Consider the following 72,089-nt stretch of genomic DNA (forward strand, 5'->3'; position numbering starts at 1 on the left):
GTCACTAACCTGTGGAGAGGCAGAAGCCTCATAATGAATGGTACTAAGCTGTACTTGTACCATTCATTATGCTAAAATTAATGCATAAGTTAAAATATGCTAATGTTAGCCTAAATGCTGGCAGTAGCATTTGAAATCAACAGGACCATGTTGTTTTTATTGTACATGCTCCAGTCAGTATACTAAACATGTCTAATTAATGAGATAATTAGCTATTAGCTAACTAGGTAAAAGTGCTAGTGCAATAGTCAAAAACTGAAATGCTAATATTAATGAACTGTTCACTATGCTGAGAATAAATAACATAAAAAGTGTAATATTATTATTAACCTGAGGGGAATATGCACTTTTATTTTGAAACTTTCAGTTAGCTTCTTTTTAACTACCACACCAATTCAATGTGTAACAGTAGTTTGTTTAAACCAGTCACATAAAGCACAAAAGAGGAAATACCTGATGTGAAAAATGTCAAGGCTTTTATTTTGATATTTTCAGTAAGCTTCATTATTGTTACACATTGGATTAATGGCCACATTAATCCAGCGTGTAACAGTCCAGCTATATAAAGCTGATGGTGTGGTGATGCAGAGGTTAGGATCTCAGCAAGCAGCAGTGGAAACCTTCCAAATCTCATCTCGCACAAGTGAAAAGCTGTAATGAGAAGCAAAATAAATGGCCATTAAAAAAGAGGTGTAAAAATACATTTTTTAAATAATTAAAAAAAACTTTTTAGAAGTTCTAAGGCTTGTAAGCAGGAATTACGCCAATTTGATATTAAAAAAACGGCCAATTTGCTAGTTGCTTGAGCAAAGTTTTTGCAGAGTAAAACGGAAATGTGTCATTATTTCAAAGTTCATCCAAGTAATGTACTTAATATTTAGTAAATATATTTTAAATGCAACGACTTTCATTTCATCCAATTTCTTACATTAAATGTGTATGGGCTTCAAGGATTTTGAAAAGCTCCACATGTTTTGCGAACTTTGACATAGTTCTCACACAACTGGGATTGGCTCCACCCACACTGTAGTGAGCCCCCCACAACCCCCGATCTTGTTTTGGCGGCGGAGCAAGTGTAATTTCAACCTCTCGTTAATATTCTAGCGGTCTCAAATCGTTTTGAATAAGTCATTTTTGTAATTTTTTCAACCCCGATTTTGATTTTTGAACAAGGTAAAATCAAATTAATGCTCAACTAGCAAATTGGCCGTTATAGGCTCATGTAATTTTTCTACACGTTTGCTGCATAATCAGCAGACAGTACATCAACAATGTGAATATAATTCTTCAGACCACCTCCGAAATCAAAGCACAGTTGAACAGGTTATACAGATTACGTTAGGGTCAGGCTGCATGTCCTTTATTAGGATTCAATTATTGTGGAGAGAACGCTACATTCGTGAAAAACATTGCTATCTTAAAACATTTCTTGAAATGAGACACATTTTTTCTTGTTCTAAGACTTTATTGAAGTTCAAAACAAATGTACACATTGTACAACAGCTGAAAATCTGAAGAATTAAAAGAAGTAGCCCACACTTAGGTTTGATTTGGAACATGATAGGGTGACGTCATCGGCCAAAATTATAACTTTTAATATCTCAGAAACCAAAACTGCACAAACGAAAATTTTAAGGCACAAACAGAGCACTAACGAATTAGCCCACTTTGGTTTGTTTTGGAGCGATATGGGGGGATGGTGAACTCTAGATGACCTAAAAAATAATGTTTAATATGGGGTGTCAGCTTCACACAGCTAAGCTTCCCGCGTGAAAATATGTTCCACCTGTGTCGGGAGCGCGCATTGCAGCCAGAGAGGCAGATCGTTAATTTTCACGGTGCTGATTGATTTTTCTGTAAAACAGCTCATATAACCATGTCAAAGTTGTAACATTCAGTTTAATCGGCAGCTGCTATTTTAAAAAAGCAATAGCAGATTTGTAAAATAAATAAATAAACAAGGTCTTGTGTGGAGGTCTTCTAAAGTCGTTTTCGCACTGCAAAGTAGGACCGACCGTAATTGCATTAGAATTTCCGACCCGGTTCCACCCGACTCCTTGGAACCACAAGAGCTGTGGTTCTAATCGGACCAACCAAGCGGTGCTGCTTAGACTCAGCAGCAAATTGGTTTACAGACAGCCGTAGATTGTTTTGCAGTCAGCCGTTGATCGGTTCTAGCTGGCTCTCACTAAACTGTTCTTACTGTATTTTGTAAAGAGTGCTCTTTTTAATTAATATTTTTATTATTTTTAATTTGCATGAATTCCTCTCAATATTCTGCTGTTACCTGGTCCTATGATGAGGTAATTTATTTCCTCCGCTCGATTACTCCCTCATGAACATGTACAGAAGCTAGATTGGTCAACAAGCAAAGAGTTTTCCGCCGCATTTTTTTCCAGAGTTATTAGGGGAAACCATATATTTTAGCTGACTGAAATAATCTGTTACCCCTCTATTTCATAGGGACAAATTAATTTCACAGCAAGTCTTTAACTTTGTTTATTCCTCTCATCAATAAGTCCAGACAATTTAGTAACTTTTGCTCTTTATTTACCAGTTATGAGGAGGGAACCATATATTTTAGTTGCCTGAAATATGTTCTACCTAAAAAAATTAGGCTATTTCAGGTGGCTAAAATACTTGGTTCATCCTCATAACTTTGTCAAATAAAGAGCAAATATTTTCAACCTTGCATGATTTGATGTTAATGAAGAAAGGAATAAACACAGTTATACACTTGCAATTAAAGATGTACTTTAATATCTGCAGAAATGTGAAGGGTGTACTCACTTTTATGATGCATTATAAAATTTATATTGCTATAATTATCAATAAATATGAATTCTTTCCACTGAATTCTTTCATGTTGAAATGTAGATGCCTCGAGGAAAGTCCCATCGCCGATCCGAAGCTGCAAGAAGAAGGGTAGAAGCAGTTCGAATTGGGCGTGTAGGGATACCCAATGCCTCTAGTGATTTTGTTTCACGTGAGTGTTTAATTATATTATTTTAAATTGAATGCCTTATTTGTATGTCACATGAAGTATCCAGAGTACATATTTTATATTAAGTTTTATATATTATTTCATTTCTGTTTTTAATAGGGCGTGGCACCGGCTGGCGCCATTCTGTGAATAAATGGCCAGCTAGTGAAGTGACCAACCACTGTCACAAGCTGGTCATTCCTGAGGGTTGCCCTGATAAGAAAGTAAGTACAATCTACAATGATTTCAAATAGAATATGTAGACATAGTTCCCATGTTGCTGTGTTTTGTACTATTTTAGTTTGTCCTTCTCATCGGAGCGTCCCATTTGCGGTCCTTTGTGGACGGCATTGTTGAGATGCCAAGTGGCTGCTAACAGTTTGGTTTCATGTCTACCCCTGGAGCCTGTGCAGCTGACTTGCGTCTTGAGGTAATGAAAGCCAATGACCTCGGGAGCCTGACACTGTCTGCATCATGGCTCCATCAAACAACCTTACGGCCAGTCACCATCCAGAAGAAGCCGGACAGGAATTTGAGTGGTACCTGTTGACAATCTGTAGTCGTTGGCCTAAGGTGGGCATTGTTGATTAAAAACCAGTGTTTCTCAATCCCACTTCACAGATACCACTGCTCTTCATGTTTTAGAAATTTACATTCTGCTACACATATAAAGCATGCAGAGCAATAGTCTTTGAAGACTGGAATCTAGAAACAGTGATATAAACATCAACTTTTTAATGGGTTATTATTTTCCTAGGTCTTTTGAATATAAATTTCTAAATTGATTATTTATTCTAGGTGTTTTGTACCGGCTTTGTCCCTCGTTTGACTGAGTCCAGAGAGAAGCAGAACTTGTTCCAGCAAGAATTCCACCGCAGGTCAGCAAAGCTAGGTAGGTATTAAAATATTTCTAATCATGTTTTTATCTGGTACATGTATTGCAGCTCTTTCATGTTATTGGTGTTTGCACAATTTAATTTTATTTGTCATTATCTTTTCAGGGATTCTCTATTTTTCCACCGCTGATCACTTTCCTCTGGACCGTCTCACTCTGTGGTGCCGTGATGGCGTAAGTACATTTTCATTTTAAACACAATAAGCAACAAATTTGCATTAATATGAAGTGTTAATTTTATCTCTGATTACTGTTTATATGTGCAGATCCACCTTAGCGATGACCACGGGATGCACATCCTCTGGAATCTGATTTGGAATGCTGGCTATCAGTTCCTGGAGTTGTCAGCACCAAAGCCACTGGTGCAGTCAGGCAACTCGTCCGTATAAACCGAGGTTTGTGCCCCGTGTGGTAGTGTAGGGAGTGGAGAGTCCTCGTCGTTGTCCTCCTTCTCCACACCCTTCTGAGTGGACACTCGTGAGATCTGGCAGGAAGGTATGGATCTTTTATTGGCTTGCAATGAAAGAAAGGTGTTCCTTTAACTATCGATAGTCATCCTAAAATCTTATATGTGCTCTACCTTTACAGAGGAATCACTCGGGGAATTGGACTCTTTCTCTGATTCACCCAAGAAAAGAGTGGTTTATTACCAAGTCTGTGAAGCTTGTAGCTATTCATGAAATTTAATTGTCAAAGTCACTGGCATCTTAATAATTCAAAATTTGCTTTTATAGAGCGATGGGACTCCTGTGGTTTTGAAGGAATGTTTCATCCCATTAAATCCTGTCCGTTTCTCACCTTGGTTGCCATGGAAACAGTCTCTCCATCGGCTCTTCCAGATGTTCACACAGGCACTGAGGTAATTTGCAGAATACTGCAACTACTAAGATTCTTAGTATTTTCTTTTATAAATAACACAAACCCTCAATGTTTTAAGTGGTGTTGCAGACAAAGCCTGTGGAACATAAAAAGAAACCAGCTCTCCCAAAGAGAAGCTGTGTGACACAGGAGGTTTGTACAAGCATAAGCTAATTTATCATTTCTAGTACAGATTATTTCATTTAACTGTTCTTTTTTAAATTTTTCCTTTAGGTTTCAGTTGCATCACATGTGACTCCTGTCAGAGGTGTTGAATGTGTGCCGCCTAAAAACACTGTTTCTCACATTAAGTTTAAATGTGTAATTTATAATGAATTACTAAATGTTTTATTGAAAACATTTGACATTGCATCTTTGTTGATTTTGTGCAAAATCAGCTTGATATGATTTTTGTGTCATTTATTTGTAGGTCAGGCTTACGCTGAAATCCGCTCGTCCTCATGAGGTGTCTGACCGTCCTGGTGTGGGGTGCGTCTGTCTTGGAGGTTCCTGCTGGCCACGGGGTTTGTATAATGTGCTCTGCAGTGTGTATTAATAAATAAAAAATTTGTCTGAGTGGTGTTCATTTCAGTCTACAATTTTCATAACATAATTACAATTCTCTAATTTTTGACATTTCAAATGTTGGAAGTTTATTTTATTCTTTTGCAGTAACAATTTGGTATCTTTCCTGTTGTAAATACTGAGTTAATGGATCAGAGGAGGTGGTATTTTACTGTAAATGAGTGGTTCAGAGCACAAACAATGTTGTTAGCTCCTCTGCTAGCATGGATATCGCATCAAAGAGCTACATTAACTGTGTACAATTTCCAAATCTTTCTTAGAAGGTTTTTTTGACAATACTCTTAGTAACATCATTGTAGTTTTAACATTAATACTTTAAAAGGAATTTAAATAGAATCTACTTAAATTTTTTTGTTTTCTAGGTTTTATAAAAAGAATAATAAAAGTATCAAAAAAATAAATGCAGACAGCAGTAAAAATAATAAAATTTCTCTACAGCACCCTCTGATGGTTCACAGAAAATATAGCAGGTTATGTAATTTCATGGCAATCCATAATTGTGCAAAAGAACTAGTTTAAAATGTATTTACTTAATTCTTAACATTTTAGTGTAATACAATTCAGAGCAAAAATAATGCGGTTACCTTTTCTGCTAGCATGAATATCTAGAGGAAAAGTATTTTTGACTTTAGCATCTTGCAAGTCGCATAACAAATGAAATCTGGTGGGGTAGCATGCTAAATGAGTTTCAGTATTGTAAAAAGAAATCTCTTCATATATTTGTAATATACATTATATTTGGCAGAGAAGCAGACTGCATGAATTACCTTTATCAAATGAGGATGTAGAGATGTCATGTTTTTCACATTTTCACTCTAGATGCCTGAGATGGGTGATTTCAAGTGCACACAGACATCACCCAAAGGTCAGGCTGCTAACCCCGTTGTTTGCAGGTGTTCAGAGGGGTTTCCACCGTCTCTTGTTCCAGGGACATATCTTGGTACTAATCAGACTAGTCCTGATACCTTGATGTCATGTAGTGTTACAGCTGCCATAAAACACCACATTTCTCCCATTTGTACCTGGAAGACTGCGAATGTAGATGAAGTCCGAGTAGAGGGTCAGAAGTTGGCAGGATATATTGCGCGAGAAAGACCAAGCACAGGTTCAAAACCAGAGTTGTGCAAGCTGGTTCAAAATCAGGCTATTTTTGGTCGACATTGGAAAGTAGGTCTTGGTGATATGGTAAACGGGATATTTGATCTCAACCAGGAGGGGGAACTGTATGAGCTATTGCAAATGTATTTAATGAGAAACGGAATGTGTATCTTTGGTCTTCCTGATGCCACCACCTTGGTCATCCAGCATGGAGAGTACTTCGCTGTTGTGGATTTTGGAACACGGAATTCAGAGGGTTTAGCATCAGAATCTGGCACGCCTGTTGTCGTATTTAACACGTGTTTAAATGATTTAATGGTTCACTTGAACAAATTTAGGGAATCATTACATGCAACTGAGTTTTCACTCTGCGGTATTTCTATCAGAGATGTCCAGTAATATAGACACATCTGGAGCACTGACTGAGGACATGCACTCAACAGATGCGTGCCATGCTTCCAGTAGCCATTTTGCTTCAGTCAGTGGGTCATTTCATCAAGGCGATGCTCGTTTTACATATGGCGGACTTCAGTGTGCAGCCATTAGTCTTGTTGCTTTAACAAAGCACACACTGAAAAGCGTTTGTTCATGGAATGCTGACATGCTGGACGATGTACTGACTGTAGGTGATAAACTATACACATCTTTGCATGACGGCAATTTCATCAGTACTGGACATGAGCTTCTTTGTATTCCAGACTTGCCTAAAAATATTTGTGTTGATGGACAGCATTTTCAATGTTTTTATGGAAATTATGCTTCTGGAGATGTTGATATAGTAGAAGGAGAGTTAATTGAGAATGGTGTGGGATGGATTGAGTATGATCTGTGGAAGGTATGAAACATGCTTTGTGACATTATGTGGGAGTACTTGTGCCCTTATCGGTCATAATGGACGTTATGCTCTTGTAGACTCCCATGCAAGAAACCACGAGGGGACGATAGATGCACATGGGAAGAGCATTGTTCTCCACTTTAATTCTCTTGATGTTTTTGCTCTTCTTTCAAGCTTTTCTGGTGAACTGAATGTCCACCCCAGGCTATTTGAGAGCACTGGAGTTGAAATTGTTCAGACTAACTCAAGTAGCAGCACAAGTACACATGTCGCTGCTGCGCCAAGTAGCAGTGCTCTATCTGAACAAAGCCATGTGGATATGCAGGATTCTTATGTAGAGCATCCATTTGTTCTTCAAACATCAAACAGGGATGATGGTGATGACGATGTGGTTGTTACTCATGTCCAAAATAAGAAATTGTATTTTAACCCAATCTATGTAGAGATTGCACGGTCACTTTGTGGAAAGTTGAATGTTGAGTTTGAACGGGCAAATTATGTATCTTATGTAGTTGGTGAACTTGGTCTGCCATGTATGACAGAAAAAATAGTTGGTGATGGAAACTGCTTTTTTAGAGCACTTAGTCAGGCCATCAGTGGCACTCAAAAATCTCATCGTAAAATTCGGCTTGCTGTTGTAAACCAGTTACAAAGAAATTCTGACGCGTATGAAAGTATTTTAAGAAGTGAGTATTCTTCCATGTCACAATACATTGCCATTTCAAGGATGCAGTATGTTGGCAGCTGGGCAACTGAAGTAGAGATTCAAGCTGCAGCTGATTATTTTGGTGTTAATATTTTCACATTTTGCAATGATAAATGGCTTGAATACAGTTATTTGTCAAACTGAGTAGTTTGACAAATAACGGTATCTATCTGCAAAATATTAGTGGAAATCATTATGAGACGGTTGTTTGTGTGAAGCAGCCTAACTCACAAACATGTTATGGTTATTGCATGAAAAGTGATCTTTCTGGGGGACATAAAACTCGGCAAGCTAAAACAGAACCAAAAACTGCACATAAAATGAAAACTGAGACTTCCATTGAAGATGAGTGTGTGGGTATTTTACAAGATAACCAAAAACTTTACTATTTACTCCTCTTTCTGAAGGTAATGCTAGAACTTTGTGTAAGAACTTTAAAATAGACTTTGAAGAACATCATTTCCAAAAAGTAATATTGCGTGGGCCTTTGGGAAATGTGTGTAAGACTAAAAATATTGTAAATGATGGTAACAGTTTTTTCAGAGCTGTAGCTTATACACTTAGTGGTTCTGAGAAAAATCACCGTAAAATTAGACTTGCTGTTATTTCACAGATGACCAATAATAGAGAGGAATGCAAAAAAATGTTGACTAAAGAGTTTGCTTCTGTGACAGAATATGTTAACCAGTCACAGATGAAGTACGTGGGTCACTGTGCTATGGAAATTGAGTTTAAATCTGCCGCCAATATGTTAGGATTGGATATATGTGTATTTAATGGCACACAGTGGACCAAATATAGTTAAGAGTAGACATTTGACCAATGAAGCTATATATTTGCAGAACTGTAATAAGCATTTTGATGCTGTAATTTGTGCAAAGCAGGGTGATAAAGACTCTTGCTTTGAACTTTGTGAAGAAAATGTTTTGTTAAAAACCCAACATATGGATACAAGATCTTCACAAGGTCAGAAAAATGCAAAGAAACTTGTTTTAAGCGGTAAAGCAAATTACAGTTTTTCAATGTACTTAAGACATAACAAGAATGGGAGACAAGCCATTAAATATAGAAGTCAAATGATACATAGGCAAAAATTAAAATCTAATCAAAGAAATTTGTATAAGACAAATTTGCTATACAAGGAACAAAAAAAAAATTGGACGAGAAATAAATATCGTGAAGATGAGATTTACAAAGTAAAGATTAAGCAATTAAGCATTACAAAATATAATGAAGACGAATCTCACAGAGAAAAAGTTAAGCAATTGAGCATAACAAAATATAATGAAGACGAATCTCACAGAGAAAAAGTGAAACAGTTAAGTAGAAAACAATATCTTAATCCACAGCATAAGAATCACATAATATCACAAGTAGAGCTAAAAAGACAAGAAATTAAAATCAAGTCAAATGAGTTTGATTTTGTTGTTGAGCGATTTTTGGACAAAGTAAAAGAGGGGCCCAATTTTGTGTGTTGCGTATGCTTTCGGTTGTTATTCAAACATCAGGTGTTAAATTGTTGTAAAGATTCTTACAGGAAAACTAAAGAAATGTTTTTAATTGCAGATAAATGTATACATGATGATTATCTGCATAGATGTAACAGTGCGTGCATATCACAATGCAATCTTAAAACCTGTCGAAAAAAATTGTATATATGTTATTCTTGCCATTATAAAATCAGCAGAGGTCAAATGCCACCAGAAAGTTCATGCAATAATTTGACAGTTGATCCCATCCCACATGAGTTGGCATGCTTGAATACTCTGGAGCAACATTTAATAGCTTTACATACACCGTTTATGAAAATGTTGGCGTTGCCGAAAGGTGGGCAAAATGGAGTGCACGGTCCAGTTACATGTGTCCCTGCAAATATTGTTGAAACATGCAGTTTGCTACCTCGTAGTAATATGGAGGGGTCTTTGTTACCTGTTAAGTTAAAGCATAAATTGACGTATAAAGGTCACTATGATTATCAGTATGTTGACACATTACATGTCCAGGAAGCTCTTTGGTACTTGAAACATTGCAACTTTCATTATGAAGATGGAGAGTTCAATGAATCTTGGATCAATGAGTTTTCTCCAGAAGAAAATAGTTCTGTTTTAAAGAATGAAAGTGTTAAAGAAGATGAGGACATGTCCATAGATGAAAATGATGATGACCTTTTACATGACAGACAGCAACACTGCATGTTTCAGGACACTTGTCTTATGCCGGTAGATATAGGCCAAGAAGCTTTGGATGTGTATGTTGATAATGTGTTAAATGTAGCGCCAGGTGAAAATAATAACCCTATAAAACTGCTTTCTGATTGTACTAATGAAGCAAAATGTTTCCCTGTATTGTTTCCATCTGGTTTTAACACATACCATGAAAAGCGGCAATATTGTTTGACTTTGAGTCGTTATTTTAATAACCGACTTCTTCATGCCGATGGTAGATTTGCGCGTAATGTAGAATACATCTTCTTTGCTCAATATATGTCAGAACTTGAACAGGTTGTGTCTAAAGTGTCGATAGCTTTACATAAAGGCACAAGTTGTACATCTCAAAATATGATTGAGGATGAAAATTCATTAAATAAGTTGTTGGAATTTGATGAGGGATATCGCTTCTTGAAACCCATTCGAGGCACACCTGCTTTCTGGCAGTCGGCTCAACGCGACTTGCTAGCAGGTGTTAGAATGTTGGGAAAACCCACATGGTTTGCCTCATTTTTGTCTGCTGATATGAGATGAACAAATACTTTATAGCATTTTAAAGCAGGAAGGATGAACACAGACTTTGGAACAGTTGCAGTGAGCAGATAAGTGTGAATTGCTGTGTCGAAACCCTGTTACTGCAGCAAGAATGTTTGATTTTAGATGGCATGTTTTTATAAAAGAAATTTTAATGTCTCCTGCAAATCTGATTGGAAAAATTGAAGACTACTATTATCGTGTAGAATTGCAGCAGTGTGGTTCTCCCCATTGTCATTGTCTTTTTTGGATTTCTGGTGCTACAATTTTGGAAAAGAACACAGATGAAGAGGTTATTGCATTTATTGATAAGCATGTGACATGTGAAATTCCAACTGAAGAAGATCCGTTGTTTTAAGTTGTAACATCTGTACAGCAGCAGTCAAAACGACATTCAAAAACTTGTGAAAAGAAAAAAACTGTCTATCATTTCAATTTCCCATGGCCTGAATCTTGCCGAACTTTAATTTGTTGCGGTGAAAAATATCATGATCCGGTTAAGACTTGTAAGTGCAATTTGGATAAAAGTGACGATAAAGCACATTGCGAATGTAAGGATAAGACAACTCGGGAACAAATGCACAGAGATGTAGCAAGTGAAATTTTAACAAATGTCAAGAAAGCCATCTCTGATGAGAACTGTCCATATAGTACAGTGGAAGAAATGTTTCAAGCTTTGGGGATAAGTCAAGGTTTATTTGAAACGGCATATAAGCGATCCAGTAGGAATACTCATGTTGTGTTGAAAAGACAAATTAACAAAATTTGTATTAATCAACATAGCAGGCCGCTGTTAAAAGCTTGGAATGCAAATATTGATATTCAGTGTTGTGTTGATGCGTATGCTTGTTGTGTTTATATAGTATCGTACATGTCCAAAAGTGAGCGTGAAATTGGCCTTCTGTTGGGAAATGCACAAAGAGAAGCAGCCAAAGATGGAAATGTTAGTGCTAAAGAGACTTTAAAGAAACTTGGTAGTGTCTATTTACATAACCGGGATGTTTCTGCTCAAGAAGCAGTGTACCGACTCACCAACATGCATTTAAAGGAGTGTTCTCGTAAAGTTGTTTTTGTTGCTACAGGTGATAATGTCACAAAAAATGAGTTTACCAATATCTATTTTGAGACAAAAAGCTGCAACCCAAGATCTCACTCCAGAAGACATGTGGATGACTGGTATAGTTGACCGCTATAAGAATAGGCCGAATGACGATGTGTTTTCTGATATGTGCCTGGCTACGTTTGCTTCAGAGTATCGTGTTTTGTCAAAAAATGAGAAATTTAGAAATTCAGTAAAGTTGAACAATGGCTTTGGGATTGTTGTAAAAAGAACTCGGACAAAACCAGCAGTTGTTCGAAATGCACGTTTCTCTGAAACGAAACAACCAGAAAAGTTTTATCAAAGTATAATGCAGTTATTTCTGCCTTATCGCTTTGATAGTGAACTTAAACCTGCACATTGTAAAACCTATGGTGACTTTTACAGGACTGGTGTTATTGGACTTTTTGATGGAACTAAACATTCTGTAAGGTCTGTTGTAGATTTAAATAGGAGTGAATTTGAGTTGGAATCTGATCATTTTGAGGCTGTTGACAATGTTACTGGTGATGTAATGCTGGAGGATACATGGGCTGAGTTATGTCCGGAGGTTGAATTGGAACGCTTGGAGTGTGTGGAATTACTAAAAGAAAGACCAATAGATAATGATGGTCAGGAACATATTCCTGATTTAAGTTCTAACCGTAAAGAAATGCCAGTATTTGAGAAAAAACAAATGAGTAGATCTGAAGGCCTTGCATTGATTAGATCTTTGAATGAAAAACAGTTTTCTGTTTTTATCAAATCCGGCAGTAGTGTTTAGATAGGGTTAATGGAAAAAATCCAGAACCACTGCACATATTTATTACAGGGGGTGGCGGTACAGGCAAAAGTCATTTAATTAAGGCAATTGAATATGAATCAAAATGGTTATTGTCCACTGTGTGTAGGTTTCCTGATAATACATGCGTATTACTCACAGCTCCCACTGGCATTGCTGCGTATAATTTAGAAGCGACAACAATCCACACCACTTTTTCTATTGGAAAGGATGTACGCCTACCATATACTCCTCTGGGCGAAGATAAAATAAATTCCTTGCGTGTAAAATACTGTGATCTGCATCTTCTTATTATAGATGAAATATCAATGGTTGATCACAATCTCTTATCATGTTAACGGCCGATTGCGTCAGATTAAACAAACCACGAACGTATATGGGGTATCAGTGTCATAACAACAGGGGATCTGTTCCAACTCCTGCCCGTTAGAGGGAAGCCGATATACACGGAGGGTGTTGCCACAAATATATGGTCAGAATTATTTAAAATTGTAGAATTAACTGAAATTGTGAGGCAAAAAATTGCTGTATTTTCTGAACTGCTTAACAGGATGAGAACTCGCTCCAAAGGTAAACCAATTCTGGCTGATGATTTAAAGACTTTAAACGTTGTGAAACAGGTGAGGTTAGCTCAGCCTTGCACATATTTGCAACTAATAACCAAGTAAATGAGCACAATATTAATCGTTTATATGAGACTTGTCCTGAATTTTTAAGGATTGGGGCACAGGATTATGTAAATGACAAAAAAACAGGAAAACTTAGGTTGTTAGACGGGAGTCATGCAAAAGCTTCAAATACTTCTTTATCGGAAGTGCTGTTGTTGGGTAAAGGCGCACGTGTTATGCTTTGTAAAAACGTGGACATTAGCGATGGTCTGGTTAATGGTGTCAGCGGTACTGTTACAGAAATATTAATACCAGAAAAGAAAAAGTTTCCCAAAGTTGTCTATGTTAAATTTGATGATGATCGAGTAGGCATGAAGAAGAGGAACAGCTGTTTCAACACATCATCAGATTTGGCTGGATCCACACCTATTGAACCTGAGGAGGACAGAGCCACTGTTAAAGGTGGCTTGCGGCGTCAATTTCCTCTCAAGTTAGCATGGGCATGTACTGTACACAAAGTTCAAGGAATAACTGTTGATGACGCTGTTGTTTCTTTTAGTAAAATATTTTCACCAAGACAAGCTTATGTCGCTGTCAGTCGTGTTAGAAGTCTTTTAGGTTTGACGATACAAGATTTTGATGAAAAAAGGATATATTGTAAAGATTTTGAAATTTTACAACATCCAGAGCTCAATTTGGAATGTTTAGTGTATCGGTTTTGTAGTTTTAACATGGTCCTTGGGGTGATTTACCGTCCACCATTATATCCCTTGTCACTATTTAAGAAAAATTTAGCAAAGTTACTTGATTGGCTTGAGAAACAAAACCACACAATAGCAGCGATTGGAGATTTTAATGATGATATTTTGAAGTCATCAAGTATATTAAAATTAGTTTCTGATAAAGGATACCTACAAATGGTTGGAGAAGCAACCACTGAAAAAGGTACGTTGATAGATTATGTTTACATTAAATCTCAGATATATAAAGTTGAGGCAGTAGTTGTGCCAACATATTTCAGTGATCATGAGGGGTAATGTGTGGTTTTACATGGTCATCATTTTAGTAATCTGAGGGTGTAATGTGTGGTTTTAAGCTGTTATAATCATGTGACATTATGAACATTAAAAAAGGTTTTGTTTTCTTGATTAGAATGAATGAAAACTATTTTATCAGACATTGAAAATTTAAATATATATTATCAGATTTTATTACAATACCTTAGTGAGAAATTTCTATTCCAATTTATTTAAAATTATGTTAGTAGTTGTTAATGAAGCTTTATGTGAAACGTTAACAAAACCTTTTTATTTAGAATTAACTTTAAGGGTTTCGTTTGTTGCATTAAGACAGCATTTTTGAAAGTTAGGCAGTTAGTGTTGGATACATACCCAAAGTAATGATGCATTAAAATTGTTTTCAATGGGTATATTCTAATTTATATTGATAGCTCATATCCCTATGGGATCAATAAAATATCTAAATTCAATAGTTAATATTAATTATGTTGATTATCTTTGAAGCTGTTCTTAATGCAGGGTTTGCTTTACCTTGTCACATAGCACATAAAAAGCAAAGGCAGTTGTAATGGTACTTCCACTTGGAACAAGGTTCAATTCCTTGAGCTGCCCTACTTGTTGTGCTGACAATCGAAGGAACACGTTTAAAAGTATTAAACCTGTCATGCGTGAATAATTTTTTGTGAGTTTTTACTGTTGAGGAATATAATTATGTTAATAGTTAAAAGTTATGTTAATTCACATTAAGATATGTTTTACTGGAAAGGAATGTATTATGTTCAATGTGCTGGTTCAACACCAAATAAGGTGTTGTACGAGAAATTCCTGGCAGGCAAGGGACTCGGCCAGAGTCTCTGTTTGGACAGATAAGAACTAACAATCTGACTAATGGTCCTCTGAAGGAGCAGATTTAACTTCCACGAGGTCGGCCCAGAATTCTCGGAACTTCCAACACACACTCAATGTAAAACAGAGCCAGAAGCAAGATTCAGAACGCCATTGGTCAGACGGTTTCCAATACACAATAGCAGACTGAAAATGGTATAAATGCTCGAAGCCAGAAGCAAAAGACAAGACATTTTGGATTCTGAGACGATGAAAATGAGATGATGAAATGTAATATGTGATTCCGCAGATGTGCATTAAATGTCTTCCTGGTTGTCGGTGAGCCGGAGAGAATGGAGTTTTGTGTATCGTCTCTTAATTCATGAGTTTAGCACCTTTGAATTCCTCCATATTACAAATGTATAGTGTTTTATTTTTCTTCCATTTAAATGTAAAAATGTCAGATTGTTGCTTTATGCAAATTGTTGAAGTTATTAGAAAAACTGACAGAGATTTATAGCTCCTCATATTTTAATATTAAAAAAGAAATGTGCTGGTAAGTTGGATTTTGGGGATTGTTCTCTGCTGCTTTCTTTAGTTTTCCACAAGATGGAGCCAGGCGACCACAATTACCTTGAAGATGGGCCTTACTCCTGTACCTTTATACAGCTGTAACGTCTTTATTCCCATCAGTGTTCAGTATAAGTGGAGCAGTCTGCCAGTACTTCAGCTCCTCAGTGTTAACCTATGTCGGCACCTTTAGTCACTCTGAGCTTGTCTGTGAGATAACGTAGCAAATCTGGAAATTTTGCAGGTTATCTTGTGAAATTCCCCTGTGGTGCCCTGGATCTTTCCCTTCGTATAGCCTGAGTATCTCAGCTTCCAATCCAGTAAGCTGCCCAGTGTTGTCATTAGATTCCCAGTACGGCGTATATATCTCACCTTTGCTTTCATCTCTTCTTAGTGTCCCGGCAAGCATGGTTTGCAGACCAGTATTCAAGAACCCCTCTTTCTGTCATTTGTTTACCCAATTTCTTAACTTGTACAATAATTCAACTTTTTCTGATTTCAAAGTTGCCCTGGTATGTTTCTGTATGTGAGTCAGACCTCAAGCCACCAACATTACAATATGTATAATAAAAATTTTGTGACATAACTGTAAATGTAAGAATCCTTATGAGTCAGTGTTGTAAAATTATCTTTTTATGATAGTTAATTTTCAAGCTGTGCAAAAAAATGTTTGCACAAAGAAACATTTCAGCAAGAATTTGCGGTAAAATCATAGAAAGGTAATGGTTGCAATGTAGCATTCCAAAATTGTTGATCCAATTAAACTTTTGTCCTGTAAATAATGAGTAAGACAATTATTTATATTATGTGGGATTCATGGTTGTAGTTCCCTGAAGCACACTGAAATCAAATAGTCGTGATTCAGAGCATAACATAGAAAAGACCACAGGATATGTCTGCATTTTTGTATGGCTTTAAATGTTTTAATATTCATGTTCAGAAGAAATTTACAAAAAACATGTAAGAAGTTGTGGATTCTATCACAGAAAACCTGCACACAGCGACCAATAAAATAACTAGCATTAAAACAACTCCATCTGCAATGCAGTAACAGAATGAATTTCAAAATTAAAGACAATCATGCAGAGGTGAAGGACTGTGATTTTTGCACGCCCCCATGGGGCAGCAAGCATTGACAAAGTAAATAAAGAAGTAATGTTGTTAGTTGGCACATGAAAAGTTCCACATGAATACTACAGTAAAAGTAAGAGATACAGTAGAAAAAACAGCTGAATTCCTGTCAAAAGTGGGCTGAGCTAAGGTTACGTCATCATCTGACCATGAGAATGTAATGAGGGTTGGTCAGTAGTGAGACATAGGAAGTCTGAAGCAGCTGTTACTTTTATGTGAAAGTTATGTCACTTTGATGTTTTATGGTGAATAGTCAAAGTTTGGCACTTAGCCACGCCCATATGCTTTCACATACAAAAATTCCTGTGATAACTTTAGACCTTTAATATCTCAACTCTCTGCTGACTGAGTTTGAAGTCTGTATCTCAAACGCTGTAGGAGGAGTTCGATCAAATATGATGTCTCTGAAAAACAAAAATCGCAGGTTTCGTCCAAAATTGCCGACTTCCTTTTGGGTTTGGACCATGGCTCCAAGAGACGTTTTTGTAGGTCTTGACAATATACACAAGTGTACCAAGTTTCATAATTCTAGGTGAAAGCATGGCTTGGGGCTGATCATTTAAAAAATTCTAGGGGGCGCCGTAGAGTGAGATCACAATTCAATCCTTTTGGGCTCTTTAGCATTGAGTACAGGTCAAACGTATCCAGTCTGGTGCCAATCGGAAGATGCGTGTGTGATTCAGAGACAATTGCATGAATATGGCGAAGGACAGACAGTTGGCCACGCCCCCATGAGTCAGAGTTCATCCTCACAGTTCATCATCAGCTCATATTATGTCAGGTGGTAGAAGATTAATTCCATATGTATTACTCAGTAAAAATAAGACATACAGTAGAAAAAACAGCTGAATTCCTGTTAAAAGTGGGCGGAGCTAAGGTTACGTCATCATCTGACCATGAGAATGTAATGAGGGTTGGTCAGTAGTGAGACATAGGAAGTCTGAAGCAGCTGTGACCTTGTATGTGGAAGTTATGTCACTTTGATGTTTTATGGCGAATAGTCAAAGTTTGGCACTTAGCCACGACCACATGCTTTGACATACAAAAATCTTGTGATAACTTTAGACCTTTGATTTCTGACTCTACTTACTGAGTTTGAAGTCTGTATGTCAAACGCTGTAGGAGTTCGATCAAATACGACGTCTGAAAAACAGCAAATGGCGAATTTGATCCAAAATGGCCGACTTTCTGTTGGGTTTGGAAAATGGCTCCAGGAGGCTTTTTGTAGGTCCTGACACGATACACAAGTGTACCAAGTTTCATAATTGTAGGTTAAAGAATGGCTTGGGGCTGATTATTAAAATCTTCAAGGGGCGCTGTTGAGACATTAGGCCACGCCCACAAAAAATTACACTGCATTCCCGTCGAGGGGCCCACAAGGATCAAACCTAGTGAGTTTGGTGCAGCTGGGCTTTAAACTGGAATTCAAGGCCAAACGTAAGGAGACGGCGTTAAAGGTCACTTCGCCACGCCACCACGCCCACCTGCTGCATCCAAAAAAAAAGGGTTGGACACCCTAACACACCAACATGTCTTCTGTCTGTGGACACAGTTTCATGTTGATTAGGTGAAAGGGGTCAGATAGTGAACGTTCGCAGTAAAACATGACACTTCCTGTTCTAAGGGGGCGTGGCTTAGGTAATCTCAAAATTTCACAACTGGGCATTGCTCACAGACAATGCACAAAAATACGTTGCAGATTGGCTGCAGCAAGTAGATCAGGGGTCACCAACCTTTTGAAACTGAGAGCTACTTCATGGGTACTGAGTCATACAATGGGCTACCAGTTTGCCACTCTCTTCTGAAATAACAAATTTACTCAGTTTGCCGTTAGTTATATATTATCAGTAATGATTAATGATACTTATCCATGAGAATACTCATCCATGAGAAGGCACTGATCACGTTAATTATCTCACAATAATTAGCAATGAAAATAAGGTGGGAAACAAATATATATTCAGCACTTTATCTCTTTTAATCTCAGTAATTGGGTGATTCTTTTTTTGCGGCAAAATTTCGGCCTCAGGATTTTGAAAAAAAAGTATTTTAAGTTGTGAATATTTTGTTACAACACTGACATGTTTAACAATAAGAAATTAATAATGGGCAAGCACAGGATTGGATAAATTAATTATTACATGTGGGGTTTTTCCACCATTGTCTCTGAATGTGTTCCACCCTTTTATGAACATTTACATATGGACCACAAATAGTTAAACATTTAAATTGAAAAAATAATGAATTTTCTTAGAAAGAGTGTGTCCCTTTTACTATATGTTTTTTATTGAAATTGTCACACATCATGAAGTTACAAATCATTTATGACTGTATTGTAAAGAAAACCCTGTTTTTTACTCATTATTACTGACATCATAGAATATATTGGTAATTTCAAAAACTTAGACCAATATTTGCAATTATTGGTCTTCAACTCCCAACATGGCTCAGAAAAATCCACAGTACTTAATGTTTCTGTAACAATATTTAATAAAAACATGTGTGGAATGGAACATAACATGGTGGATTGTCCCATAACAGGGTGGAAAATAAAAGTATTTGATTCTAAAATCTGATGATTTTCCTTATTAGTTGAAGGATTCCTAACAGGGTGGAACTTTAAGCTTTACATATACAGGTTTAACATATTTAAGATAAGAAAAAGTACAGAGACGGTGATTGTTGAAGCTCACTTTGTTTTCCATGGTTGAACTCACATCAAAACCAATTGATGTCACTTACATTAAATGTTTTTAAGGAATTTTAGTCTTTTTGAATGCAGAAATGAAACATCCTAACAGGGTGGAAAGTTAGTACTGGCACATGTATAAGATGAAGAAAATATCAAATGAGAAAATGGTTTCAGTAGATTAAATTGCATATTAAAATAAGGTGTACTCCAGTCAATCAACTTATTGAAGAAAAACATAAATATAAATATATTTATAGTTTAAACGTCATGAGGAAGTCTATTACGCTGCACTGGTCAAACATGAAATTGAACATGTTCGTCAACAAAAGGTGTGTAAAGAACAAAATATTTGAAAGGCATTTCGTTTATATTTGAATAATGACAAACATCTAAATGTATAATTAAAATACTTTGTTGTAAATATTTGGCACATTTTACAAAAATTAATAGTAAGCAAAACATGGGGACATGGAATGTTGCCACAAAACAATCACCCAACTGTTACATTTTTAGATAACCACTTACATCTCTACATTTCATAGGAAAAATATCCAATTTTCACTAGCCACTCAAACAATTTTTTCAACAAATCATGAACTATGTTGCACCATGCTTCAAAAAGTTATCAATTATGTAATGTTAAAGAAAAATCAACTTACATATTTTTAAAAATCTTGTCACATTTGAACTCATGACCAAATCTGCTGCATTTTAATAAAATTGTAACTGTTATATGTCATGAACACACTTTTAAATTGAACACAAGCTAGCTAACCTTCAACAGAATAACAAACCTTTAATGACTAAATCTAACATTATGCTTTTTAATTTTACTGGATAAACATTTTTCACAATCTTTCCTAACAATCTTCCACTGTCCAACGGCGCAACAAGTAACCAAGCAGAAGGAGCATCGTGACTGTTTTTATCCTCCCTCCCACTGCAATGTTTGCCATTATATAGGAGACGAAATCAATTAGCAATGAGCATGCTATGTGTTCATACGTTCAACTTTTACTTATTCAGCGATTAAATAAATGTGTGTGTGTGTGTGTATATATATATATATATATATATATATATATATATATATATATATATATATCTCTATATATATATATATAAACAAATAAGGGCTCTAAGTGAGGCTTCAGTCCTTAGGAATTAGTAAAGATCCGTCCAGAAGAATCAGATCGTTCCTGAATGTTATATCACTATATTGCAGACTTTGGTCACAGCGTTGTCCCATATATGCGACACCTCAGTCAACACCGTATAATTCAGCGCATAGTGACAACTTTTTTAATCAGATGCAACATGTGTGTCTGTACAGCTAGCTTAGCTAGCATCACGTCCACATTTCTTACCTTTCTTTAAGCTTCCTTCGAAGAGACGCTAAAAGTTGGACGAAGTCCCACCGTCTGTGAAAACGAAGCGATGCTGATTTTACATGTCACCTATGATTTGTGCAGCGCTATTATATTACTGACGATTAGGCAGTTAGCTTCTCCCGTTCAGAGGAAACCACTGCGCAAGTGTGGAGCTCCGCGTGCAAGTAAAGGTGGAGCTGATGGGTGACAACATACACTAAGTCACGTTATTGCTGGGATTTTACGGCGCCACCTTAAATCCCTGAACTTCACATTTTAACGGAAGAAAAGAGCAACGCGACTTGGATGTTAACAGTATCGCTGCAGTTTTGTAGAAATGTAGTGAAGTAGAAAGTACAGATACTTACTGTAAAATGTAGTGGAGTAAAAGTAGAAGGTACCTATTATTAAATCTACTTAAGTGAAGTACAGATACACCAAAACTCTACTTAAGTGCAGTACTTCCGACCACCGTTTACAGCAGCGCTCCCTGCTGCAGCCTGCAACATCTCATGCAGATTAGCCAATGTAGAGAGGAGATGCAGCTATTTGATTAACCGAAGCGGCGAAGTGGAGTCAAGTTATAATCTAATGCTATTGGGGTCTTTAGAGGTTCACTGAAGTGAGCCATAAATATCTGGTGGAAATCACATGAAGCCTGGTTGATTTAGAGACGATTGTAGACATGGCTGGTATTGCTATTCGCTACCCACATGCTTCAGCTAGCAGCAAACATGCACAGAGTTGATCATCATGTCATTTTATATCAATTTGCACAACATGAACCCATTTGAGTCAGATTAAATGTAAGACTACAGAGATAGTGACAGTTGAAGCTCACTTTGTTTCCATGGTTGAATTCACATCAAAATCAATTGATGTCACTTACATTAAATGGTTTTTATGGAATTTTAGACTTTTGAAGGCAGAAATGAAACATCATAACAGGGTGGAAAGTTAGTACTGGGACATGTATAATATGAAGAAATTATCAAATGTGAAATAGTTTAAGTAGATTAAATTACATATTAAAATAAGGTGTAGTCCAGTCAATTAACTTATTGAAGATATATATATATATATATATATATATATATATATATATATATATATATATATATATATATATATATATATATATATATATATATATAGTTTAAAAGTGATTGGAAAGTCTATTTTACTACACTGGGGACACATGAAATTGAACATGTCCATCAACAAAAAGATGGGTAAAGAACAAAATAATATTTAAATGGCATTTTGTTTATATTTGAATAATGGTAAACATCTAATTCCATCCATTTTCCTGCACCCTTGTCCCTTAGTGGGTTGGGAGGGCTGCTGGTGCCCATCTCCAGCTGGCATGCAAACATCTAAATGTATAATAAAAATACTTTGTTGTTCAGTTGTTTCAGTGGCTACCTGTATTAGCTGTGTGCCAAGTTTTCCTGCCGGTATTGCCCGTACTGGACTGTGTTTGAGCTACACTTTATTAAATTATAATCACCATCACCACTTCACCATTGTCTCTGAATGTGTTCCACCCTTTTATGAACATTTACATATGGACCACAAATAGTTAAACATTTAAATTTAAAAAATAATGAATTTTCTTAGAAAGAGTGTGTCCCTTTTACTATATAATATGTTTTTTATTGAAATTGTAACACATCATGAAGTCACGAATCATTTATGACTGTATTGTAGAGAAAACCCTTTTTTTACTCATTATTACTGACAGCATTGAAAATATTGGTAATTTTAAAACTTATACCAATATTTCCATTTATTGGTCTTCAACTCCCAACATGGCTCAGAAAAATCCAGAGTACTTAATGTTTCTGTAACAATATTTAATAAAAACATATGTGAAATAGAACATAACATGGTGGATTGTCCCATAACAGCGTGGAAAATCAAAGTATTTGATTCTAAAATCTGATGATTTTCATTATTAGTTGCAGGTTTCCTAACAGGGTGGAACTTTAAGCTTTACATATACAGGTTTAACATATTTAAGATAAGAAAAAGTACAGAGACGGTGATTGTTGAAGCTCACTTTGTTTTCCATGGTTGAACTCACATCAAAACCAATTGATGTCACTTACATTAAATGGTTTTTAAGGAATTTTAGTCTTTTTGAATGCAGAAATGAAACATCCTAACAGGGTGGAAAGTTAGTACTGGCACATGTATAAGATGAAGAAAATATCAAATGAGAAAATGGTTTCAGTAGATTAAATTGCATATTAAAATAAGGTGTACTCCAGTCAATCAACTTATTGAAGAAAAACATAAATATAAATATATTTTATAGTTTAAATGTCATGAGGAAGTCTATTACGCTGCACTGGTCAAACATGAAATTGAACATGTCCGTCAACAAAAGGTGTGTAAAGAACAAAATATTTGAAAGGCATTTCGTTTATATTTGAATAATGACAAACATCTAAATGTATAATTAAAATACTTTGTTGTAAATATTTGGCACATTTTACAAAAATTAATAGTAAGCAAAACATGGGACATGGAATGTTGCCGCAAAAAAAAATCACCCAATTGTTACATTTTAGATAACCACTTACATCTCTACATTTCATAGGAAAAATATCCAATTTTCACTAGCCACTCAAACAATTTTTTCAACAAATCATGAACTATGTTGCACCATGCTTCAAAAAGTTATCATTATGTAATGTTAAAGAAAAATCAACTTACATATTTAAAAAAAATATTGTCACATTTTGAACTCATGACCAAATCTGCTGCATTTTTAACAAAATTATAACTGTTATATGTCATGAACATACTTTTAAATTGAACACAATTCCTCAATATTTTATTTGACCTTTGCCATGACACTGCCATGTTGCCATTTACATCGGGTATTGGTTTCCTTATTAGTGAGAAGACTGGCATTGCATGTTGTTCACCAGTGCTCTGTAATCTGCACAATAACAATAGGCCTTTGCAACATGGTGGAACTTTTCTAACTTATCTACCTGTAGCTCTTTATGTGGTCAACATTTAGCTAGCTAACCTTCAACAGAATAGCAAACTTTTAATGACTAAATCTAACATTATGTTTTTAAATTCTACTGAATAAACATTTTTCACAATCTTTCCTAACAGGATGGAACATAACAGGGTGGAACTTTCTAACTAATCTACCTGTAGCTCTTTATGTGGTCAACATTTAGCTAGCTAACCTTCAACAGAATAACAAACCTTTAATGATTAAATCTAACATTATGTCATTTAAATTCAACTGAATAAACATTTTTCACAATCTTTCCTAACTCGGTGAAACATAACAGGGTGGAACTTTCTAAATAATCTAACTGTAGCTCTTCATGTGGTCAACATTTAGCTAGCTAACCTTCAACAAAATAACAAATCTTTAATGACTAAATCTAACATTATGCTTTTTAAATTTTACTGAATAAACATTTTTCACAATCTTTCCTAACAATCTTTCCACTGTCCAATGGCGCAACAAGTAACCAAGCAGAAGGAGCATCGTGACTGTTTTCATCCTCCCTCCCACTGCAATGTTTGCCATCATAATAGGAGACGAAATCAATTAGCAATGAGCATGCTCTGTGTTCATACGTTCAACTTTTACTTATTCAGCGATTAAAAAATAAATGTGTGTGTGTGTGTATATATATATATAAACAAAGAACGGCTCTAAGTGAGGTTTCAGTCCTTAGGAATTAGTAAAGATCCGTCCAGAAGAATCAGATCGTTCCTGAATGTTATATCACTATATTGCAGACTTTGGTCACAGCGTTGTCCCATATATGCGACACCTCAGTCAACACCGTATAATTCAGCGCATAGTGACAACTTTTTTTAATCAGATGCAACATTTGTCTCTGTACAGCTAGCTTAGCTAGCATCACGTCCACAGATATTACCTTTCTTTAAGCTATCCTTCCAAGTGACGCTAAAAGTTGGACGAAGTCCCCGCCGTCTGTGAAAGCGAAGCGCTGCTGATTTTACATGTCGCCATTTATTTTGATTTATGCAGCGCTTTTATATTACTGATGATTAGGCAGCTTCACCCGCTCAGAGGAAACCACTGCGCATGTCGTGGAGCTCCGCGTGCGAGTAAAGGTGGAGCCGATGGGTAACAACAGACACTACGTCACGTTATTGCTGGGATTTTACGGCGCCACCTTAAATCCCTGAACTTCACATTTTAACGGAAGAAAAGAGCAACGCGACTTGGATGTAACGAGTAACGAGACAGTTTTGTAGCAATGTAGTGAAGTAGAAATTACAGATACTTACTGGAAAATGTAGTGGAGTAAAAGTAGAAATAACCCATTATTAAATCTGCTTAAGTAAAGTACAGAAACACGAAAACTCTACTTAAGTACAGTACTTCCCACCACTGTTTACAGCAGCGCTCCCTGCTGCAGCCTGCAACATCTCATGCAGATTAGCCAATGTAGAGAGGAGATATAGCTATTTGATTAACCGAAGGGGGGAAGTGGAGTCAAGTTATAATCTAATGCTATTGGGGTCTTTAGAGGTTCACTGAAGTCAGCCATAAATATCTGGTGGAAATCACATGAAGCCTGGTTGATTTAGAGACGATCGTTGACATGGCTGGTTTTGCTATTTGCTAATAAGGCACGCCCACAGCAGCCGAAGCATGTGGCTTCAGCTGCTAGCTGAAGCCACATGTTTCAGCTAGCATGTGCTGAAGAATGCTAGCTGAAGCCACATGCTTCAGCACGCTTCGGCTGAAGCACACTTGAAATCAGCAGTTGGAAACGGGGGGGGGGGGGGGGGTGACATCACCATTAGAGATGGTTTTTTTTACTGAGTAAAAAACGCAGTAAAAAACTGAGTTTTTTACTCAGTTTTTTACTCAATAAAAACTGAGTCTTTTACACAGACTCAGTTTGTGTTTACACAAAATTAGTCTGTGTAAAACACAGACTCAAAACTGAGTCTGTGTAAAACTCAGTTTTACACAGAGTTGATCATCATGTCATTTTATATCAATTTGCACAGCATTGAACCCATTTGAGTCAGAGTAAATATAAGACTACAGAGATGGTGACAGTTGAAGCTCACTTTGTTTTCCATGGTTGAATTCACATCAAAACCAATTGATGTCACTTACATTAAATGGATTTTGTGGAATTTTAGACTTTTGAAGGCAGAAATGAAACATCATAACAGGGTGGAAAGTTAGTACTGGGACATGTATAATATGAAGAAATATCAAATGTGAAAATAGTTTCAGTAGATTAAATTACATATTAAAATAAGGTGTAGTCCAGTCAATCAGCTTGTTGAAGAAAAAATAAATAAATAATAAATATATTTTATAGTTTAAATGTCAAGAGGAAGTCTATTACGCTGCACTGGGGACACATGAAATTGAACATGTCCAGCAACAAAAAGGTGTGTAAAGATCAAAATAATATTTACAAGGCATTTGTTTATCTTTGAATAATGGTAAACATCTAAATCCATCCTTCCTTTTTCCTGTACCCTTGTCCCTTAGTGGGGCCGTGAGGGCTGCTGGTGCCCATCTCCAGCTGGCGTGCAAACATCTAAATGTATAATTAAAAACCTTTGTTGTTCAGTTGTTTCAGTGGCTACCTGTGTGCAAGAATTCCTGCCGGTGTTGCCCGTACTGGATTGTGTTTGAGCTTCTCTTTATTAAATTATAATAAACATCATCATCGTCATCATCATCACCTGGGTTTCAGTGTTCATCCTCACAATCAACCACAAATCATGACAGTTTAAGTTTGAGGAGAATGTATGTGCATCTGAACAGCTTGATTGATACTTTATCTAGTCACTTGTGTTGACATTAGCTGCATTGTGTTTACAGCAGCGCTCCCTGCTGCAGCCCACAACATCTCATGCAGATTAGCCAATGTAGAGATAAGATACAGCTGTTTGATTAACCTAGGGAGTGAAGTGAAGTCAAGTTATAATCCAATCTTTAGAGGATCACCACAGTCGATCATAGAAAATCTGGTGCAAATTGGATGAAGCCTTGTTGATTTAGAGATGATCGTAGACATGGCTAGCATTGCTATTTGCTAATAAGGAACGTCCACATGCTTCAGCTAGCAGTCAACATACACAGAGTTCATCATCATGTCATTTTATATCAAATTGCACAGCACTGAACCCATTTGAGTGAGAGTAAAAGAAAGACTTCCTGCAGACAAAAACAGGTGACTTCCTGTTGGAGGGGGCGTGGCTAAGGTGATGTCATCATATGACCTTGTGAATGTGATCAAGGCTGGCCAATAATGAGACATGGAAAGTTCGATCAAATGCGACGTGTGTAAACGGCTAAAATGGGGGCAAAATCGGAACTTCAATCCAAAATGGCCGACTTCCTGGGATACTTGCACTATGACATTAATTGTAAATTCTGAGTGTCTTGGGGAGCTCTACAACTGTACCGAATTTCAAGTCTCTACGATAAAGTAAGTGAATAGAAAAGGGTCTTTTGAAAGTTTCTAGGGGGCGCCCTTGAGCCGTTTCTTGTGCGATTTTTGCGAGGACCTTAAAATACGTAAATTTTCACCGGGCTCTATGCGGCCGCCAAGTTTGGTGAGTTTTTGAATATGATAAAGCCCCCAAAAAGCCAATTTATTTTACGGAAGAATAATAATAATAATTAAAGCTCCGCGGAGCATCGAGCGGCCCTCGCAGCCAAGCGCCGCTCGGCCTATAGCCACCGCGTGTGCCCAGCACCGCCTTCCCCCAGCCACCGCCGATGCTCTGACGGAGCAGCCGAACCCGCCCTCCTTGAATTTACTCAGTGTGTCATGTTTGGCTTTGCTCACAGACAATGCACAGAAATCTGTTGCTGATTGGCTGCAGCGAGTAAATCAGGGGTCACCAACCTTTTTGAAACTGAGAGCTACTTCATGGGTACCGAGTCATATAAAGGCTACCAGTTTGACACGCTCTTCTGAAATAACAAATTTACTCAGTTTGCCTTATGCATTATCAATAATGATTAATGATTCTCATCTATGGGAAGAAACGGATCACGTTAATGATTTCTCACAATAAATAGCAATGAAACCAAGGTGGGAAACAGATAATCAATATTCATCACTTTATCTTTAATCTCAATAATTGTTACATTTTTAGATAGCCACTTATATCACTACATTTTGTAGGAAAAATGTCCAATTTTCCCTTGCCACTCACAAACATTTCTTTTAACAAATTATGAACTATGTTGCACCATATTTCAAAAAGTTATCAGTTATGTAATGTTAAAGAAAAATCAACTTACATGTTTTTAAATAAATCTTATCACATTTTGAACTCATGACTGTAGCATTTTTAACAAAATTATAACTTATATGTCATGAACACACTTTTAAATTGTACACAATTCCTCAATATTTTAATTGAACTTTGCCATGACACTGCCATGTTGCCACTGACATCTGGTATTGGTATCCTTATTAGTGAGAAGACTGGCATTGCATGCTGTTCACCAGTACTCCATAATCTGGTGTGTAACTTGAAACTGCAACCGTGAGTGCATCTTTCAGATGTGCATCAGTGAGACATGTTCTGTGTTTGTTCTTGATGAAGTTCATGTCAGAAAACACTGATTCACAGAGATCGGTTGAACCAAACAAGCTGGTAACCTTCATAGCTGCTGTGCATACACCACTGCACCATCAATTTTACTTTGCTTTCCACACCAGAGGGATCTAGTTTTAAATTGTATGTTTTGGTTTTTAAGCTGTATGTTTTAATATTTTTAATAATATTGTGTTTTAATTTACAGCACTTTGTATCAGCTGTGGTTGTTTTAAAGTGCTTTGTAAATAAAGTTGGTTTGGTTTGGTTTGATTCCACTTAATTTACAGGGCTAAGTGGAATCAAGTTATAATGTAGCTGTCACATTCAGTCTTCAGTTGTTTCAGTGGCTACCTGTATTAGCTGTGTGCAAGATTTCCTGCTGTGTTGCCCGTACTGGACTGTGTTTGAGCTTCTCTTTATTAAATTATAATAAACATCATCATCATCACCTGGGTCTCAGTGTTCATCCTCACCACCAACAACCACAAATCATGGCAGTTTAAGTTTTGGGAGAATGTTTGTGCATCTGAACAGCTTTATTGATACTTTATCTTTTCACTTGTGTTGACATTAGCTACATTATGTTTACAGCAGTGCTCCCTGCTGCAGCCTGCAACATCTCATGCAGATTGGCCAATGTATAGAGGAGATACAGCTATTTCATTAATCAAAAGGGTGCAGTGGAGTCAAGTTATAATCTAATCTTTAGAGGTCCAACAGAGTCGATCATAGAAAATCTGGTGCAAATCACATGAAGCCTGGTTGATTTAGAGTCGATTGTAGACATGGCTGGCATTGCTATTTGCTAATAAGGCATGCCCACATGCTTCAGCTAGCAGCCAACATACACAGAGTTCATCATCATGTCATTTTATATCAATTTGCACATCATAGAACCCATTTGATTAAGAGTAAAAGACTTCCAGCAGACAAAAACAGGTGACTTCCTGTTGGAGGGGGGCGTGGCTAAGGTGATGTCATCATATGACCTTGTGAATGTGATCAAGGCTGGCCAATAATGAGACATGGAAAGTCTGATGAAGTTGTCACTTTTCCTGTACAAGTTATTGCATTTTAGTATTTCATGGCACAAAGCCAAAGTTTGACACTTAGCCACGCCCACATGCTTTGATGTACGAGAATTCTTTTGATAACTTTTCATCTTCAATGTCTTAAGTGTGTGCTGAGCGAGTTTGAAGTCTGTATCTCAAAAGCTGTAGGAGGAGTTCGATCAGATGCGACGTCTATGAAAACCGGAAATGGCGGCTTTGATCCAAAATGGCCGACTTTCTGTTGGGTTTGGACCATGGCTCCAAGAGACTTTTTTGTACGTCCTCACAAGATACACATGTGTACCAAGTTTCATAATTCTAGGTTAAAGCATGTCTTGGGGCTGATGATTTAAACTCTTCTAGGGGGCGCTGTTGAGACATTAGGCCACGCCCACCAAATATTGCACTGGATTACTGTCCGGAGTTGGATAGGGATCGATCTCAGTGAGTTTGGTGCAGCTGGACTCACAATTGTGGAATTAACAGCCAAACGTATGGACACGGCGTTACAGGTAAACTTGCCACGCCGCCACGCCCACTTGCTTCCTCCAAAACAAACAGCGTTGGAAACCATAACACACCAACATGTCTTCTGTTTGTGGACACAGTTTCATGTTGATTAGGTTAAAGAGGTCAGATAGGGACCGATCACAATAAAATTTGACACTTCCTGTTCTAAGGGGCGTGGCTTATGTGATCTCAAAATTTCACAATTGGGTCTTGTAGGGCATCCAAAGGTTATCACACACAGAAAGGTTGGTGGCTCTGTGAGATTCTTTGTAGGAGATATAACTGTTTATTATTTTATGGCGAGTCAGTGAACTTTGACCCCTAGTATCACCCCTTCAGCATGCACGAAAACTCACCGTTTTGATAACTTTTAATCGGGCATGCCTTCTGAACCAACTGACCAAGTTTGAAGCCGATCCATCAAAAGCCCTAGGAGGAGTTCGATCAAATGCGAAGGCTATAAACGGCCAAATGGGGTGAAATTTGCAAATTCAATCCAAAATGGCCGACTTCCTGTTTGACATACACTATGAGAACAATTATAAATTCTGAGTGTCTTGGGGAGTTCTACAAGTATACCAAATTTCAAGTCTCTACAATAAAGTAAGTGAATAGCCTTACTTATTGTAGAGCCTTTTTTTTTTGCGATTTTGCGCGGACCTTAAAATACGTAAATTTTTCAGAGTCTCTATGGGCCCACCAATTTTGGTGAGTTTTTGAATATGTTAAAGCCCCCAAAAAGGCAATTCATTTGACAGAAGAAAAAATAAATAAAATAATAAACATTTGAAAAACAATAGGCCTTCGCAGCGCTTAGCTGCTCGGGCCTAACAAGCGCCGCTCGGCCTATAGCCACCGCGTGGTCCCAGCACCGCCTTCCCAGAGCCACCGCTGATGCTCTGACGGAGCAGCCGAACCGACCCTCCTTGAATTACTCAGTGTGTCATGTTTGGCATTGCTCACAGACAATGCACAAAAGTCTGTTGCAGATTGGCTGCAGCAAGTAGAACAGGGGTCACCAACCTTTTTGAAACTGAGAGCTACTTCATGGGTACTGAGTTATACAATGGGCTACCAGTTTCACACTCTCTTCTGAAATAACAAATTTACTCAGTTTGCCTTTAGTTATATATTATCAGTAATGATTAACATTATGTTTTTTAATTTCTACTGATTAAAGATTTTCACAATCTTTCCTATCAGGGTGGAACATAACAGAGTGGAACATAACACAGTGTTATGTTCCAAACAGGAAATCTAGTTACAGGTAGATGTCTAACTAATCTACCTGTAACTCTTTATGTGGTCAACATTTAGCTAGCTAAACTTCAACAAAATAACAAACCTTTAATGACTAATTATAATATTAGGTTTTTTTAATTCTACTGAATAAACATTTTTCACAATCTTTCCTAACAGGGTGGAACTTTAAGCTTTACATATACAAGTTTAACATATTTAAAATAAGAAAAGTACAGAGATGGTGACAGTTGAAGCTTTGTTTTCCATGGTTGAATTCACATCGGAACCAATTGATGTCATTTACATTAAATGGTTTTTGTGGAATTTTAGACTTTTTGAAGGCAGAAATGAAACATCCTAACTGGGTGGAAAGTTAGTACTGGCACATGTATAATATGAAGAAAATATCAAATATGAAAATAGTTTCAGTAGATTAAATTGCATATTAAAATAAGGTGTAGTCCAGTCAATCAACTTATTGAAGAAAAACATAAATATAAATATATTTTATAGTTTAAATGTCATGAGGAATTCTATTACGCTGCACTGGTCACACATGAAATTGAACATGTCCGTCAACAAAAAAGTGTATAAAGAAAAAGTTAATATTTAAAAGCCATTTTGTTTATATTTGAAAAATGGCAAACATCTAAATCCATCCATCCATTTTCCTGCACCCTTGTCCCTTAGTGGGGTCGGGAGGGTTGCTGGCGCCCATCTCCAGCTGGCATGCAAATATCTAAAAGTATAATTAAAATACTTTGTTGTACATATTTTGCAAATTTTACAAAAAATAATTGTAAGCAAAACATGGGGACATGGAATGTTGCCACAAAAAAGAATCAACTTACATATTTTTAAATATATCTTATCACATTTTGAACTCATGACCAAATCTGCTGCATTTTTAACAAAATTGTAACTGTTACATGTCATGAACACACTTCTAAATTGAACACAATTGAACACAGGTCCTCAATATTTTAATTAAACTTTGCCATGACACTGCCATGTTGCTACAGACATCTGGTATTGGTTTTCTTATTAGTGAGAAGACTGGCATTGCATGCTGTTCACCAGTGCTCTGTAATCTGGTGTGTAACTTGAAACTGCAACTGCGAGTGCATCTTTCAGATTTGCATCAATGAGACATGTTCTTTGTTTGTTCTTGATGAAGTTCATGTCAGAAAACGCTGATTCACAGAGATAGGTTTAACCAAACAGGCTGGTAACCTTCATAGCTGCTGTGCTTACACCACTGCACCATCTATTTTACTTTCAATACTAGCGGGATCTAGTTTTAAATTGTATGTTTTAATTTTTTTATTGTTGTGTTTTAATGTACTGCACTTTGTATCAGCGGCGGTTGTTTTAAAGTGGTTTGTAAATAAAGTTGGTTTGGTTTGATTCCACTTAACCTACAGGGCTAAGTGGAATCAAGTTAAATGTAGCTGTCACATTCAGTCTTCAGTTAGCAATGAGAATGCTCTGTGTTTATACGTTCATCTTTTATTTATTCAGCGATTAAAAAAATGTGTGTGTGTGTGTGTATATATATATATATATATATATATATAAGGGCTCTAAGTGAGGCTTCAGTCCTTAGGAATTAGTAAAGATCCGTCCAGAAGAATCAGATCGTTCCTGAATGTTATATCACTATATTGCAGATTTTGGTCACAGCGTTGTCCCATATATGCAACACCTCAGTCAACACCGTATAATTCAGCGCATAGTGACAACTTTTTTTAATCAGATGCAACATTTGTCTCTGTACAGCTAGCTTAGCTAGCATCACGTCCACAGATCTTACCTTTATTTAAGCTTTCCTTCCAAGTGATGCTAAAAGTTGGACGAAGTCCTCACCATCTGTGAAAGCGAAGCGCTGCTGATTTTACATGTCGCCATATATTTTGATTTATGCAGCGCTTTTATATTACTGATGATTAGACAGCTTCTCCTGCTCAGAGGAAACCACTGCGCATGTCTTGGAGCTCCGCGTGCGAGTAAAGGTGGAGCCGATGGGTAACAACAGACACTACGTCACGTTATTGCTGGGATTTTACGGAGCCACCTTAAATCCCTGAACTTCACATTTTAACGGAAGAAAAGAGCAACGCGACTTGGATGTTAACAGTAACGCTGCAGTTTTGTAGAAATGTAGTGAAGTAGAAAGTACAGATACTTACTGTAAAATGTAGTGGAGTAAAAGTAGAAGGTACCTATTATTAAATCTACTTAAGTGAAGTACAGATACACCAAAACTCTACTTAAGTGCAGTACTTCCCACCACCGTTTACAGCAGCGCTCCCTGCTGCAGCCTGCAACATCTCATGCAGATTAGCCAATGTAGAGAGGAGATGCAGCTATTTGATTAACCGAAGGGGCGAAGTGGAGTCAAGTTATAATCTAATGCTATTGGGGTCTTTAGAGGTTCACTGAAGTGAGCCATAAATATCTGGTGGAAATCACATGAAGCCTGGTTGATTTAGAGACGATTGTAGACATGGCTGGTATTGCTATTTGCTACCCACATGCTTCAGCTAGCAGCAAACATGCACAGAGTTGATCATCATGTCATTTTATATCAATTTGCACAACATTGAACCCATTTGAGTCAGATTAAATGTAAGACTACAGAGATGGTGACAGTTGAAGCTCACTTTGCTTTCCATGGTTGAATTCACATCAAAATCAATTGATGTCACTTACATTAAATGGTTTTTATGGAATTTTAGACTTTTTGAAGGCAGAAATGAAACATCATAACAGGGTGGAAAGTTAGTACTGGGACATGTATAATATGAAGAAAATATCAAATGTGAAAATAGTTTAAGTAGATTAAATTACATATTAAATAAGGTGTAGTCCAGTCAATTAACTTATTGAAGAAAACATAATAAATAAATAAATAAATAAATAAATAAATAAATAAATAAATAAATAAATAAATAAATATATATATATATATATATATATATATATATATATAAAAAATTCCCTTCTCACCCTCCGCGGGTGGTCTGTTTCATCCTCTGAGCTCGGGTCCTCTACCAGAGGCCTGGGAGCTTGAGGGTTCTGCGCAGTATCTTGGCTGTGCCTAGAACTGCACATTTCTGGACTGAGATGTCTGATGTTGTTCCTGGGATCTGTTTGAGCCACTGCTCCAGTTTGGGGGTGACTGCCCCGAGGGCCCCAATGACCACAGGCACCACTGTGGTCTTCACCTTCCAGGTCTTTTCCAGTTCCTCCCTGAGGCCCTGGTATTTCTCCAATTTCTCATGCTCCTTTTTCCTGATGTTGTAGTCACTTGGTATTGCTACATCCACCACAACGGCTTTCCTCTGTTCTTTATCCACCACCACAATGTCCGGTTGGTTCGCCATTACCATCTTGTCTGTCTGGATCTGGAAGTCCCACAGGATCTTAGCTCGGTCATTCTCCACCACTTTTGGGGGTGTTCCCCACTTTGATCTCGGGGCTTCCAGTCCATATTCTGCACAGATGTTCCTGTACACTATGCCCGCCACTTGGTTATGTCGTTCCATGTACGCTTTCCCTGCCAGCATCTTGCACCCTGCTATTATGTGCTGGACTGTCTCAGGGGCCTCCTTGCACAACCTACACCTTGGGTCTTGTCTGGTGTGGTAGATCTGAGCCTCTATTGCTCTGGTGTTTAGGGCCTGTTCCTGGGCGGCCAGGATGAGAGCCTCTGTGCTGTCCTTGAGTCCAGCTTTCTCCAGCCATTGGTAGGTTTTCCTGACATCAGCCACTTCAGTTATTTGTCGGTGGTACATCCCATGTAGGGGCTTGTCCTCCCATGATGGTACTTCCAGCACCTTGTCTTCTGTTCCCCATTGTCTGAGACATTCGCTGAGCACATCGTCCGTTGAGGCTTTGTCCTTGATGTATTTATGGATCTTGGATGTTTCATCCTGAACAGTGGCTCTCACACTCACTAGTCCTCTGCCTCCTTCCTTACGGCTCGTGTACAGTCTCAGGGTGCTGGATTTGGGGTGGAACCCTCCATGCATGGTTAGTAGCTTCCTAGTCTTAACATCCGTGGCCTTCATCTCTTCCATTGGCCAGCTAATTATTCCGGCAGGGTATCTGATTACTGGTAAGGCATAGCTGTTTATTGCACGGATCTTGTTCTTGCCATTGAGCTGGCTTCTCAGGACTTGCCTTATTCGTTGGAGGTATTTGGCTGTGGCTCCTTTCCTTGTGACCTCATCGAGGTTGCCATTTGCTTGTGGTATTCCCAGGTACTTGTAGCTGTGCTCTATGTCTGCTATTGTTCCTTCTGGGAGTGAGACCCCTTCTGTGTGGGCGACCTTCCCTCTCTTTGTAACCATCCGACCACACTTCTCTAGTCCGAATGACATCCCAATGTCAGTGCTGTAGATCCTGGTGGTGTGGATCAGTGAGTCGATGTCTCGCTCGCTCTTGGCGTACAGCTTGATGTCATCCATGTAGAGGAGGTGACTGATCGTGGCCCCATTCTTGAGTCGGTATCCGTAGCCAGTCTTGTTGATGATTTGGCTGAGAGGGTTCAGGCCTATGCAGAACAGCAGTGGGGACAGAGCATCTCCTTGGTATATGCCACATTTGATGGACACTTGTGCAAGTGGTTTGCAGTTGGCTTCAAGGGTGGTTTTCCACAGCCCCATCGAGTTTGCAATGAAGGCTCTTAGAGTCCTATTGATGTTGTACATCTCTAAGCATTCAATGATCCAAGTGTGTGGCATTGAGTCATAGGCTTTCTTGTAATCAATCCAAGCAGTACACAGGTTGGTGTGTCGGGTTTTGCAGTCTCGGGCGACTGTGTGGTCTACAAGGAGTTGGTGTTTGGCTCCTCTGCTATTTATGCCTATGCCCTTCTGTGCCTTGCTCATGTATTTATCCATGTGCCCACTTATCTTAGCCGCTATGATGCCTGAGGTTATTGGCCGATAGTTGGATGGGACTGAACCCTTCGAGGGTTCCTTCTGTATCAGGATTGTGCGCCCTTCAGTTAACCATTCGGGGTGAGTCCCATTTTGTAGCAGCTGGTTCAGTTGAGCTGCCAGTCGCTCATGGAGGGCAGTGAGTTTCTTAAGCCAGTAGGCATGGATCATGTCAGGTCCTGGTGCTGTCCAGTTTTTCATACCCGAGACTCTGTCTTGGACATCTGCCACAGTGATGGTTACCGGGGCTTGTTCCGGGAGGTTGCTGTGGTCCTCTCGTAGAGAGATTAGCCACTGTGCATTGCTGTTGTGGGACGCCTCCCTTTCCCATATGCCTTTCCAGTATTGTTCAGTCTCAAGCCTGGGTGGGTCTGCTCTGTTGTTATTACCCTGCCATTGAGAGTACACTTTAGCTGGTTGGGTGGCGAAGAGCCGGTTAATCCTCTCATGTATCTCTCATGTATCTCTTTAGGCGGCTGGCCAAGGCTTGGAGCCTTTGTTTGGCAGTTTCGAGTGCTTCAGGTATGGGCATCTGGCTGTACTTCTTGGGTACTGATCTTTTCATTGCACCCCTTTGGAGCTCTGACAGTTGACTCACTTCCCTCCTTGTTATCTTGATCTTAGTCTTTTCCATGGTGGGTATTGGGTCTCATGGTTGCTCTGCTAACCAAGCATCTCAAGGATCACTGATGCTGAGTTGTATATCAGCTCATTGGTTTCTGTTATGGTGTTGGTAGGGATCGTTCTCAATGCTGCATTCACATCTTCAATGAGACTTTCTGATGGTACTTCACTCAGCCGTTGTAATTGGCATCGGGGTCGTCTGGTGTTCATTCGGGCCATGATTCTCTCTCTCAGGTCAGTTGCTGCCTCATTCAGCTCAGATGGTTCGTTCATTACTGGGGCTACATACCCAGTCTCTGGGTGGGGAGTTGTAGACTCCCTTCTGACCTGGCATCCTGGCTCCTTCCCGTAGCACTTGTGTTGTACCTCGTCAATCTCAAGTTGTGACAGCAGTTGCCGTTTGCGGATGTTGGAACACTGAGCAACTAGTTGTTTTTCAGTTAGTGTTGACTGGGGATGTCGAGCTAACCATTCCTCCACAGTCTTTGCATGTAGCCCCTCTGACTAGGATTACTTGAGTAGTAGCATTCCAACAGATCCACGTTTTCACCTCTCGCCCATTTCCGTCTTGTTCCAGTAGCCCACTTTTCATCAGGGTGCTCTGGTCCCCCAGCACCTGACGCAGACCTTGTTTGACCGGGCGACGTCTGAGCCGGCATGTCGTGCTTATTTGTGTCTCTCATGGTATGAGGTAGGCTATATAGCTCCAAGGGTCTTGCCTAAGGACCCACACTGACAGCTCAATGTCACCGTTGTAACTTTTTGCCCCAGCCCGGCCTCGAACCCGGTCTCCCGGGTGGAGGACTGGTGACTTACCTATTGAGCTATACAGTCAGCTATATATATATATATATATATATATATATATATATATATATATATATATATATATATATATATATATAGTTTAAAGTGATTGGAAAGTCTATTTTACTACACTGGGGACACATGAAATTGAACATGTCAAAACATCTTTGTGTTCTTTACACAAAAGATGTGTAAAGAACAAAATAATATTTAAATGGCATTTTGTTTATATTTGAATAATGGTAAACATCTAATTCCATCCATTTTTCTGCACCCTTGTCCCTTAGTGGGGTTGGGAGGGCTGCTGGTGCCCATCTCCAGCTGGCGTGCAAACATCTAAATGTATAATAAAATACTTTGTTGTTCAGTTGTTTCAGTGGCTACCTGTATTTGCTGTGTGCCAAGTTTTCCTGCCGGTATTGCCCGTACTGGACTGTGTTTGAGCTTCTCTTTATTAAATTATAATAAACATCATCATCATCACCTGGGTCTCAGTGTTCATCCTCACCACCTACAACCACAAATCATGACAGTTTAAGTTTTGGGAGAATGTTTGTGCATCTGAAAAGCTTGATTGATACTTTATCTTGTCACTTGTGTTGAAATTAGCTACATTGTGTTTACAGCAGCGCTCCCTGCTGCAGCCCACAACATCTCATGCAGATTGGCCAATGTAGAGATAAGATACAGCTGTTTGATTAACCTAGGGAGTGAAGTGGAGTCAAGTTATAATCTAATCTTTAGAGGATCACCACAGTCGATCATAGAAAATCTGGTGCAAATTGGATGAAGCCTGGTTGATTTAGAGATGATCGTAGACATGGCTAGCATTGCTATTTGCTAATAAGGAACGTCCACATGCTTCAGCTAGCAGCCAACATACACAGAGTTCATCATCATGTCATTTTATATCAATTTGCACAGCACTGAACCCATTTGAGTCAGAGTAAAAGACTTCCGGCAGACAAAAACAGGTGACTTCCTGTTGGAGGGGGACGTGGCTAAGGTTATGTCATCATATGACCTTGTGAATGTGATCAAGGCTGGCCAATAATGAGACATGGAAAGTCTGATAAAGTTGTCACTTTTCCTGTAGAACTTATTGCATTTTAGTATTTCCTGGCACAAAGCCAAAGTTTGACACTTAGCCACGCCCACATGCTTTGATGTACGACAATTCTTTTGATAACTTTTCATTTTCAATGTCTTAAGTGTGTGCTGAGCGAGTTTGAAGTCTGTATCTCAAAAGCTGTAGGAGGAGTTCGATCAGATGCGACGTCTATGAAAAACCGGAAATAGCGACATTGATCCAAAATGGCCGGCTTCCTGTTGGGCTTGGACCATGGCTCCAAGAAACTTTTTTGTACATCCTGACAAGATACACATGTGTACTAAGTTTCATAATTCTAGGTTAAAGCATGGCTTGGGGCTGATGATTTAAAATATTCTAGAGGGCGCTGTTGAGACATTAGGCCACGCCCACCAAATATTGCACTGGATTACTGTCCGGAGTTGGATCAGGATCCATCTCAGTGAGTTTGGTGCAGCTGGACTCAAAATTGTGGAATACAGAGTCAAACGTAAGGACAGGTATATTCGCCACGCCACCACGCCCACCTGCTGCATCCAAACCAAACGGGGTTGGACACCCTGACACACCAACATGTCTTCTGTTTGTGGACACAGTTTCATGTTGATTAGGTTAAAGAGGACAGATAGGGACCGATCACAATAAACATGACACTTCCTGTTCTAAGGGGGCGTGGCTTAGGTAATCTCAAATTTCACAACTGGGTGTCGTAGGTCATCCAAAGGTGATCACACACAGAAAGTTTGGTGGCTCTATGAGTTTCTTTGTAGGATATATAATTGTTAATTATTTTATGGTGAGTCAGTGAAATTTGACCCCTGGTATCACCCCTTCAGCATGCACGAAAACTCACCGTTTTGATAACTCTTAATCGGGCATGCCTTATGAACCAACTGACCAAGTTTGAAGCCGTTCCATCAAAAGCCCTAGGAGGAGTTCGATCAAATGCGACGTGTGTAAACGGCCAAAATGGGGTCAAAATCAGAACTTCAATCCAAAATGGCCGACTTCCTAGGATAATTGCACTATGATATTAATTGTAATTCTGAGTGTCTTGGGGAGCTCTACAAGTGTAGCGAATTTCAAGTCTCTACGATAAAGTAAGTGAATAGGAAAGGGTCTTTTGAAAATTTCTAGGGGGCGCTGTTGAGCCATTTTTTATGCGATTTTTGCGTAGACCTTAAATACGTAAATTTTTCACAGTCTCTATGGGCCCACCAATTTTGGTGAGTTTTTGAATATGTTAAAGCCCCCAAAAAGTCAATTCATTTGAGGCCAAAAAAATAAAAAAAAAAAAAATAAAAATAATTAAAGCTCCGCGGAGCCTCAAGCGGCCCGAGCAGCCAAGCGCCGCTCCGGCCTTTAGCTACCGCGGAGGACCCAGCACCGCCGCTCGCCTTCACCGCGTACCCTTTTGCACAGTTGATGCGTGCGTCCGCCAGGCAGTTCGCACCGTTTACTTCGGCATGGTTCCCTGGCGACACACCACAAGTTTGGTGCAGATCGGTCGATGTAGAGAGGAGATATTGATTATGGGATAATCTAGAGGGCGCTGTAGAGTAAAATCACAATTCAACCTTTTGGGCTCTTTAGCATTTAGCACAGGTCAAACGTATCCACTTTGGTGCCAATCGGAAGATACGTGTGTGATTCAGAGACAGTTGTTATGCATATGGCGAAGGACAGACAGTTGGCCACGCCCCATGAGTCAGAGTTCATCCTCACAGTTCATCATCAGCTCAAATTATGTCAGGTGGTAGAAGATTAATTCCATATGTATTACTCAGTAAAAATAAGACATACAGTAGAAAGAACAGCTGAAATCCTGTTAAAGGTGGGTGGAGCTAAGGTTACGTCATCATCTGACCATGAGAATCTAATGAGGGTTGGTCAGTAGTGAGACATAGAAAGTCTGAAGCAGCTGTGACCTTATATGTGGAAGTTATGTCACTTTAATGTTTTATGGCAAATATTCAAGGTTTTGCACTTAGCTACACCCACATGCTTTGACATACAAAAGTTCCTGTGATAACTTTAGACCTTTAATCTCTGAACTCTCTGCTCACTGAGTTTGAAGTCTGTATCTCAAACGCTGTAGGAGGAGTTCGATCAAATATGACATCTGTGAAAACAGCAAATGGCGGCTTTCATCCAAAATGGCCGACATTCTGTTGGGTTTGGACCATGGCTCCAAGAGGCTTTTTTGTAGGTCCTGACACGATACACAAGTGTACCAAGTTTCATAATTCTATGTTAAAGAATGGCTTGGGGCTGATTTTTTAAAATCTTCCAGGGGGCGCTGTTGAGACATTATGCCACGCCCACACAAAATAACACTGGATTCCTGTCGAGGGGCCCACAAGGATCAAACCTAGTGAGTTTGGTGCAGCTGGGCTTTAAACTGTGGAATTCAAGGCCAAACGTAAGGAGACGGCGTTAAAGGTCATTTCGCCACGCCGCCACGCCCACTTGCTGCATCCAAACCAAACGGGGTTGGACACCCTGACACACCAACATGTCTTCTGTCTGTGGACAGAGTTTCATGTTGATTAGGTGAAAGGGGTCAGATAGTGAACGTTCGCAGTACAACATAACACTTCCTGTTCTAAGGGGGTGTGGCTTAGGTAATCTCAAATTTCACAACTGGGTGTTGTAGGTCATCCAAAGGTGATCACACACAGAAAGTTTGGTGGCTCTGTGAATTTTTTGTAGGAGATCTAACAGTTTATTACATTCTGGTGAGTCGGTGAAATTTGACCCCTGCTACGACCCCTTCAGCATGCTCGAAAACTCACAAATTTGATAACTTTGAATCGGCCATGCCTTATGAACAATCTGACCGAGTTTGAAGCCGATCGATCGAAATCCCTAGGAGGAGTTCGATCAAATGCGACGTCTGTAAACGGCCAAAATGGGCTCAAAATCGGAACTTCAATCCAAAATGGCCGACTTCCTAGGATAGTTGCACTATGACATTAATTGTAAATTCAGAGTGTCTTGGGGAGCTCTACAACTGTACCGAATTTCAAGTCTCTACGATAAAGTAAGTGAATAGAAAAGGGTCTTTTGAAAGTTGCTAGGGGGCGCCCTTGAGCCGTTTCTTGTGCGATTTTTGCGAGGACCTTAAAATACGTAAATTTTCACCGGGCTCTATGCGGCCGCCAAGTTTGGTGAGTTTTTGAATATGATAAAGCCCCCAAAAAGCCAATTTATTTTACGTTAGAATCATAATAATAATTAAAGCTCCGCGGAGCCTCAAGCGGCCCGAGCAGCCAAGCGCCGCTCCGGCCTATAGCCACCGCGGGGGACCCAGCACCGCCGCCCGCCTGCCACCGCGTACCCTTTCGCACAGTTGAGGCACGCGTCCGCCAGGCAGTTTGCACCGTTGAGTTCGGCATGGTTCCCTGGCTACACATCACAAATTTCGTGCAGATCGGTCGATGTAGAGAGGAGAAATTGATGATGGGATAATCTAGGGGGCGCTGTAGAGTAAAACCACAATTCAAAGCCGTTGGGCTCTTTAGCATTGAGCACAGGTCAACGTATCCGGTTTGGTTAGACTCGGAAGATGCTTGTTTGATTCAGAGACAATTTATGCATATGGTGAAGGACAGCCAGTTGGCCATGCTCCATGAGTCAGAGGTCTTCATCACAGTTCATCATCAGGTCATATAATTTCAGGTGGTAGAAGATTAATTCCATATGTATTACTCTGTAAAAATAAGACATACAGTAGAAAAAACAGGTAACTTCCAGTCAAAAGTGGGCGGGGCTAAGGTGACGTCATCATCTGACCATGAGAATGTAATGAGGGTCGGTCAGTAGTGAGACATAGGAAGTCTGAAGCAACTGTGACCTTTTATGTGGAAGTTATGTCACTTTGATGTTTTATGGCGAATAGTCAAAGTTTGGCACTTAGCCACGCCCACATGCTTTGACATACAAAAATTCCTGTGATAACTTTAGACCTTTAATATCTCAACTCTCTACTGACTGAGTTTGAAGTCTGTATCTGAAACGCTGTAGGAGGAGTTTGATCAAATATTACGTCTCTGAAAAACAGCAAATGGAGAATTTAATCCAAAATGGCCGACTTTCTGTTGGGTTTGGACCATGGCTCCAAGAGGCTTTTTTGTAGGTCCTGACACGATACATAAGTGTACCAAGTTTCATAATTCTAGGTTAAAGAATGGCTTGGGGCTGATTATTTAAAATCTTCAAGGGGGCGCTGTTGAGACATTAGGCCACGCCCACAAAAAATCACACTGGATTCCTGTCGAGGGGCCCACAAGGATCAAACCTAGTGAGTTTGGTGCAGCTGGGCTTTAAACTGTGGAATTCAAGGACAAACGTAAGGAGACGGCGTTAAAGGTCACTTCGCCACGCCACCACGCCCACCTGCTGCATCCAAACCAAACGGGGTTGGACACCCTAATACACCAACATGTCTTCTGTCTGTGGACACAGTTTCATGTTGATTAGGTGAAAGGGGTCAGATAGTGAACGTTCGCAGTAAAACATGACACTTCCTGTTCTAAGGGGGCGTGGCTTAGGTAATCTAAAAATTTCACAACTGGGTGTCGTAGGTCATCCAAAGGTGATCACACACAGAAAGTTTGGTGGCTCTGTGAGTTTATTTGTAAGAGATATAACAGTTTATTACATTCTGGTGAGTCGGTGAACTTTGACCCCTGGAACGACCCCTTCAACATGCTCGAAAACTCACGAATTTGATAACTTTGAATCGGTGACGCCTTATGAACAATCTCACCGAGTTTGAAGCCGATCGATCGAAATCCCTAGGAGGAGTTCGATCAAATGCGACGTCTGTAAACGGCCAAATGGGCTCAAAATCGGAACTTCAATCCAAAATTGCCGACTTCCTGGGATACTTGCACTATGACATTTATTGTAAATTCTGAGTGTCTTGGGGAGCTCTACAACTGTACCAAATTTCAAGTCTCTACGATAAAGTAAGTGAATAGGAAAGGGTCTTTTGACAGTTGCTAGGGGGCGCCCTTGAGCCGTTTCTCATGCGATTTTTGCAAGGACCTTAAAATACATAAATTTCACACGGGCTCTATGCGCCCGCCAAGTTTGGTGAGTTTTTGAATATGATAAAGCCCCCAAAAAGCCAATTCATTTGGCACAAGAATAATGATAAACAGCACGAAAACAATAGGCCTTCGCAGCGCTTAGCTGCTCGGGCCTAATTAAAGCTCCGCGGAGCATCGAGCGGCCCGAGCAGCCAAGCGCCGCTCGGCCTATAGCCACCGCGTGGTCCCAGCACCGCCTTCCCCCAGCCACCGCCGATGCTCTGACGGAGCAGCCGAACCCGCCCTCCTTGAATTACTCAGTGTGTCATGTTTGGCTTTGCTCGCAGAAAAAGCACAAAAATCTGTTAAGGATTGGCTGCAGCATGTAGATCAGGGGTTACCAACCTTTTTGAAACTGAGAGCTACTTCGAGGGTACCGAGTCATATAAAGACTACCAGTTTGACACGCTCTTCTGAAATAACAAATTAACTCAGTTTACCTTAGACATTATCAATAACATTCAGTCTTCAGTTGTTTCAGTGGCTACCTGCATTAGATGTGTGCAAGTTTTCCTGCCGTGCTGCCCGTACTGGACTGTGTTTGAGCTTCTCTTTAATGAATTATAATAAACATCATCATCGTCATCATCATCACCTGGGTCTCAGTCTTCATCCTCACAACCAACAACCACAAATCATGACAGTTTAAGTTTTGGGAGAATGTATGTGCATTTGAACAGCTTGATTGACATTAGCTACATTGTGTTTACAGCAGCGCTCTCTGGTGCAGCCCGCAGCATCTCATGTAGATTGGCCAATGTAGAGAGGAAATGCAGCTATTTGATTAACCAAAGGGGGGCAGTGGAGCCAAGTTATAATATTTGGAAAGAACATGTGATATCTATATGACTTAAAATTATTTCTTTTCACCCTAATTTCTTCCTTATTTTGTTCATGAACATAACAGGGTGGAACATAAGAGGGTGGAACTTTTCTAACTAATTTACCTGTAGTTCTTTATGTGGTCAACATTTAGCTAGCTAACATTAAACCGAATAACAAACTTTTAGTGACTAAATCTAATATTATGTTTTTTTAAATTCTACTGAATAAACATTTTTCACAATCTTTCTTAAAAGGGAGGAACATAACAGGATGGAACTTTCTAACTAATCTACCTTTAGCTCTTTATGTGGTCAACATTTAGCTAGCTAACCATCAACAGAATTACAATCCATTAACCCATGGGATTCAGTGTTCTAAATGGCAGTTTTTTATTAATTTTGATTTTACCTTTATATTTCTTAATAAAAAACATGAATATTTCTTTATGTGCTAACATAAAGAACTTTGTCAATTTACACGTATTTTTGTCATTTGGACATACTGACATTGCATTTTGGGCCTAAAATCACACAAAAAAGAAAATTCGAGTAGAAAGTTTTTGTTTTTGTCACTGTGAAACCCACAAATATGTATAACAATTACATTTTATGGTTTAGAATTCTAAAGTATACTCTATATTTCAAAATTAATATGTACAAATATAGCAAGCAACTCATGTATATTAAATTATTATCAATAAATGTAGGTAATCCATTCGTTCCTGTGCTACTATTTACAAATATCAAATCAAGATTCCAAAAATGTATAACTTTCCTAAATATATTTAAATCCTGGCAATTACTTCTCCTGACAATTTAACACACTATAAATTTCAAAATCAATATGTAAAAATACAGGAAACAACTCCTGTTTAGAAGATTATCATCAACAAAATGTAGGTAATTCATTCATTTGTGCACAAACACATCACTGCATGGAAGGGGCACAGACAAATATTGTTTTGCTTCCAATAGTCCTGAATACTGGGCAGTGAAACTAAATACATATATATCAATAGACCAAAAAAATTACAAATCTTCCATTTCAATGTCATTCCATTTGTACTTTTTCCCTAATGTTGTTTTGCTGCATTTTTGTTTGTGTTGAGGCAAATTGTTTCACTGTGTCAGAGGCAAAATATAATAAAAAAGATCTTTTGGACTATGAGAAGACAGGTTGTTTATTTGGACACCGGGTGTTCGCCGTGGCTGAAACCTGCTTTACTCCCGGCCCACTGTCAGGATCCTCCTCCGTCTTCCAGGGATCACTGTGGGGAGTGGCTCAGCAGCGTCATCTCTCGGTGATCGAGACCGCGCAGTTGCACAGCGCCGCCAACTTTTCAGTTTCAATCTTTGCTTAGCTACGTTTGTCCCTACCTCATCTTCTTCCTGATAGCCATGTTCTCTCTCTTCCTAATATGAATGACTGAATCGCTACATTGTCATCAGAATCCTTGCTGTCTGCTCCAGACTCAGACTGCGAGTTTCCCTCATCTTCGAGCTCAAAAAGAGCTTTGCTGCCTGCCCACATTCATTCTTCTCATCATTCTTTACAGAAAAAACAAAATACTATGTCCGAAATACAAATTACGAGGTAGATTTTACTGATCGTCTGATATCACAACTATCTGTTGACGTGCCTCTCTTTTTCTGTTCTCTGTTCCCGCGGTACATTTTTTTTCTCTATTTTCGCGCTGTTACTTGCATAACAGCGCAAGTAACAGAGCTGTTACGCTGTTACTTGCGCTTTGTTTATCTGCAACAAAATGTCAACTCTTATCAGTTTAATACGTGAGCTCGAGTGATGGGATCTGTTATATTGTATTCTTTGTGTTGAGAGAGCGCTCCGTTTCACTGTGGAAAGGAGCGGGTTTTACAATTTCGCTAATTGAAACAAATATGGTTTACATATTTAAGCATAACTCCGGTTTTACTTGGCCTATTAACACAATTTAAAAACTGTTGTGTAGTTTAACATGTGCACTTTAAACACCAGTAGAAGTGAGACTGGGGGAGGCGGAGTCTTGCTGCTACGACACGCCAAATCAGACATGTAAAAAAACTCGGATACGCGTCAATTGTCTCCGAAGGGTTAACCCTTTAATGACTTAATCTAACATTATGTTTTTTAAATTATACTGAATAAACATTTTTCACAGTATTTCCTAACAGGGTGGAACTTTAAGCTTAACATATACAGGTTTAACATATTTAAGATAAGAAAAAGTACAGAAATGGTGACAGTTGAAGCTCGCTTTGTTTTTCATGTTTGAATTCACATCAGAACCAGTTGATGTCACTTACATTGAATGGTTTTTGTGGAATTTCAGACATTTTGAAGACATGTTATTATGTTTCATAATGTTATTATGAAACATAATAACATTGTGGAAAGTTAGTACTGGGACATGTATAATATTAAGAAATATCAATGTGAAATAGTTCCAGTAGATTAAATTGCATATTAAAATAAGGTGTAGTCCAGTCAATCAACTTATTGAAGAAAACATATATATATATATATATATATATATATATATATATATATATATATATATATATATATATATATATATATATATAATTATATATATATATATATTACAGTTTTAATGTCATGAGGAAATCTATCACGCTGCACTGGGGACACATGAAATTGAACATGTCAGTCAACAAAAAGGTGTGTAAAAAACAAGTTAATATTTAAAAGGCATTTTGTTTATATTTGAATAATGGCAAACATCTCAATTCATCCATCCATCCATTTATCTTCACCTTGTCCTTAGTGGGCAGGGGCGGGTTGCTGGTGTCCATCTCCAGCTGGCGTGAAAACATCTAAATGTATAATTAAAATACTTTGTTGTACATATTTGGCACATTTTACAAAAAATAATTGTAAGCAAAACATGGGGACATGGAATGTTGCCGCAAAAGGAATCAGCTTACATATTTTTAAATAAATCTTATCACATTTTGAACTCATGACGAACTGCTGCATTTTTCACAAAATTGTAACTGTTACATGTCATGAATACACTTTTAAATTGAACACAATTCCTCAATATTTTAATTAAACTTTGCCATAACACTGCCATGTTGCCACTGACATCTGGTATTGGTATCCTTATTAGTGAGAAGACTGGCATTGCATGCTGTTCACCAGTACTCCATAATCTGGTGTGTAACTTGAAACTGCAACCGTGAGTGCATCTTTCAGATGTGCATCAGTGAGACATGTTCTGTGTTTGTTCTTGATGAAGTTCATGTCAGAAAACACTGATTCACAGAGATAGGTTGAACCAAACAAGCTGGTAACCTTCATAGCTGCTGTGCATACACCACTGCACCATCAATTTTACTTGGCTTTCCACACCAGAGGGATCTAGTTTTAATTGTATGTTTTTGTTTTAAGCTGTATGTTTTATTTTTTTTATTATGTTGTGTTTTAATGTAAGCACTTTGTATCAGCTGTGGTTGTTTTAAAGTGATTTGTAAATAAGTTGGTTTGGTTTGATTCCACTTAACCTACAGGGCTAAGTGGAATGAGTTATAGTGTAGCTGTCACATTCAGTCTTCAGTTGTTTCAGTGGTACCTGTATTAGATGTGTGCAAGTTTTCCTGCCATGTTGCCCGTTCTGGACTGTGTTTGAGCTTCTTTTTATTAAATTATAATAAACATCATTATCACCTGGGTTTCAGTGTTCAGCCTCACCACCAACAACCACAATCATGTCAGTTTAAGTTTTGGGAGAATGAATGTGCATCTGAACAGCTTGATTGATACTATCTTCTCACTTGTGTTGACATTAGCTGCATTGTGTTTACAGCAGCGCTCCCTGCTGCAGCCCATAACATCTCATGCAGATTAGCCAATGTAGAGATAAGATACAGCTGTTTGATTAACCTAGGGAGTGAAGTGAAGTCAAATTTAATCCAAGCTTTAGAGGATCACCACAGTCGATCATAGAAATCTGGTGCAAATTGGATGAAGCCTGGTTGATTTAGAGATGATCGTAGACATGGCTAGCATTGCTATTTGCTAATAAGGCATGCCCACATGCTTCAGCTAGCAGACAACATACACATAGTTCATCATCATGTCATTTTATATCAATTTGCACAGCACTGAACCCATTTGAGTCAGAATAAAAGAAAGACTTCCGGCAGACAAAAAGGTGACTTCCTGTTGGAGAGGGGCGTGGCTAAGGTGATGTCATCATATGACCTTGTGAATGTGATCAAGGCTGGCGAATAATGAGACATGGAAAGTCTGATGAAGTTGTCACTTTTCCTGTAGAAGTTATTGCATTTTAGTATTTCATGGCACAAAGCCAAAGTTTGACACTTAGCCACGCCCACATGCTTTGATGTACGAGAATTCTTTTGATAACTTTTCATCTTCAATGTCTTAAGTGTGTGCTGAGCGAGTTTGAAGTCTGTATCTCAAAAGCTGTAGGAGGAGTTCGATCAGATGCGACGTCTATGAAAAACCGGAAATGGCGGCTTTGATCCAAAATGGCCGACTTCCTGTTGGGTTTGGACCATGGCTCCAAGAGACTTTTTTGTACATCCTGACAAGATACACATGTGTACCAGTTTCATAATTCTAGGTTAAAGCATGGCTTGGGGCTGAAGATTTAAACTTTTCTAGGGGCGCTGTTGAGACAGTAGGACACGGCCACCAGTTAGTGCTCTGGATTACTGTCCGGAGTTGGATAAGGATCCGTCTCAGTGAGTTTGGTGCAGCTGGACTCAAAATTGTGGAATACAGAGCCAAACGTATGGACACGGCGTTACAGGTAAATTTGCCCCGCCGCCACGCCCCCTTGCTTCATCCAAAACAAACAGCGTTGGAAACTGTGAGACACCAACCTGTCTTCTGTCTGTGGACACAGTTTCATGTTGATTAGGTTAAAGAGGTCAGGTAGGGACCGATCACAATAAACATTAAACTTCCTGTTCTAAGGGGGCGTGGCTTACGTGATCTCAAATTTCACGATTGGGTCTTGTAGGGCATACAAAGGTGATCACACACAGAAAGGTTGGTGGCTCTGTGAGTTTTTTTGTAGGAGATATAACTGTTTATTATTTATGGTGAGTCAGTGAACTTTGACCCTAGTATCACCCCTTCAGCATGCACGAAAACTCACCGTTTTGATAACTTTTAATCGAGCATAACTTCTGAACCAACTGACCAAGTTTGAAGCCGATCCATCAAAAGCCCTAGGAGGAGTTCGATCAAATGCGAAGGCTATAAACGGCCAAATGGGGTGAAATTTGCAAATTCAATCCAAAATGGCCGACTTCCTGTTTGACATACTCTATGAGAACAATTATAAATTCTGAGTGGCTTGGGGAGTTCTACAACTGTACCAAATTTCAAGTCTCTACAATAAAGTAAGTGAATAGGAAAGGGTCTTTTGAAATTTTCTAGGGGGCGCCGTTGAGCCATTTTTTTTGCAATTTTTGCGAGGACCTTAAAATACGTAAATTTTTCACAGTCTCTATGGGCCTACCAATTTTGGTGAGTTTTTGAATATGTTAAAGCCCCCAAAAAGGCAATTCATTTGAGGCGAGAAAAAAAAAAAATTAAAGCTCCGCGGAGCATCGAGCGGCCCGAGCAGCCAAGCGCCGCTCGGCCTATAGCCACCGCGTGGTCCCAGCACCGCCTTCCCCCAGCCACCGCTGATGCTCTGACGGAGCAGCCGAACCCGCCCTCCTTGAATTACTCAGTGTGTCATGTTTGGCTTTGCTCACAGAGAAAGCACAAAAATATGTGGCTGATTGGCTGCAGCGAGTAGATCAGGGGTCACCAACCTTTTTGAAACTGAGAGCTACTTCATGGGTACCAAGTTATATAAAGGCTACCAGTTTGACAGGCTCTTCTGAAATAACAAATTTACTCAGTTTGCTTAAGACATTATCAATAATGATTAACGATTCTCATCTATGGGAAGAAACTGATCACATTTCTCACAATAATTAGCAATGAAAACTAGGTGGGAAACAGATATCAATATTCAGCACTTTATCTCTTTTAATCTCAGTAATTGGGTGATTCTTTTTTTGCGGCAACATTTCGGCCTCAGGATTTTTGAAAAAAAAGTATTGTTTTAAGTTTTGAATATTTTGTTACAACACTGACATGTTTAACAATAAGAAATTAATAATGGGCAAGCTCATGATTGGATAAATTAATAATTACATGTTTTTTTTCACCATTGTCTCTGAATGTGTTCCACCCTGTTATGAACATTTACATATGGACCACAAATAGTTAAACATTTAAATTTTGAATAATAATAACTTTTTCTTAGAAAGAGTGTTTCCCTTTTATAATGTTTTATTCTTGATATTGTAACACATCATGAAGTTATGGTTCCCCCAGCAACCGCTGATGATCTGATGGAGCAGCTGAACCCGCCCTCCTTGAATTATTCAGTCTGTCATGTTTGGCTTTGCTTACGGACAAAGCACAAAAATCTGTTTCTGATTGGCTGCAGCGAGTAGATCAGGGGTCACCAACCTTTTTGATACTGAGAGCAACTTCATGGGTACCGAGTCATATAAAGGCTACCAGTTTCACACGCTCTTCTGAAATAACAAATTTACTCAATTTGACTTAGACATTATCAATAATTAATGATTCTCATCTATGGGAATAAACTGATCTCGTTAATGATTTCTCACAATAATTAGCAATGAAAACAAGGTGGGAAACAGATTTCAATATTCAGCACTTTATCTCTTTTAATCTCAATGATTGGGTGATTCTTTATTTGGGGCAACATTTCGGCCTCAGGATTTTTGAAAAAAAAAGTATTGTTTTAAGTTTTAAATATTTTGTTACATAACTCACATGTTTAACAATAAGAAATTAATAGTGGGCAAGCTAAGAAATAGATAAATTAATAATTATGTGTTTTTTGTTCACCATTGTCTCTGAATGTGTTCCACCCTGTTATGAACATTTACATATGAACCACAAATAGTTAAACATTTAAATTTGGAAAATAATGACATTTCTTACATAAAGTTTTTCCCTTTTACTATATAATATGTTTTATTCTTGAAATTGTAACACATCATGACATTACGAATCGTTTATGACTGTATTGTAAAGAAAAATCTGTTTTTTTTACTCATTATTACTGACAGCATTGAAAATATTGGTAATTTTAAAAACTTATACCAATATTTGCATTTATTGGTCTTCAACTCCCAACATGCTTCAGAAAAATCCACAGTACTTAATGTTTCTGTAACAATATTTAATAAAAACATTTGTGGAATGGAACATAACATGGTGGATTCTCCAATAACAGGTTGGAAAATCAAAGTCTTTGATTCTAAAATCTGATGATTTTCATTATTAGTTGCAGGATTGGCTCTTTCAAGTCAAAGTATATGTAGAGAATTTTTCCTGGCTCTATTTGGCAAGAACATGTGATATCGCTGTAGTGGATTTTTCCATGACAGGTACTCATTGTTCCCCTCACAAGAGTCAATGGGGTAACTAGTTAAATGAAAACAGACAAATGGCAAAGTCATCTGATAATACCTCAGACTACTCTGCAACTCTATTCCATCATCTCAAAATTTTTTATTTGACATAGAGTTATTTCTTTTCACCCTAATTTCTACCTTATTTGGTTCATGAACATACCAGGGTGGAACATAAGAGGGTGGAACTTTTCTAACTAATTTACCTGTAGTTCTTTATGTGGTCAACATTTAGCTAGCTAACATTCAACCGAATAACAAAATTTTAGTGACTAAATCTAACATTATATTTTTTAAATTTTACTGATTAACCATTTTTCACAATCTTCCTAACAGGGTGGAACATAACAGGGTGGAACATAACATGGTGGAACTTTTCTAACTAATCTACCTGTTGCTCTTTGTGTGGTCAACATTTAGCTAGCTAACATTCAACCGAATAACAAACTTTTAGTGACTAAATCTAACATTATGTTTTTTAATTTCTACTGATTAAACATTTTCACAATCTTTCCTATCAGGGTGGAACATAACAGAGTGGAACATAACACTCTGTTATGTTCCAAACAGGAAATCTAGTTACAGGTAGATGTCTAACTAATTACCTGTAACTCTTTATGTGGTTAACATTTAGCTAGCTAAACTTCAACAAAATAACAAACCTTTAATGACTAATTATAATATTAGGTTTTTTTAATTCTACTGAATAAACATTTTTCACAATCTTTCCTAACAGGGTGAAACTTTAAGCTTTACATATACAGGTTTAACATATTTAAAATAAGAAAAGTACAGAGATGGTGACAGTTGAAGCTTACTTTGTTTCCATGGTTGAATTCACATCAGAACCAATTGATGTCATTTACATTCAATGGTTTTTATGGAATTTTAGACTTTTTGAAGGCAGAATTGAAACATAATAACATTGTGGAAAGTTAGTACTGGGACATGTATAATATTAAGAAATATAAATGTGAAAATAGTTTCAGTAGATTAAATTGCATATTAAAATAAGGTTAAGTCCAGCCAATCAAACTTATTGAAGAAAAACATAAATATAAATATATTTATAGTTTAAATCTCATGATTAAGTTTATTACGCTTTACTGGGGACACATGAAATTGAACATGTCCATCAACAAAAAGGTGTGTAAGGAACAAAATTATATTTAAAAGGCATTTTGTTTATATTTCAATAATGTTAAACATCTAAATCCATCCATCCATTTTCCTGCACCCTTTTCCCTTAGTGTGGTCGGGAGGGTTGCTGGTGCCCATCTCCAGCTAGCGTGCAAACATCTAAATGTATAATTAAATACTTTGTTGTACATATTTGGCACATTTTACAAAAAATAATTGTAAGCAAAACATGGGAACATGGAATGTTGCCTCAAAAAAAGAATCAACATACATATTTTTAAATACATCTTATCACATTTGAACTCATGACCAAATCTGCTGCATTTTAAGAACATTGTAACTCTTACATGACATGAACACAATTTAAATTGAACACAATTCCTCAATATTTTAATTAAAGTTTTCCATGACACTGCCATGTTGCCACTGACATCTGGTATTGTTATCCTTATTAGTGAGAAGACTGGCATTGCATGCTGTTCACCAGTGCTCTGTAATCTGGTGTGTAACTTGAAACTGCAACTGCGAGTGCATCTTTGAGATGTGCATCAGTGAGACATGTTCTGTGTTTGTTCTTGATGAAGTTCATGTCAGAAAACGGTGATTCACAGAGATAGGTTGAACCAAACAGGCTGGTAACCTTCATAGATGCTGTGCATACACCACTGCACCATCTATTTACTTTCAATACCAGCGGGATCTAGTTTTAAATTGTATGTTTTAATTTTTTAATTGTTGTGTTTTAATGTACAGCACTTTGTATCTGCTGTGGTTGTTTAAAGTGCTTTGTAAATAAAGTTGGTTTGGTTTGATTCCACTTAACCTACAGGGCTAAGTGGAATCGAGTTATAATGTAGCTTCACATTCAGTCTTCAGTTGTTTCAGTGGCTACCTGTATTAGCTGTTTGCAAGTTTTCCTGCCGGTGTTGCCCATACTGGACTGTGTTTGAGCTTCTCTTTATTAAATTATAATAACATCATCATCGTCATCATCATCACCTGGGTCTCAGTGTTCATCCTCACCACCAACAACCACAATCATGACAGTTTAAGTTTGGGAGAATGTATGTGCATCTGAACAGCTTGATTGATACTATCTTGTCACTTGTGTTGACATTAGCTGCATTGTGTTTACAGCAGCGCTCCCTGCTGCAGCCCATAACATCTCATGCAGATTAGCCAATGTAGAGATAAGATACAGCTTTTGATTAACCTAGGGAGTGAAGTGAAGTCAAGTAATAATCCAAGCTTTAGAGGATCACCACAGTCGATCATAGAAAATCTGGTGCAAATTGGATGAAGCCTGTTGATTTAGAGATGATCGTAGACATGGCCAGCATTGCTATTTGCTAATAAGGAACGTCCACATGCTTCAGCTAGCAGCCAACATACACATAGTTCATCATCATGTCATTTTATATCAATTTGCACAGCACTGAACCCATTTGAGTCAGAGTAAAAGTAGGACTTCCGGCAGAAAAAACAGGTGACTTCCTGTTGGAGGGGGACGTGGCTAAGGTTATGTCATCATATGACCTTGTGAATGTGATCAAGGCTGGCCAATAATGAGACATGGAAAGTCTGATGAAGTTGTCACTTTTCCTGTAGAAGTTATTGCATTTTAGTATTTCATGGCACAAAGCCAAAGTTTGACACTTAGCCACGCCCACATGCTTTGATGTACGAGAATTCTTTTGATAACTTTTCACCTTCAATGTCTTAAGTGTGTGCTGAGCGAGTTTGAAGTCTGTATCTCAAAAGCTGTAGGAGGAGTTCGAACAGATGCGACGTCTATGAAAAACCGGAAATGGCGGCTTTGATCCAAAATGGCCGACTTCCTGTTGGGTTTGGACCATGGTTTCAAGAGACTTTTTGTACATCCTTACAAGATACAAATGTGTACCAAGTTTCATAATTCTAGGTTAAAGCATGGCTTGGGGCTGATGATTTAAAGTCTTCTAGGGGGCGCTGTTGAGACATTAGGCCACGCCCACCAAATATTGCACTGGATTACTGTCCGGAGTTGGATAAGGATCGATCTCAGTGAGTTTGGTGCAGCTGGACTCACAATTGTGGAATTAACAGCCAAACGTATGGACACGGCGTTACAGGTATATTCGCCACGCCGCCACGCACACTTGCTGCATCCAAAACAAACAGCGTTGGAAACCATAACACACCAACATGTCTTCTGTTGTGGACACAGTTTCATGTTGATTAGGTTAAAGAGGTCAGATAGGGACCGATCAAAATAAAACATGAAACTTCCTGTTCTAAGGGGGCGTGGCTTATGTGATCTCAAAATTTCACAATTGGGTCTTGTAGGGCATTCAAAGGTGATCACACACAGAAAGGTTGGTGGCTCTGTGAGTTTCTTTGTAGGAGATATAACTGTTTATTATTTTATGGTGAGTCAGTGAACTTTGACCCCTAGTATCACCCCTTCAGCATGCACGAAAACTCACCGTTTTGATAACTTTTAATCGGGCATGCCTTCTGAACCAACTGACCAAGTTTGAAGCCGATCCATCAAAAGCCCTAGGAGGAGTTCGATCAAATGCGAAGGCTATAAACGGCCAAAATGGGGTGAAATTTGCAAATTCAATCCAAAATGGCCGACTTCCTGTTTGACATACACTATGAGAACAATTATAAATTCTGAGTGCCTTGGGGAGTTCTAAAAGTGTACCAAATTTCAAGTCTCTACAATAAAGTAAGTGAATAGGAAAGGGTCTTTTGAAATTTTCTAGGGGGCGCTGTTGAGCCATTTTTTTTGCGATTTTTGCGCGGACCTTAAAATACGTAAATTTTTCACAGTCTCTATGGGCCTACCAATTTTGGTGAGTTTTTGAATATGTTAAAGCCCCCAAAAAGGCAATTCATTTGACAGAAGAAAAATAATAATAAACATTCGAAAAACAATAGGCCTTCGCAGCGCTTAGCTGCTCGGGCCTAATAATAATTAAAGCTCCGCGGAGCCTCAAGCGGCCCGAGCAGCCAAGCGCCGCTCCGGCCTATAGCCACCGCGGGGGACCCAGCACCGCCGCCCGCCTGCCACCGCGTACCCTTTCGCACAGTTGAGGCGCGCCTCCGCCAGGCAGTTCGCACCGTTTACTTCGGCATGGTTCCCTGAGGACACACCAAAGATTTGGAGCAGATCGGTCGATGTAGAGGAGATATTGATGATGGGATAGTCTAGGGGGCGCTGTAGAGTAAAATCACAATTCAAACCCGTTGGGCTCTTTAGCATTGAGCACAGGTCAAACGTATCCAGTTTGGTGCCAATCGGAAGATGCGTGTTTGATTCAGAGACAATTTTATGCATATGGCGAAGGACAGCCAGTTGGCCACGCCCCCATGAGTCAGAGTTCATCATCACAGTTCCTGATCAGGTCATATAATGTCAGGTGGTAGAAGATTAATTCCATATGTATTACTCAGTAAAAATAAAACATACAGTAGAAAAAACAGGTGACTTCCTGTCAAAAGTGGGCGGAGCTAAGGTTACGTCATCATCTGACCATGAGAATGTAATGAGGGTTGGTCAGTAGTGAGACATAGGAAGTCTGAAGCAGCTGTCACCTTATATGTTGAAGTTATGTCACTTTGATGTTTTATGGCGAATAGTCAAAGTTTTGCACTTAGCCACGCCCACATGCTTTGACATACAAAAATTCCTGTGATAATTTTAGACCTTTAATGTCTGAACTCTCTGCTCACTGAGTTTGAAGTCTGTATGTCAAACGCTGTAGGAGGAGTTCGATCAAATACGACGTCTCTGAAAAACAGGAAATGGCAGTTTTGATCCAAAATGGCCGACTTCCTGTTGGGTTTGGACCATGGCTCCAAGAGACTTTTTTGTAGGTCGTGACAGGATAAACAAGTGTACCAAGTTTCATAATTCTAGGTTAAAGAATGGCTTGGGGCTGATTATTTAAAATCTTCAAGGGGGCGCTGTTGAGACATTAGGCCACGCCCACAAAAAATTACACTGGATTCCTGTCGAGGGGCCCACAAGGATCAAACCTAGTGAGTTTGGTGCAGCTGGGCTTTAAACTGTGGAATTCAAGGCCAAACGTAAGGAGACGGCGTTAAAGGTCACTTCGCCACGCCGCCACGCCCACCTGCTGCAACCAAACCAAACGGGGTTGGATACCTTGACACACCAACATGTCTTCTCTCTGTCGACAGTGTTTCATGTTGATTAGATCAAAGGGGTCAGATAGTGAACGTTCGCAGTAAAACATGACACTTCCTGTTCTAAGGGGGCGTGGCTTAGGTAATCTCAAAATTTCACAACTGGGTGTCGTAGGTCATCCAAAGGTGATCACACACAGAAAGTTTGGTGGCTCTGTGAGTTTATTTGTAAGAGATATAACAGTTTATTACATTCTGGTGAGTCGGTGAACTTTGACCCCTGGTACGACCCTTTCAGCATGCTCGAAAACTCACAAATTTGATAACTTTGAATCGGCCATGCCTTATGAACAATCTGACCGAGTTTGAAGCCGATCGATCGAAATCCCTAGGAGGAGTTCGATCAAATACGACGTCTGTAAACGGCCAAAATGGGCTCAAAATGGGAACTTCAATCCAAAATGGCCGACTTCCCAGGATAGTTGCACTATGACATTAATTGTAAATTCAGAGTGTCATGGGGAGCTCTACAACTGTACCAAATTTCAAGTCTGTACGATAAAGTAAGTGAATAGAAAAGGGTCTTTTGAAAGTTTCTAGGGGGCGCCCTTGAGCAGTTTCTTGTGCGATTTTTGCGAGGACCTTAAAATACGTAAATTTTCACCAGGCTCTATGCGGCCGCCAAGTTTGGTGAGTTTTTGAATATGATAAAGCCCCCAAAAAGCCAATTTATTTTACGTTAGAATCATAATAATAATAATTAAAGCTCCGCGGAGCCTCAAGCGGCCCGAGCAGCCAAGCGCCGCTCCGGCCTATAGCCACCGCGGGGGACCCAGCACCGCCGCCCGCCTTCCACCGCGTACCCTTTCGCACAGTTGAGGCGCGCCTCCGCCAGGCAGTTGCACCGTTCACTTCGGCATGGTTCCCTGAGGACACACCACAAATTTGGTGCAGATCGGTCGATGTAGAGAGGAGATATTGATTATGGGATAGTCTAGGGGGCGCTGTAGAGTAAAATCACAATTCAAACCCGTTGGGCTCTTTAGTATTTAGCACAGGTCAAACGTATCCAGTTTGGTGCCAATCGGAAGATGCGTGTGTGATTCAGAGACAGTTGTATGCATATGGCGAAGGACAGACAGTTGGCCACGCCCCCATGAGTCAGAGTTCATCTTCACAGTTCATAATCAGCTCATATTATGTCATGTGGTAGAAGATTAATTCCATATGTATTACTCAGTAAAAATAAGACATACAGTAGAAAAAACAGCTGAATTCCTTTTAAAAGTGGGCGGAGCTAAGTTTACGTCATCATCTGACCATGAGGGTTGGTCAGTAGTGAGACATAGGAAGTCTGAAGCGGCTGTGACCTTGTATGTGGAAGTTATGTCACTTTGATGTTTTATGGCGAATAGTCAAAGTTTGGCACTTAGCCACGCCCACATGCTTTGACATACAAAAATTCCTGTGATAACTTTAGACCTTTAATATCTGAACTCTCTGCTCACTGAGTTTGATGTCTGTATCTCAAACGCTGTAGGAGGAGTTCGATCAAATATGACGTCTATGAAAAACAGCAAATGGCGGCTTTGATCCAAAATGGCCGACTTCCTGTTGGGTTTGGACCATGGCTCCAAGAGACTTTTTTGTAGGTCTTCACAATATACACAAGTGTACCAAGTTTCATAATTCTAGGTTAAAGAATGGCTTGGGGCTGATTATTTAAAATCTTCAAGGGGGCGCTGTTGAGACATTAGGCCACGCCCACAAAAAATAACACTGGATTCCTGTCGAGGGGCCCACAAGGATCAAACCTAGTGGGTTTGGTGCAGCTGGGCTTTAAACTGTGGAATTCAAGGCCAAACGTAAGGAGACGGCGTTAAAGGTCACTTCGCCACGCTGCCACGCCCACCTGCTGCATCCAAACCAAACGGGGTTGGACACCCTGACACACCAACATTTCTTCTGTCTGTCGACAGTGTTTCATGTTGATTAGGTGAAAGGGGTCAGATAGTGAACGTTCGCAGTAAAACATGACACTTCCTGTTCTAAGGGGGCGTGGCTTAGGTAATCTCAAAATTTCACAACTGGGTGTCGTAGGTCATCCAAAGGTGATCACACACAGAAAGTTTGGTGGCTCTGTGAGTTTATTTGTAAGAGATATAACAGTTTATTACATTCTGGTGAGTCGGTGAACTTTGACCCCTGGAACGACCCCTTCAACATGCTCGAAAACTCACGAATTTGATAACTTTGAATCGGCCATGCCTTATGAACAATCTGACCGAGTTTGAAGCCGATCGATCGAAATCCCTAGGAGGAGTTCGATCAAATGCGACGTCTGTAAACGGCCAAAATGGGCTCAAAATCGGAACTTCAATCCAAAATGGCCGACTTCCTAGGATAGTTGCACTATGACATTAATTGTAAATTCTGATAGTCTTGTGGAGCTCTACAACTGTACCAAATTTCAAGTCTCTACGATAAAGTAAGTGAATAGAAAAGGGTCTTTTGAATGTTGCTAGGGGGCGCCCTTGAGCCGTTTCTTGTTCGATTTTTACGATGACCTTAAAATACGTAAATTTTCACCGGGCTCTCTGCGCCCGCCAAGTTTGGTGAGTTTTTGAATATGATAAAGCCCCCAAAAAGCCAATTCATTTGGCACAAGAAAAATAATAATAAACAGCACGATTACAATAGGCCTTCGCAGCGCTTAGCTGCTCGGGCCTAATTAAAGCTCCGCGGAGCCTCAAGCGGCCCGAGCAGCCAAGCGCCGCTCCGGCCTATAGCCACCGCGGAGGACCCAGCACCGCCGCTCGCCTTGCACCGCGTACCCTTTTGCACAGTTGATGCGTGCGTCCGCCAGGCAGTTCGCACCGTTTACTTCGGCATGGTTCCCTGGCGACACACCACAAATTTGGTGCAGATCGGTCGATGTAGAGAGGAGATATTGATGATGGGATAATCTAGAGGGCGCTGTAGAGTAAAATCACAATTCAAACCTGACGGGCTCTTTAGCATTTAGCACAGGTCAACCGTATCCAGTTTGGTGCCAATCGGAAGATGCGTGTGTGATTCAGAGACAATTGCATGAATATGGCGAAGGACAGCCAGTTGGCCACGCCCCCATGAGTCAGAGTTCATCATCACAGTTCATCATCAGGTCATATTATGTCAGGTGTTAGAAGATTAATTCCATATGTATTACACAGTAAAAATAAGATATACAGTAGAAAAAACAGGTGACTTCCTGTAAAAAGTGGGCGGAGCTAAGGTTACGTCATCATCTTACCATGAGAATGTAATGAGGGTTGGTCAGTATTGAGACATAGGAAGTCTGAAGCAGCTGTGACCTTGTATGTGGAAGTTATCTCACTTTGATGTTTTATGGCGAATAGTCAAAGTTTGGCACTTAGCCACGCCCACATGCTTTCACATACAAAAATTCCTGTGATAACTTTAGACCTTTAATTTCTCAACTCTCTGCTGACTGAGTTTGAAGTCTGTATGTCAAACGCTGTAGGAGGAGTTCGATCAAATACGACGTCTGTGAAAAACAGCAAATGGCGAATGTAATCCAAAATGGCCGACTTCCTGTTGGGTTTGGACCATGGCTCCAAGAGACTTTTTTGTAGGTCGTGACAGGATAAACAAGTGTACCAAGTTTCATAATTCTAGGTTAAAGAATGGCTTGGGGCTGATTATTTAAAATCTTCAAGGGGGCGCTGTTGAGACATTAGGCCACGCCCACAAAAAATAACACTGGATTCCTGTCGAGGGGCCCACAAGGATCAAACCTAGTGAGTTTGGTGCCGCTGGGCTTTAAACTGTGGAATTCAAGGCCAAACGTAAGGAGACGGCGTTAAAGGTCACTTCGCCACACCGCCACGCCCAGCTGCTGCATCCAAACCAAACGGGGTTGGACACCCTGACACACCAACATGTCTTCTGTCTGTGGACACAGTTTCATGTTGATTAGGTGAAAGGGGTCAGATAGTGAACGTTCGCAGTAAAACATGACACTTCCTGTTCTAAGGGGGCGTGACTTAGGTAATCTCAAAATTTCACAACTGGGTGTCGTAGGGCATTCAAAGGTCATCACACACATAAAGTTTGGTGGCTCTGTGAGTTTATTTGTAAGAGATATAACAGTTTATTACATTCTGGTGAGTTGGTGAACTTTGACCCCTGGAACGATCCCTTCAGCATGCTCCAAAACTCACGAATTTGATAACTTAGAATCGGCCACGCCTTATGAACAATCTGACCGAGTTTGAAGCCGATAGATCGAAATCCCTAGGAGGAGTTCGATCAAATGCGACGTCTGTAAACGGCCAAAATGGGCTAAAATCGGAACTTCAATCCAAAATGGCCGACTTCCTAGGATACTTGCACTATGACATTAATTGTAAATTCTGAGTGTCTTGGGGAGCTCTACAACTGTACCAAATTTCACGTCTCTACGATAAAGTAAGTGAATAGGAAAGCTGCTTCTGAAAGTTGCTAGGGGGCGCCCATGAGCCGTTTCTTGTGCGACTTTTGCGGTTACTTTAAAATACGTGAATTTTCACCAGTCTCTATGAGCTCGCCAAGTTTGGCGAGTTTTTGAATATGATAAAGCTCCCAAAAAGCCAATTTATTTTACGTAAGAATCATAATAATAAGAATAATAAATAAATAATAATAATAAACAGCATGATTACAATAGGCCGTCATAGCGCTTAGCTGCTCGGGCCTAATAATCAACATTTAAAAAACAACAGGCCTTCGCAGCGCTTAGCTGCTCGGGCCTAATAACAGCACAATAACAATAGGCCTTCGCAGCGCTTAGCTGCTCGGGCCTAATAAATAATAATAAACAGCACGATTACAATAGGCCTTCGCAGCGCTTAGCTGCTCGGGCCTAATAAACAGCACGATTACAATAGGCCTTCGCAGCGCTTAGCTGCTCGGGCCTAATAAACAGCACGATTACAATAGGCCTTCGCAGCGCTTAGCTGCTCGGGCCTAATTAAAGCTCCGCGGAGCATCGAGCGGCCCGAGCAGCCAAGCGCCGCTCGGCCTATAGCCACCGCGTGGTCCCAGCACCGCCTTCCCCCAGCCACCGCTGATGCTCTGACGGAGCAGCCGAACCCACCCTCCTTGAATTACTCAGTGTGTCATGTTTGGCATTGCTCACAGACAATGCACAAAATATGTTGCAGATTGGCTGCAGCAAGTAGATCAGGGGTCACCAACCTTTTTGAAACTGAGAGCTACTTCATGGGTACTGAGTCATACAATGGGCTACCAGTTTGCCACTCTCTTCTGAAATAACAAATTTACTCAGTTTGCCTTTAGTTATATATTATCAATAATGATTAATACTGATACTTATCCATGAGAATACTCATCCATGAGAAGACACTGATCACGTTAATTATCTCACAATAATTAGCAATGAAAACAAGGTGGGAAACAAATATCAATATTCAGCACTTTATCTCTTTAATCTCAGTAATTGGGTGATTCTTTTTTTGCGGCAAAATTTCGGCCTCAGGATTTTTGAAAAAAAAGTATTTTAAGTTGTGAATATTTTGTTACAACACTGACATGTTTAATAATAAGAGATTAATAATGGGCAAGCACAGGATTGGATAAATTAATTATTACATGTCGGGTTTTTTCACCATTGTCTCTGAATGTGTTCCACCCTTTTATGAACATTTACATATGGACCACAAATAGTTAAACATTTAAATTGAAAAAATAATGAATTTTTCTTAGAAAGAGTGTGTCCCTTTTACTATATAATATGTTTTTTATTGAAATTGTCACACATCATGAAGTTACAAATCATTTATGACTGTATTGTAAAGAAAACCCTGTTTTTTTACTCATTATTACTGACATCATAGAATATATTGGTAATTTCAAAAACTTAGACCAATATTTGCAATTATTGGTCTTCAACTCCCAACATGGCTCAGAAAAATCCACAGTACTTAATGTTTCTGTAACAATATTTAATAAAAACATGTGTGGAATGGAACATAACATGGTGGATTGTCCCATAACAGGGTGGAAAATAAAAGTATTTGATTCTAAAATCTGATGATTTTCATTATTAGTTGAAGGATTCCTAACAGGGTGGAACTTTAAGTTTCACATATACAGGTTTAACATATTTAAGATAAGAAAAAGTACAGAGACGGTGATTGTTGAAGCTCACTTTGTTTTCCATGGTTGAACTCACATCAAAACCAATTGATGTCACTCACATTAAATGGTTTTTAAGGAATTTTAGACTTTTTGAATGCAGAAATGAAACATCCTAACAGGGTGGAAAGTTAGTACTGGCACATGTATAAGATGAAGAAAATATCAAATGAGAAAATGGTTTCAGTAGATTAAATTGCATATTAAAATAAGGTGTACTCCAGTCAATCAACTTATTGAAGAAAAACATAAATATAAATATATTTTATAGTTTAAATGTCATGAGGAAGTCTATTACGCTGCACTGGTCAAACATGAAATTGAACATGTTCGTCAACAAAAGGTGTGTAAAGAACAAATATTTGAAAGGCATTTCGTTTATATTTGAATAATGACAAACATCTAAATGTATAATTAAAATACTTTGTTGTAAATATTTGGCACATTTTACAAAAATTAATAGTAAGCAAAACATGGGGACATGGAATGTTGCCGCAAAACAATCACCCAACTGTTACATTTTTAGATAACCACTTACATCTCTACATTTCATAGGAAAATATCCAATTTTCACTAGCCACTCAAACAATTTTTTCAACAAATCATGAACTATGTTGCACCATGCTTCAAAAAGTTATCAATTATGTAATGTTAAAGAAAAATCAACTTACATATTTTAAAAAAATCTTGTCACATTTTGAACTCATGACCAAATCTGCTGCATTTTTAATAAAATTGTAACTGTTATATGTCATGAACACACTTTTAAATTGAACACAAGCTACCTAACTAACCTTCAACAGAATAACAAAACTTTAATGACTAAACCAAAAATTATGCTTTTTAAATTTTACTGAATAAACATTTTTCACAATCTTTCCTAACAATCTTTCCACTGTCCAACAGCGCAACAAGTAACCAAGCAGAAGGAGCATCGTGACTGTTTTTATCCTCCCTCCCACTGCAATGTTTGCCATTATATAGGAGACGAAATCAATTAGCAATGAGTATGCTATGTGTTCATACGTTCAACTTTTACTTATTCAGCGATTAAATAAATGTGTGTGTGTATGTATATATATATATATATATATATATATATATATATATATATATATATATATATATATACACACATATATATATATAAATATGTGTGTGTATGTATATATATATATATATATATATATATATATATATATATATATATATATATATTATATATATATATATATATATATATACATTTATTTAATATCTGATATATATATCAGATATTATATATCTGATATATATATATATATACATTTATTTAATATCTGATATATCTATCAGATATTATATATCTGATATATATATATATATATATATATATATATATATATATATATATATATATATATATATAGTGACAACTTTTTTTAATCAGATGCAACATTTGTCTCTGTACAGCTAGCTTAGCTAGCATCACGTCCACAGATATTACCTGTCTTTAAGCTATCCTTCCAAGTGACGCTAAAAGTTGGACGAAGTCCCCGCCGTCTGTGAAAGCGAAGCGCTGCTGATTTTACATGTCGCCATATATTTTGATTTATGCAGCGCTTTTATATTACTGATGATTAGGCAGCTTCACCCGCTCAGAGGAAACCACTGCGCATGTCTTGGAGCTCCGCGTGCGAGTAAAGGTGGAGCCGATGGGTAACAACAGACACTACGTCACGTTATTGCTGGGATTTTACGGCGCCACCTTAAATCCCTGAACTTCACATTTTAACGGAAGAAAATAGCAACGCGACTTGGATGTAACAGTAACGCTGCAGTTTTGTAGAAATGTAGTGAAGTAGAAAGTACAGATACTTACTGTAAAATGTAGTGGAGTAAAAGTAGAAAGAACCCATTATTAAATCTTCTTAAGTACAGAAACACGAAAACTCTACTTAAGTGCAGTACTTCCCACCACTGTTTACAGCAGCGCTCCCTGCTGCAGCCTGCAACATCTCATGCAGATTAGCCAATGTAGAGAGGAGATATAGCTATTTGATTAACCGAAGGGGGGAAGTGGAGTCAAGTTATAATCTAATGCTATTGGGGTCTTTAGAGGTTCACTGAAGTCAGCCATAAATATCTGGTGGAAATCACATGAAGCCTGGTTGATTTAGAGACGATAGTTGACATGGCTGGTTTTGCTATTTGCTAATAAGGCACGCCCACATGCTTCAGCTAGCAGCCGAAGCATGTGGCTTCGGCTGCTAGCTGAAGCCACATGCTTCAGCACGCTTCAGCTGAAGCACACTTGAAATCAGCAGTTGGAAACGGGGGGGTGACATCACCATTAGAGATGGGGTTTTTTTTTACTGAGTAAAAAATTCAGTAAAAAACTCAGTTTTTTACTCAGTTTTTTACTCAATAAAAAACTGAGTCTTTTACAGACTCAGTTTGTGTTTTACACAAAATGAGTCTGTGTAAAACTCAGACTCAAAACTGAGTGTGTGTAAAACTCAGTTATACACAGAGTTGATCATCATGTCATTTTATATCAATTTGCACAGCATTGAACCCATTTGAGTCAGAGTAAATGTAAGAATACAGAAATGGTGACAGTTGAAGCTCACTTTGTTTTCCATGGTTGAATTCACATCAAAACCAATTGATGTCACTTACATTAAATGGTTTTTATGGAATTTTAGACTTTTTGAAGGCAGAAATGAAACATCATAACAGGGTTTAAAGTTAGTACTGGGACATGTATAATATGAAGAAAATATCAAATGTGAAAATGGTTTCAGTAGATTAAATTACTTATTAAAATAAGGTGTAGTCCAGTCAATCAACTTATTGAAGAAAAACATATATATATATATATATATATATATATATAATATATATATATATATATATATATATATATAGTTTAAAAGTGATTAAAAAGTCTATTACACTGCACTGGGGAAACATGAAAATGAACATGTCAGTCAACAAAAAGATGTGTAAAGAACAAAATAATATGTAAAAGGCATTGTGTTTATATTTGAATAATGGTAAACATCTAATTCCATCCATTTTCCTGCACCCTTGTCCCTTAGTGGGGTTGGGAGGGCTGCTGGTGCCTATCTCCAGCTGGCGTGCAAACATCTAAATGTGTAATTAAAATACTTTGTTGTTCAGTTGTTTCAGTGGCTATCTGTATTAGCTGTTTTCAAGTTTTCCTGCTGGTGTTGCCCGTACTGGTCTGTGTTTGAGCTTCTCTTTATTAAATTATAATAAACATCATCATCATCACCTGGGTCTCAGTGTTCATCCTCACCACCAACAACCACAAATCATGACTGTTTAAGTTTTGGGAGAATGTTTGTGCATCTGAACAGCTTTATTGATACTTTATCTAGTCACTTGTGTTGACATTAGCTGCATTGTGTTTACAGCAGCGCTCCCTGCTGCAGCCCACAACATCTCATGCAGATTAGCCAATGTAGAGATAAGATACAGCTGTTTGATTAACCTAGGGAGTGAAGTGGAGTCAAGTTATAATCTAATACTATTGGGGTCTTTTGAAGTTCACTGAAGTCAGCCATAAATATCTGGTGGAAATCACATGAAGCCTGGTTGATTTAGAGACGATTGTAGACATGGCTGGCATTGCTATTTGCTAATAAGGCATGCCCACATGCTTCAGCTAGCAGTCAACATACACAGAGTTCATCATCATGTCATTTTATATTAATTAGCACAGCATTGAACCCATTTGAGTCAGAGTAAAAGCAAGACTTCCGGCAGACAAAAACAGGTTACTTCCTGTCGGAGGGGGGGCGTGGCTAAGGTGATGTCATCATATGACCTTGTGAATGTGATCAAGGCTGGCCAATAATGAGACATGGAAAGTCTGATGAAGTTGTCACTTTTCTTGTAGAAGTTATTGCATTTTAGTATTTCATGGCACAAAGCCAAAGTTTGACACTTAGCCACGCCCACATGCTTTGATGTACGAGAATTCTTTGATAACTTATGATTTAAACTCTTCTAGGGGGCGCTGTTGAGACATTAGGCCACGCCCACCAAATATTGCACTGGATTACTGTCCGGAGTTGGATAGGGATCGATCTCAGTGAGTTTGGTGCAGCTGGACTCACAATTGTGGAATTAACAGCCAAACGTATGGACACGGCGTTACAGGTAAACTTGCCACGCCGCCACGCCCACTTGCTTCCTCCAAAACAAACAGCGTTGGAAACCATAACACACCAACATGTCTTCTGTTTGTGGACACAGTTTCATGTTGATTAGGTTAAAGAGGTCAGATAGGGACCGATCACAATAAAACATGACACTTCCTGTTCTAAGGGGGCGTGGCTTATGTGATCTCAAAATTTCACAATTGGGTCTTGTAGGGCATCCAAAGGTGATCACACACAGAAAGGTTGGTGGCTCTGTGAGTTTCTTTGTAGGAGATATAACTGTTTATTATTTTATGGCGAGTCAGTGAACTTTGACCCCTAGTATCACCCCTTCAGCATGCACGAAAACTCACCGTTTTGATAACTTTTAATCGGGCATGCCTTCTGAACCAACTGACCAAGTTTGAAGCCGATCCATCAAAAGCCCTAGGAGGAGTTCGATCAAATGCGAAGGCTATAAACGGCCAAAATGGGGTGAAATTTACAAATTCAATCCAAAATGGCCGACTTCCTGTTTGACATACACTATGAGAACAATTATAAATTCTGAGTGTCTTGGGGAGTTCTACAAGTGTACCAAATTTCAAGTCTCTACAATAAAGTACGTGAATAGGAAAGGGTCTTTTGAAATGTTCTAGGGGGCGCCGTTGAGCCATTTTTTTGCGATTTTTGCGCGGACCTTAAAATACGTAAATTTTTCACAGTCTCTATGGGCCCACCAATTTTGGTGAGTTTTTGAATATGGTAAAGCCCCCAAAAAGGCAATTCATTTGACAGAAGAAAAATAAAAAAAAAATAAAATAAATAAATGAATAATAATAATAAACATTTGAAAAACAATAGGCCTTCGCAGCGCTTAGCTGCTCGAGCCTAATAAAAGCTCCGCGGAGCCTCAAGCGGCCCGAGCAGCCAAGCGCCGCTCCGGCCTACAGCCACCGCGCGGGACCCAGCACCGCCGCCCGCCTGCCACCGTGTAAGCTGTCGCAGAGTTGAGGCGCGCGTCCGCCAGGCAGTTCGCACCGTTGAGTTCGGCATGGTTCCCTGGCGACACACCACAAATTTGGTGCAGATCGGACGATGTAGAGAGGAGATATTGGTGATGGGATAACCTAGGGGGCGCTGCAGAGTAAAATCACAATTCAAACCCGTTGGGCTCTTTAGCATTGAGCACAGGTCAAACGTATCCAGTTTGGTGCCAATCGGAAGATGCGTGTTTGATTCAGAGACAGTTTTATGCATATGGCGAAGGACAGCCAGTTGGCCACGCCCCCATGAGTCAGAGTTCATCATCACAGTTCATCATCAGGTCATATTATGTCAGGTAGTAGAAGATTAATTCCATATGTATTACTCAGTAAAAATAAGACATACAGTAGAAAAAACAGCTGAATTCCTGTTAAAAGTGGGCGGAGCTAAGGTTACGTCATCATCTGACCATGAAAATGTAATGAGGGTTGGTCAGTAGTGAGACATAGGAAGTCTGAAGCAGCTGTGATCTTGTATGTGGAGGTTATGTCACTTTCATATTTTATGGCGAATAGTCAAAGTTTGGCACTTAGCCACGCCCACATGCTTTTACATACAAAAATTCCTGTGATAACTTTAGACCTTTAATGTCTCAACTCTCTGCTGACTGAGTTTGAAGTCTGTATCTCAAACGCTGAAGGAGGAATTCGATCAAATATGACGTCTCTGAAAAACGACAAATGGGGGCTTTTACCAAAATGCCCGACTTCCTGTTGGGTTTGTACCATAGCTCCAAAAGAGTTTTTCTGTAAATCTTAACAAGATACACCAGTGTACCAAGTTTCATAATTCTAGGTTAAAGCATGGCTTGGGGCTGATCATTTAAAAAATTCTAGGGGGCGCCGTAGAGTGAGATCACAATTCAATCCTTTTGGGTTCTTTAGCATTGAGTACAGGTCAAACTTATCCAGTTTGGTGCCAATCGGAAGATGCGTGTTTGATTCAGAGACAATTTCATGAATATGGCGAAGGACAGCCAGTTGGCCACGCCCCCATGAGTCAGAGTTCATCATCACAGTTCATCATCAGGTCATATTATGTCAGGTGGTAGAAGATTAATTCCATATGTATTACTCAGTAAAAATAAGACATACAGTAGAAAAAACAGCTGAATTCCTGTTAAAAGTGGGCGGAGCTAAGGTTACGTCATCATCTGACCATGAGAATGTAATGAGGGTTGGTCAGTAGTGAGACATAGGAAGTCTGAAGCAGCTGTGACCTTGTATGTGGAAGTTATGTCACTTTGATGTTTTATGGCGAATAGTCAAAGTTTGGCACTTAGCCACGCCCACATGCTTTGACATACAAAAATTCCTGTGATAACTTTACACCTTTAATATCTGAACTCTCTGCTGACTGAGTTTGAAGTCTGTGTGTCAAACCCTGTAGGAGGAGTTCGATCAAATATGACATCTCTGAAAAACAGCAAATAGCGGCTTTTATCCAAAATGGCCGACTTCCTTTTGGGTTTGGACCATGGCTCCAAGAGGCTTTTTTGTAGGTCCTGACAAGATACACAAGTGTACCAAGTTTCATAATTCTAGGTTAAACAATGGCTTGGGGCTGATTATTTAAAATCTTCAAGGGGGCGCTGTTGAGACATTAGGCCACGCCCACAAAAAATAACACTGGATTCCTGTCGAGGGGCCCACAAGGATCAAACCTAGTGAGTTTGGTGCAGCTGGGCTTTAAACTGTGGAATTCAAGGCCAAACGTAAGGAGACGGCGTTAAAGGTCACTTCGCCACGCCGCCACGCCCACCTGCTGCATCCAAACCAAATGGGGTTGGACACCCTCACACACCAACATGTCTTCTGTCTGTCGACAGTGTTTCATGTTGATTAGGTCAAAGGGGTCAGATAGTGAACGTTCGCAGTAAAACATGACACTTCCTGTTCTAAGGGGGCGTGGCTTAGGTAATCTCAAAATTTCACAACTGGGTGTCGTAGGTCATCCAAAGGTGATCACACACAGAAAGTTTGGTGGCTCTGTGAGTTTATTTGTAAGAGATATAACAGTTTATTACATTCTGGTGAGTCGGTGAACTTTGACCCCTGGTACGACCCCTTCAGCATGCTCGAAAACTCACGAATTTGATCACTTTGAATCAGCCATGCCTTATGAACAATCTTACCGAGTTTGAAGCCGATCGATCGAAATCCCTAGGAGGAGTTCGATCAAATGCGACGTCTGTAAACGGCCAAAATCGGGGCAAAATCGGAACTTCAATCCAAAATGGCCGACTTCCTGGGATACTTGCACTATGACATTAATTGTAAATTCTGAGTGTCTTGGTGAGCTCTACAACTGTACCGAATTTCAAGTCTCTACGATAAAGTAAGTGAATAGAAAAGGGTCTTTTGAAAGTTGCTAGGGGGCGCCCTTGAGCAGTTTCTTGTGCGATTTTTGCAGTGACTTTAAAATACGTAAATTTTCACCAGGCTCTATGAGCCCGCCAAGTTTGGTGAGTTTTTGAATATGATAAAGCCCCCAAAAAGCCAATTTACTTTACGGAAGAATAATAATAATTTACAGCACAATTACAATAGGCCTTCGCAGCGCTTAGCTGCTCGGGCCTAATTAAAGCTCCGCGGAGCCTCAAGCGGCCCGAGCAGCCAAGCGCCGCTCCGGCCTATAGCCACCGCGGGGGACCCAGCACCGCCGCCCGCCTGCCACCGCGTACCCTTTCGCACAGTTGAGGCGCGCCTCCGCCAGGCAGTTCGCACCGTTCACTTCGGCATGGTTCCCTGAGGACACACCACAAATTTGGTGCAGATCGGTTGATGTAGAGAGGAGATATTGATGATGGGATAGTCTAGGGGGCGCTGTAGAGTAAAATCACAATTCAAACCCGTTGGGCTCTTTAGCATTGAGCACAGGTCAAACGTATCCAGTTTGGTTCCAATCAGAAGATGCGTCTTTGATTCAGAGACAATTTTATGCATATGGCGAAGGACAGCCAGTTGGCCACGCCCCCATGAGTCAGAGTTCATCATCACAGTTCCTCATCAGGTCATATAATGTCAGGTGTTAGAAGATTAATTCCATATGTATTACTCAGTAAAAATAAGACATACAGTAGAAAAAACAGGTAACTTCCAGTCAAAAGTGGGCGGAGCTAAGGATGCGTCATCATCTGACCATGAGAATGTAATGAGGGTTGGTCAGTACTGAGACATAGGAAGTCTGAAGCAGCTGTGACCTTGTATGTGGAAGTTATCTCACAGGAATTCAGCTGTAGAAAAAACAGCTGAATTCCTGTTAAAAGTGGGCGGAGCTACGGTTACGTCATCATCTGACCATGAGAATGTAATGAGGGTTGGT

The 72,089-nt window shown here is 39.1% G+C and overlaps 1 pseudogene; it reads left to right on the forward strand.

Annotated features, from left to right (window-relative positions):
• Nucleotides 1–2,850: 2,850 nt before the first annotated feature.
• Nucleotides 2,851–5,201, forward strand: LOC145550290 (uncharacterized; annotated as a pseudogene).
• The last annotated feature ends 66,888 nt before the right edge of the window (nt 5,202–72,089 follow it).

This window comes from Poecilia reticulata, unplaced genomic scaffold (genome assembly GCF_904066995.2).
Source record: "Poecilia reticulata unplaced genomic scaffold, P_reticulata-male-v2 Scaffold_31, whole genome shotgun sequence".
Lineage (NCBI taxonomy): Eukaryota > Metazoa > Chordata > Actinopteri > Cyprinodontiformes > Poeciliidae > Poecilia > Poecilia reticulata.